The 60,948-nt window shown below is 35.7% G+C and overlaps 5 protein-coding genes, 2 long non-coding RNA genes and 6 other non-coding genes across 18 annotated transcripts; 10 read left to right on the top strand and 3 right to left on the bottom strand.

Annotated features, from left to right (window-relative positions):
• The first annotated feature begins 1,002 nt into the window (after positions 1 to 1,002).
• Positions 1,003 to 2,622, top strand: LOC121745999. Its single transcript, XM_042139940.1, has 5 exons — positions 1,003 to 1,106; positions 1,206 to 1,431; positions 1,550 to 1,925; positions 2,040 to 2,227; positions 2,467 to 2,622. Exons 1-5 carry the CDS (start codon positions 1,003 to 1,005, stop codon positions 2,620 to 2,622), a joined length of 1,050 nt encoding a protein of 349 aa, XP_041995874.1.
• A 6,978-nt stretch (positions 2,623 to 9,600) lies between these two features.
• LOC121744928 (protein LIKE COV 1-like) lies at positions 9,601 to 14,740 on the top strand. Of its 3 annotated transcripts, XM_042138641.1 has the most exons (8): positions 9,622 to 9,755; positions 9,846 to 10,041; positions 10,719 to 10,771; positions 12,090 to 12,199; positions 12,562 to 12,729; positions 12,817 to 12,914; positions 13,913 to 14,039; positions 14,362 to 14,740. In XM_042138641.1, exons 2-8 carry the CDS (start codon positions 9,886 to 9,888, stop codon positions 14,451 to 14,453), a joined length of 804 nt encoding a protein of 267 aa, XP_041994575.1. In that variant the 5' UTR covers positions 9,622 to 9,755; positions 9,846 to 9,885; the 3' UTR covers positions 14,454 to 14,740. The 3 variants fall into 3 exon arrangements, with proteins under 3 accessions (XP_041994576.1, XP_041994574.1, XP_041994575.1); XM_042138642.1 differs by having other exon boundaries at positions 9,601 to 10,041; positions 13,913 to 13,944; XM_042138640.1 differs by having other exon boundaries at positions 9,603 to 10,041.
• Positions 14,741 to 17,569: 2,829 nt separating this feature from the next.
• LOC121746250 lies at positions 17,570 to 17,665 on the top strand. Its single transcript, XR_006038954.1, has one exon. It is a non-coding gene; the product is annotated as a small nucleolar RNA Z43 (small nucleolar RNA).
• Positions 17,666 to 17,741: 76 nt separating this feature from the next.
• Positions 17,742 to 17,819, top strand: LOC121746263. The gene has a single exon (XR_006038966.1). It is a non-coding gene; the product is annotated as a small nucleolar RNA U83 (small nucleolar RNA).
• Positions 17,820 to 17,874: 55 nt separating this feature from the next.
• Positions 17,875 to 17,964, top strand: LOC121746319. The gene has a single exon (XR_006039019.1). It is a non-coding gene; the product is annotated as a small nucleolar RNA snR60/Z15/Z230/Z193/J17 (small nucleolar RNA).
• Positions 17,965 to 18,140: 176 nt separating this feature from the next.
• LOC121746266 lies at positions 18,141 to 18,265 on the top strand. Its single transcript, XR_006038969.1, has one exon. It is a non-coding gene; the product is annotated as a small nucleolar RNA snoR77 (small nucleolar RNA).
• Positions 18,266 to 18,472: 207 nt separating this feature from the next.
• LOC121746298 lies at positions 18,473 to 18,564 on the top strand. The gene has a single exon (XR_006038997.1). It is a non-coding gene; the product is annotated as a small nucleolar RNA SNORD25 (small nucleolar RNA).
• Positions 18,565 to 18,596: 32 nt separating this feature from the next.
• On the top strand, positions 18,597 to 18,730 carry LOC121746272. The gene has a single exon (XR_006038975.1). It is a non-coding gene; the product is annotated as a small nucleolar RNA snoR136 (small nucleolar RNA).
• A 12,466-nt stretch (positions 18,731 to 31,196) lies between these two features.
• LOC121744956 lies at positions 31,197 to 32,954 on the bottom strand. Its single transcript, XR_006038730.1, has 4 exons — positions 32,469 to 32,954; positions 32,275 to 32,345; positions 32,018 to 32,181; positions 31,197 to 31,281 (listed from the first exon to the last, which is right to left on the bottom strand). It is a non-coding gene; the product is annotated as an uncharacterized LOC121744956 (long non-coding RNA).
• A 2,094-nt stretch (positions 32,955 to 35,048) lies between these two features.
• LOC121744894 (RNA-binding NOB1-like protein) lies at positions 35,049 to 38,344 on the top strand. The gene is made up of 5 exons (XM_042138580.1): positions 35,049 to 35,411; positions 35,674 to 36,700; positions 36,935 to 37,103; positions 37,707 to 37,823; positions 37,922 to 38,344. The coding sequence occupies exons 1-5, from the start codon at positions 35,084 to 35,086 to the stop codon at positions 38,066 to 38,068; spliced, it is 1,788 nt and encodes a 595-aa protein (XP_041994514.1). The 5' UTR covers positions 35,049 to 35,083; the 3' UTR covers positions 38,069 to 38,344.
• A 110-nt stretch (positions 38,345 to 38,454) lies between these two features.
• On the bottom strand, positions 38,455 to 42,755 carry LOC121744891 (probable LRR receptor-like serine/threonine-protein kinase At1g63430). Of its 2 annotated transcripts, none has more exons than XM_042138575.1 (13): positions 42,171 to 42,755; positions 41,913 to 42,051; positions 41,730 to 41,801; positions 41,495 to 41,638; positions 41,244 to 41,393; positions 40,772 to 40,888; positions 40,616 to 40,680; positions 40,156 to 40,422; positions 39,872 to 40,077; positions 39,638 to 39,770; positions 39,404 to 39,561; positions 39,098 to 39,313; positions 38,455 to 39,026 (listed from the first exon to the last, which is right to left on the bottom strand). In XM_042138575.1, exons 1-13 carry the CDS (start codon positions 42,268 to 42,270, stop codon positions 38,784 to 38,786), a joined length of 2,010 nt encoding a protein of 669 aa, XP_041994509.1. In that variant the 5' UTR covers positions 42,271 to 42,755; the 3' UTR covers positions 38,455 to 38,783. The 2 variants fall into 2 exon arrangements, with proteins under 2 accessions (XP_041994509.1, XP_041994511.1); XM_042138577.1 differs by having other exon boundaries at positions 38,845 to 39,026; positions 39,098 to 39,275.
• A 995-nt stretch (positions 42,756 to 43,750) lies between these two features.
• LOC121744959 lies at positions 43,751 to 45,217 on the top strand. The gene is made up of 3 exons (XR_006038732.1): positions 43,751 to 43,835; positions 44,146 to 44,201; positions 45,200 to 45,217. It is a non-coding gene; the product is annotated as an uncharacterized LOC121744959 (long non-coding RNA).
• Positions 45,218 to 49,051: 3,834 nt separating this feature from the next.
• Positions 49,052 to 54,547, bottom strand: LOC121744880 (myosin-11-like). 3 transcript variants are annotated; one of them, XM_042138556.1, is made up of 9 exons: positions 54,023 to 54,547; positions 53,378 to 53,578; positions 53,163 to 53,285; positions 52,993 to 53,030; positions 52,809 to 52,911; positions 50,493 to 52,718; positions 50,092 to 50,244; positions 49,754 to 49,842; positions 49,052 to 49,637 (listed from the first exon to the last, which is right to left on the bottom strand). In XM_042138556.1, exons 1-9 carry the CDS (start codon positions 54,098 to 54,100, stop codon positions 49,403 to 49,405), a joined length of 3,246 nt encoding a protein of 1,081 aa, XP_041994490.1. In that variant the 5' UTR covers positions 54,101 to 54,547; the 3' UTR covers positions 49,052 to 49,402. The 3 variants fall into 3 exon arrangements, with proteins under 3 accessions (XP_041994490.1, XP_041994491.1, XP_041994492.1); XM_042138557.1 differs by having other exon boundaries at positions 53,217 to 53,285; XM_042138558.1 differs by lacking the exon at positions 49,052 to 49,637 and having other exon boundaries at positions 49,754 to 49,871.
• Between the last annotated feature and the right edge of the window lie 6,401 nt (positions 54,548 to 60,948).

The raw sequence follows: 60,948 nt of genomic DNA, 5'->3' as shown, positions 1-60,948 counted from the left end.
AGATGGATAATTCCTCATATTCTAAAGAGTGAACTACATCAAAAGTCCATAACTTTACGGTTTGTGACACTGCAGGTCCCCAACAAAAAATAATAGCACCAGAGGACCCTAACGTTAAATATAATCACGAATCATATTTTTTCACAAAACTTATTAGGATATCACATAAGAAGTTGCTAACATAAATGTGATAGAATTTATATGTCAGCGAATTTAGGGATTGCCAAAAATGCCCTTCAAGCCATTTGGGCATTTTCATCCGAAAAGTGGCTAAAAACATGATTCGTGATTATGTTTAACGTTAGGGTCATCTGGTGATATTTTTTTTTGTTAGAGACATGCAGTGTCACAAACCGAAAAGTTAGGGACTTTTGATGTAGTTCACTCTATTCTAAAAATAGTCTCATTTATGGACGACATGATTTTAATGTGAAATTAGTAATATGAGAGAAAAAAAAGAAAGAAAATAGATAAAGAAAATAAAATATGAGAGAGAAATATAAAATATAGATAAAATAAAAGAGAGAAAGATAAAAAATAATAATAATAAATTGAAAGTAATTTTTCATTTTTGGTATTGACTAATTTTGGTGGATGGATTATAAAAAGATGACATTATTTTTTATGCAAAGAGAAATATATGAATTCGAGACAGTTTATTAGAGTAGCTCGTCTTAGCTCAATTCAACACTTGAAGATGAGTCGTTTATACAGCTGTCATTGAGCTGTCAATAGTTAGTTAGATAGAGCTTTTATATTGTATTCTCATTGTACCTACACCACCAACGTCATAGTATATAAGGTGGTGCTCATGTTTGTATTTCTTAATTCAATCAATAAAAGAATATACATTCAAACTCTCCAAAGTCTTTCTCTCTTTCTCACATGCAGCAATGCTGCATTAATAAGGTTGTTATGGTATGAGTGAAAATATCTTCCGCTACATCACTTTGATCTCTATTCTCTTCTCAATCTCTCAATTCAATTGATCAATCGATCAAAATGAATGGTCGCGGCGGACGCGCTCAACCTCCACCAGCTGAGGACACTTCCAGCCCGTATTTTCTTCATCCGAGTGACAATCCTAGTGTTGTTCTCGTTCCGCAGTAGCTCATCGGCTCCAACTACACCACTTGGAGTCGATCATTCACAATTGCTCTTCTTGCTAAGAACAAATTGATTTTTTTCGATGGATCTATTCTCAGGCCTAACCGAGAGGATCTTCTCTATCAACCGTGGGCTCGCTGCAACAGTATGGTCATAGCTTGGCTGCGAAACTCAGTTTCTTCTCAAATTTGCTCAAGTATCATGTACCTCGATGATGCTTATGAGATTTGGTCAGATCTGAAGGAGCGCTTCTCTCTTGGAGACTCAGCTCGATTATATCAATTGAGGCAGCAACTCATGTCTTCCTCACAAGGAAATTCTGGTGTTAGTAGTTATTTCACGAATTTGAGAATCATTTGGGCGCGAGCCCAAAATTTCTCATCCAATTTTGTGGTGCACTTGCGCTAGATGTACTTGTCATAGTGCTGCACGTTGGCATCAGCATCAGGAAAACGACTGCACAATGCAGTTTCTGATCGGTTTGAATCCTTCTTTTTCACAGATTGGATCTCATATTGTATCTATAACTCCTTTGCCTTCACTTTCTAAGGTGTTTGCCTTAGTGATCCAAGAGGAAAGACAGCGTCACATTGAAGGAAATCTATCATCCACAACCTACTCTACACCTCCAATTCCTAGCGAGCAACCGTTTGTAAATACTACTTCAAACTATGGCAGAGGTTTGAATAAGTTCTCTGCACTCACTATGGAAGAACAAATCACAGTGTGGATAAGTGCTTCTACTTACACGGTTTTCCCCCTGGTTTTGGCCGAGGGAAGGGTAAATCATCAGGTGCAGCTGGACCTGGAGGATCTGGGTACAACAAAATTCACATCAACACAGATCAGTGAATTTTGTTGAAGATAGTTCTTCTGCCTCTAAATTGAAAATGTTTCCTCTAACTGCTATGAATCTCCCTAGCATGGATCAGTATCAACAACTTGTATATCTCTTGCAGAGCCAATTGCACACTCAAGCCTGACTCCTACACCTGAGCTTGCAGCACATTCTTCAAATCCTTTTTCTAGTACAATTTCCTTCTCCTCTACTGTTAATTCCATTAAATCATCATGTTCTAGACCATCTACTTGGATTCTAGATACAGGTGCTACTCATCATGTATGCTATGATTAATCACTTTTCACATTTGTATCTCCAATCTCTAATGCCTCTATAACCTACCAAATGGCCAAACAGCCCCTGTCACACATATAGGTACTATCAAACTGACATCTCTCATTACCCTATCATCTGTTCTATATGTTCCTTCGTTCTCTTTCAATTTAATCTCTGTGAGTGCACTCACCAAAAACTCCCCATGCACTGTATCCTTTACTCTCAATCAGTTCTACATTCAGGAAGCTTTACAGGGGACTCTGACTGGGAGGGGTAGCTGTGTTGGGAACCTCTACATTTTTGAGCTTCCAGAATCATCATCAGTTGGTAATCAAAATCTGAAACACACTCCAAGTAATGCCCTTGATAATACTTCTTTTACCATTTGGCTTCTGTAAATGCTTAGTAAGCCATAATGTTTGGCACCGGCGTTTGGGCCATCCATCTTTGAATAAACTCAAATTAATCTCTGATGTTTTGTCTCCATCAAACACACATCTATCTACTTGCCAAATATGTCCTCTAGCCAAACAGAAAAAGCTACCTTTTCTTATCTCCATATATAAATCATCTGCTGTCTTTGATATGATTCACTGTGATGTTTGGAGCCCTTTTTCCACCCCTACACACACTGGACACAAGTACTTTCTCACTATAGTAGATGACTAATCTAGGTTCGTTTGGACCTTCATTCTCACTCAAAAATCAGAAGTTCCATCTGTAATGACTCAGTTTTTCTCTACTGTGCTCACTCAATTCTCCAAGAAAATCAAAATCTGGAGAAGTGATAATGCACCTGAGTTTAACCTCACCACTTTACTCTCCATATATGGAACCATCACCCAACATTCATTTGTAGAAACACCTCAGCAAAATGCGAGGGTTGAGAGGAAACACCAACATCTATTGAATGTTGCAAGAAGTTTGTTGTTTCAATCCCATCTTTGTATGGAGTTTTGGGGTGAGTGCATCCTTACATCTTCTTTTCTGATAAATAGAATACCCTCTTCCGTACTCCCAAACAATACAACACCCTTCCAAATCCTATTCAACAAATCACCAACCTATTCCAATCTAAGGGTGTTCGACTGTCTTTGTTTTGCTTCAACATTAGATAAGAGCAAAAACAAATTTTCTCCAAGGGCGGTAAAGTGCATATTCATTGGATATCCCTTTGGATACAAGGGATATAAAGTCATGGACTTGGAGAATAACCACATCTTCCTTAGCAAAAATGTTGTTTTCCATGAATCTGAGTTTCCTCTGTCACACCAGTCACCATCCTCTTTCCCTGAAAATAATTCTCATGCCTCAGATACTTCCCCTTCTCACACTGACATCTCACTCCCCCTTCTGCCTCAGCATAACTCTGTTGGGGTTTCGAGCCCCTTGCACAGCGGAAGACTTGTACAAAACAAATAAATCAGACGTAGGATCTATTTGATCGATTATGAGATTAATCTATTCACATGTTAACATAGAATTGCATGCTAGAACGCAAATAATTCATGCTCATAGAATGTAAATCCTAAACATGAATACTACGGTTTAGAGTTACCGATTTGATTCTCTAAAGAATCGTCGATTGCTCGGGTCTTCTCCATGATGATCTTCAATACTAGACCATGGATCTTCTGACTGGTGTCCCGAATTATATCTCGATATCAGGGTGGGCTGATCTTATCGAAACACTAGGACTCGAAGAAAGAAGACGTAAATTCTTCACGGAGGAGGAGCTGAAAATTTCGATCTCCTCTACTAATTAGAGAGGGACGAAAATTTCATTATGAAATCAATTAAATTATGTCTCCTTTATTCTCTTATTTATAATAGTTACATATTGGGCCCAGTTAGGGATCTATGGAAGGTTTTGGATATGAGCTCCCCCAATTAGCATTTTACTAATTAAATTGAACCCACAATTTAATACAAGCTTATATTGGATTATTAAGAGCAGCCACTACAGAAGTAATATTAAACTCCCCATCCAAATCCGAAATTACAAGTAATCCGGGTTTCTATTTTGTTTATTATTAATTTCTCGCGCTTAAGATATAAATGTCCATTAATTAATTAAAGTCTGCTATGGACTTAATTAATTAACATCTTATTAATTCCAAGAGTGGACTTAGCAAGAAACACTTATTTATTATTCATGGAATAATTAAATTCCAACTGGTCAGTTTCCGAATAATAAAACCTTGTTCAAGCTCCTCTTGAGGACATTATCAAACGAGACTCACCTCGCGCACGATTCAACATAATAGCAATCCTAGCACCGCTAGATAATGATCACCACTACCCAATATACCTGGATCGTTGGGTGACGAAAAACCCGCACCTTTGGTAAGTCAAAGTAGTAGATACTCAATATCGTATGCTCAATGCTAACGTACATTGATTAAAAATAGATATTTATCAAGACCTAGTCTTTCAGTAGATAGCATAAAGGCACGTCTTGCTGTTAGATCCATTCAATGCTATACCACACCAGCGTCATCTTATTTCTATAAGGCTTAGAAATAATCGGACTAACATTGCAACCTTTCACGATAGGTAGCCAAAGCCTATCTAGGTTGTGAAAATCTTCTTTTCTTTTGCAAAGCATTGCTTAGAACCGACTGTAGTACCTTAAAGTGAGCGCAGCCCACGACCAGTCTACTAAGCAAAAGACTTAGGCTTTGTTTACTTCTTATGCATTTAAATGTTTATAAAACATCTTATAAACGCACAAGCAAAAACAATGTAATGATATATTGATTCTATTCGTGTAAACTACTCGAATGATACTGAATCGGGTCAAAAGTGGATTGTAGAGTTTTTTCATACACAAGCAAGATTCTATTCGTGCTAACTTGCTCGAAACATGCGTTTCAGTATACTAAACCTAACAAACTCTTCCCAGCCCACACATGATAATTCTACATCTCTCCATTCCAATTCTGGAAGAACCATCAAAACACCCTCTCACCTTGCTGACTACATATGCAATTCAGTGGTCTCATCATCAAAATATCTCATCTCTTCCTACTTCTCTTTGGATAAACTCTCTCAGCCTTATCTAAAATTCATCATACTCCTTTCCATTCTCACTGAGCATACTTCCTATAAACAAGCTGCACAACACCCTGAGTGGGTATTGACTATGCAAGAGAAACTACAAGCTCTGGTGAGAACTGATACATGGTTGATCACCACTTTGCCACCAGGCAAGATTCCTATATCTTGCAAATGGATTTATAAGATACAATTCAAGGAACATGCTACAGTGGAAAGATATAAGGCCCGATTGGTTGCCAAAGGGTTCACACAACAGGCAGGGGTGAATTTTCGTGACACTTTTTCTCCTATTGCTAAGCTCACTACAATGAAGATGATCTTAGCTTTAGCTGCTATAAATGGTTGGCATCTTGCTCATTTGGATATCAATAATGCATTTCTGTATGGTGAGCTCGATGAGGAAATATACATGACATTGCCCCCTGGATTAGAGGTCCCACAACCTGCTCTAGAATCTGGAAGACTTGTTTGCCGTTTAAAGAAATCACTCTATGGCTTAAAGCAGACCTCTAGGCAATGGTACTTGAAGTTTTCTCAAGTTCTATCTGGATTTGGTTTGTTACAGTCAGCATCAGATCACTCTTACTTCTTCAAGAGATCTAAGGATGGTGAATTCTTTGGAGTAGTGATCTATGTGGATGACATTCTTGTTGCTAGCAGTGATGCCACACTCATTGCTAATTTTAAGGAGTTTCTTACTGCGTATTTCAAGCTCAAGGATCTGGGCAATCCCAAATATTTGTTGGGGATTGAAATTGCAAGAAATATGAGTGGAATATTCATTTCACAGCACAAGTATGCTCTAGATCTTGTCTCAGATGCTGGTCTACTTGGTTGTAAACCCTCTGCTACACCCATGGATTCAAGCAAACAGCTGCAACAAGAGGAAGGTGAACCCCTTACTGAACCAACTGCCTACAGAAGATTGATAGGTCGACTTGTGTATCTATGTATAACTCGTCCTGCTATCACTTTTGCGGTTAACAAGCTCAGTCAATTTTTATCAAAGCCTCATATAGGACACATGCTTGCTGGTGAAAGAGTCCTACGGTACTTGAAGGGAACTATTGGCCATGGATTATATTATTCGACCAAAGCTGATCTATCTTGAGCATTTTCTCCGATGCAAACTGGGCTGCTTGCCCTGACACTAGGAGAAGCATATCTTATTTTTGCTTATTTTTGGGGACTTCCGTTATATCTTGGCGATCCAAGAAACAACACATGGTGTCCAGATCCTCAGCAGAGGCCGAGTATAGAGCTATGGCTCTTGCTTGTTGTGAGGTGGTATGGATAGTTGCTTTTCTCAAAGACTTTGGCATAAAAGTGAAACAGTCGGTACCCCTTTATTGTGATAATCAGGCTGCTGTCTACATTAGTTTGAATCCAATTTTCCACGAACGCACCAAACATATTGAGATTGACTGCCATACTGTCAGTGAAAAACTTGTTGAAGGGGTGATCAAACCACTACATGTTCGAAATGATATTCAGCTAGCAGACATATTTACAAAGCCCTTGGCGACATGACCCTTTCATAATCTGTTGTTCAAGATGGACTTCAAATCTGTTTACAGTCCATCTTGAGGGGGACTATTAGAGTAGCTCGTCTTAGCTCATTTCAACACTTGAAGATGAGTCGTTTATACAACTGTCATTGAGCTGTCAATAGTTAGTTAGATAGAGCTTTTATATTGTATTCTCGTTGTACCTACACCACCAACGTCATAGTATATAAGGTGGTGCTCATGTTTGTATTTCTTAATTCAATCAATAAGAGCATCCACTACGCGTCCCGCGACGGGCGCGCGTTTCGTTCCGGAGGGACGGAATCGCCGCGGGATGCGTTGCAGCGACGCGTTCCGTCCCTAGCCCGTCTCCATGCCGTCCCGTAGCCAGCGACCATGCGACGCGGGGCGCGATGTCGCGCCACGAGCAGAGGTGACGTGGCGAGCTCCCGATGCATGTGTGACGCCTACTCGCTGGCCCGCGAGTGGGCGTCGTCACGATGACGCAATAATTCAATTTTTTTTAATTCGAATTTTAATAAAATAAAAATATAGTTTTCAAATGGTAATGTTACCGTTTTTTTGCCGTTTTTCAATTTTTAAAATTTTTTTTTATTTCTTTACTCTATAAATACTCCTGTTTCATACTCATTTCACACACAAACACACATCTATTCCTCTTAAGTCCTCTCTATATCCACTCCAATTTCCATCTCAAATCAACTCAAACTAATGAATCCTTTTGAGCAAATGCGTCAAATAATGGAACAATCACTTGAAGAATATCGACGCCGGGAGGCGGAGGAAGCCGCACCGCCCCCACGACGCTCCCGGACGTACATCCACCGTAACCGGGAGGAAGCCGCCGCAAGGTTAGTACGCGACTACTTCTGCGATAACCCGATTTGGGGAGATACCTACTTCAGTCGCCGTTTCCGCATGAGGAAACCGCTATTTCTCCACATCGCGAATACTTTGGCGGCCCGGGAAGAGTTCTTCCGAGAAGGGTTCGACGCGGTCGGCCGTCCCAGCCACACGACGCTGTAGAAATGTACTGCAGCAATCCGTCAGCTTGCGACTGGATAAACGGCCGACATGTTCGACGAATACCTCCACATCGGAGACACCACTGGGCGCACGTGCTTGCTCAAATTCTGCAAAGGCGTCCGGGCAGCCTTCACAGACCAATTTCTCCGGAGGCCAAGCACGACCGATTGTCAGTTCCTCCTCGACCTGCACGAACAAGTGCACGGATTCCCCGGGATGCTTGGCAGTGTCGATTGCATGCACTGGCAATGGAAGAATTGCCCGGTGGCGTGGAGGGGGTCCTACACGAGCGGCCACAAAGGCACCCACCCAACCGTTGTTCTCGAGGCCGTTGCCGACTACCGGCTTCGGATCTGGCACGCGTACTTCGGGGGTCCCTGGCTCGAACAATGACGTAAACGTGCTCCACCAGTCTGACCTCTTTACCGAAGTTTTGGATGATAAAGCGCCGGCCATCAACTTCGTCGCCAACAACCGGCTGTATAAAATGGGGTACTATCTCGCCGACGACATCTACCCGAAGTGGCCGACCTTCGTGAAGACGTGCAACAGGCCTGCGAACCCAAAGCAGGATCCTTTTGCACAGAAGCAGGAGGCTGCTCGCAAGGATGTGGAGAGGGCGTTCGGGGTTCTCCAAGCGCGCTTCAACATCATCAAAGCCCCGGCTCATTCGTGGTTCATGGAGAGCATGGTCGACATCATGTATACGTGCATAATCTTGCACAACATGATTGTCCAAGACGAAGGACCCGAGGCGGGAAATTGGTTCGACCCCGAATCCCCCGGAAGCTCAACCGCAAGTAGTCCGCCGCGAAGTGGAGCGCATCCGTCTATACAAGAACGATTGTCTATTCAGGCAAGGACACGCGACTCTAGCGCCCACACCCAACTCCAAGAGGATCCAATTGAGCACATTTGGGAAAACTTTGGCGGAGAAAATTAAATTATGTCATTTTTATTTTTTTAGTATTTTAATTATGTCGTTTTTCTATTTTTTTGAAGTTTAAGTTGTAATGTTGTTTTAATTTTAATGAAGTGTGTTTTTTAATTGAATTTGTGGGGGAAAAATAAAAAAATAAAATTGAATGAATAGTAATTTAAGGGACGGTTAAGAGACGGTTAAGGGACGGAGTGTTGCAGGTTTCGTTCCTTAGTTAAGGGATGGAGTAAAAAAGTACAGTGGGGCCCTCAAATAGTAGTTTAAGGGATGATATAGAGACAGCGTAGTGGGTGCTCTAAAAGAATATACATTCAAACTCTCCAAAGTCTTTCTCTCTTTCTCACACGCAGCAATGCTGCATTTATAAGTTTGTTACAGTTCGAGACGGTCAAATAGTCGTAGAGACAAAAAAAAAAGGAAAAAATAAATTGATTCAAAAAATTAAAACATTATCGATTTCAGGAAATGTAATTGTTAAATTATCATATTCTCAATGGAATAAGGTCAAAAATACTGCTGCAATGGTCAAAAGGACATGTAATTTGAGTAATGATATTATTAAATTATCATAATTTCAATGGAATTAGGTAAAAAGAATACTGCTTAGTTAATGGACCTACAACGTCCGAGACCTATACAATCAAGCAGAAGAGAAGACCTGAAAAGAAAGTAGGTTCAATAATTAACAAAATATTTATTAAATTTGCAACTTTTGATAGTACTTATCACTTAAAATTGGCAATTATTTTTTGTATTAATAATACGTCATTTATATGTAACAGAATGTGATATTATAAGTGTAGCATTAAAAAGTACTACTGTTATTAGCATTTTCTTGCTGTAGTCCATCCATTGCTTAATCTTAGCGTAAAAGAGCTGTGGACTGTGGTTGGGCCAGAGTTGAATTGTCAACAGTCGTTGAATTCTCCGTCGAGTTCTTGTGATTAACAGCGAACACCCACCGATTACTATAATTGTTTGGCTCTATTATTGGTTTCATCAATTTTATGCCTAATCTACATCCCAATAAACCATAATTCTCATTCAATTCATGCTCAATTTCTAGAGAGAGAAGCACAGCACTGAATCTGTTAAGACTCTGCGTGATGGGAGATGAAAAATCTCTCTGCGACATGGGCGGCGGCAGAGACAGAGATCGCGAGCTTCTAATTCCGGTAGCTGATTCTGTTGACCGCCGCCTCGATGACGACGGCCCCTCCTCCGCCTCCGCTTCCTCCTCCCACCATCATTCTGGCCGTGAGGTACTTTCTGCACTTATATTTTGGTCTTGTCTGTGGATTGTTTCCTTTCTTCTTTTATTCCGTTTTAGGGTTTTAGGACTTGAATTTACCACCTTTTTTTTTCTTTTTCTTTTTTTTTTTACTGGAAGAGTGTATTGTTTATCGTTATTTGTTTCTTTAATTGGATATATGAATTGTGAGTTATGCATAGTTAGCAATAAAGACTGGTTCAGTAATTATTCTAGTAGGGAAACAACTGATGAGGAATTGTGATGTGATGAGCTTTGCACCACAAGGAAAACGCAAATCAAGAATTCGATTATCCTTCTATTCTAGTATTTTCAAACCTTTTACAGAATTATCTGTAAATTGTCATTGTTCCTCTGGATTAGGCCACTCGTGCTGTTTTTAGATGAGAAACAAGGCACACGCATATCAGTTGTGGCCATTCTGTTTCTTTTTGTGTAGTGGAGAGGTGCCACTTTAGTCAGCTTGCAACCCACCCCTCACCCCCATCTCCAAGTCCAAGCTGATAATGATCTGCGCATGTAAAGAAATTTTGCTGAGCTTGATCACCATATAATTTATGCAAACATATTGTGCTGTTCCTTTGTCGATGAAAACCCGATTTTGTGCTCATTTTAGATAACTTGTGTATCAATGATAAAACGTAATTCTTCATCTTTGTAACAATGCAGACATTTTACAAAGTTGTGAGGAGCTGGGCTTCGAAGAAGTTCATGACTGGATGGTGAGCACATATTTATGCTACATGGTCCTTACAATTCTTAGCTTAAGATGTATAATACATGTATGAGCCTTTTGATTTGACTACTGTTATATTTTTTCTCTTTGGCATAATCATTTCAGTGGGTCTGTTAATATGCTTGGTGATCTCTGATCTCTTCAGCTGGTTCTCCATTGCATATATTTGGACACTCAGAAATAATAGTTATTACCTCCGTAAATTATGGAGTACATCTTTTTTTTTTATTAGGAATGTAGCAGCATGAGGGCCAAGTGTGGGTATTAGTGCTATAGTTCTATTTGTATCTTTTGAACCACTCTAGTTGCCAATAAATATTGGGCTGATACCTCACTCAGGGATTTTTGGTATATAACAAATTATTTGCATGCCTTCAGAAAGTTCAATGGTTTTGAGGAAAGGCTTGTACAATCTCTTTCCATGCGTGATCTAGCTAGTTAGTAGCTTTTGGATTTTTGCCTGGTACGTCACAAAATATTTGCAACTTGCATGCTTTATAGAGAGTTTAGTGCTTTTGTGGAAGGGCTTGACTGGCCTCATTCTTAATGTATTAAGTTGTGTTAGAAGAGGCTTTCTTTAAAAATAAACTTATTTATTATATACAGTCCTATAAGAGTCTATTACACATTTTAATGCTTTCGAGCTACGAAATTTAAAAGAACAAGATAGATCAGCGATACTTGGTTGTAGGATTCCCATAAGATTCCAGATATGAAGCCAGATTTTGAACTGTGTTATACTGTTATGACTGTTTTTCAATATTTAATATTCTTTGAGATACACACCACTTCTGCAATGTTACAGAGGAAGCAGGATTGATATATCAGTCCTCAACAAATAAATATGCACGATGTAATAATCTATCCCTAACAGAATACTTTCACCAAGGTTTACTGTTCATTAGACCTGTTCAAAACTTCAAATATGTTGGCAAAGTTATCAACATGCCGGGGTGCTATATATACATAAAGCTGTAGGCATTTCTTGTGGTTTGTTGTTGGTTGGGAGAAACACAACAAATATCTTTTATGCTTAATCTAAGCAAGGTTTCTCTCATGAATCTTTCAAACATCAAGCTTGAATTGATGTTTTTAAGCTATCCTGTCTTTGAATAAAGAATGTGTTATTTTAACTTTTGAAATAATCCACTCCATGAGAAAACTACTGTTTCTTGTTTGTAACTTTTTAAGTTTGTATTGCCTCAGATTTTGAAAAATGTTAGTTTTGTTCTACTTTTGCTCCTGAAACGAATTGTTGCTCATCTGCTCACATGTTGATATGCACCTGCTTTGTCATTTTGCAGTGTTATCCTTCTACCAATAGCTATTACTTTCTATGTAACATGGTGGTTCATACATTTCGTGGATGGATTTTTCTCTCCTATTTATGCTCAACTTGGAATTGATATATTTGGTAAGCATGCTAACTTTCACTTAATGTACTCAAGTAGGTAGTGAGTGAATTATTATATACCTTAAAAAATTGTGCATACTATCCATTAAGAAATAGAATGATATCATAAATCATAATATATTAATATTGTCTTCTGTGGGAAAAAAATGAAAACAAGTATCGAACTAAAAATTCTATAATTCAAAAGAAGTACAAATTAAATCTCTGTTTCATATAATGGATTTTTTTTACATGTGGATATTTTAAGTTCTTGGAAGTATGGTTAATTTCATTGAATTATCTTTGCTAGTTAAATCCTACATTTAAATGTTCCTTTTGGATAATTTTTACGGCAACTAACACTGTATATACTGTTGGTTTAGGTTTGGGATTTGTGACCTCCATTACTTTTATTTTCTTGGTTGGAGTATTTATGTCATCATGGTTGGGGGCTTCTGTTTTGAGCCTTGGGGAGTGGTTTATTAAGCGCATGCCCTTCATTCGTCATATTTACAATGCCTCGAAGCAAATTAGTGCTGCCATATCTCCAGGTGCACTTGTTTTTTCATGTTTTAGGCCCTTGAACAGAGTTTTTGCCAGGTATGGATTCTGAGTTTGTTAGACAATTACTTTTGCAGATCAGAACACACGGGCGTTCAAAGAAGTGGCTATAATAAGGCATCCACGTATTGGTGAATATGCATTTGGGTTCATCACTTCATCTCTCACACTCCAGGTTTGCCAAGTCTGTCATCTCTTAGCTTATTATTTTCTTTTGCACACTGGATCTACCTAGGCTGTGGAACTGGAACTGTAATATTGCATTGCATTATGGTCTCTTTGATAATTAATTGATGAAAAGAGATGTTTTCAAAATCATGGCTAGGTAGTTTTCCACCTGCACATAGTAAGTGCATAACCCAGAGTCTTTATCTTGTCAAACTTTTGATGCATGTTCGTAAAGTTGAGAACCTTCCTAATATATATACCTTTTGCTCCACCTTCCTGATACTCTTGATACTGTTAGAGGGAAATTCGGTGAAGATAAATATTGTTTTGGTTGTGTTACTTGTGTATGAGATGTGTCGATTGCTGCAATTGAAAAGTATTACTACTAAAACTTGAAATGATAAAAACCCTTCTCTAACATCAAAGGATTATTAAGTGCACATCATTACACGCCCAGCACCTTATCTCCTTTGTTGCGGCTGCTCGAACGTCCCACCATTGGTGATTGACAATCATGGCTGCTTCTAACGTCGAAAGCTTTTATCCCATCTTCATCAAGGTCTGCAACACAATCCAATGTCTTCCATTAACAAGCTGATCTAACGTCCAAACCACTCTAGTCAATCACTCTTCGGCTTCCTTGATAGTAAACCTTCCCACCCTTCCAAGGATGAGGTTGGTCGGTATCAGATACACTATAAACCTTGAACAAAAGATGCAGATGACTTGATAAGTCTGTACAATAATCTGCATCTGCAGCTATTTGTTTGATTGTCGTGGTTAACTATTCAAGCTTGGACATCTAGCCTAGTTTGAAAGCAACTATGTATCTCTATTAAAATATTATAACACACAAGCTCAATATAGTGGGATATCGTGATCAATGTTAATAATTAGAGCATGACACTCCGATGTGTTGATGTATTTGCAAATGAAGGCTGATTTTACTTCTATATATATTTTAATTATCTTATTTGACTAGTATAATTTTTCTTCTCATGCCAGAGTTATTCAGGAGATGAAGAGCTCTACTGCGTGTATGTCCCAACGAACCATCTTTACATTGGTGATATATTCCTGGTCAATGCTAAAGATATTATTAGACCGAATTTGTCTGTAAGAGAAGGAATTGGTAAGATATGTTCGCAACTATTTTGGTATCATAACGAGGTAGTTCTGTAGTTGGCAGAAAGATTAAAAAAAGAAAAGATAAAAATCTGAAAGTGTCGGAAAATATTTTGTTAGGAGAAGAAGGTTTAGGGCAGGGTTACATTGTTTTTTTCCAAATCTTTGAATGTTTGATTATGCATGTCTTCTTCCCTTCTCTGAGGTCGTTCCTGACTTGTTATTCTCTTTATCTTTAGCTGTGAAAGCTTTTCTTGGTGTCTCTTTTTCTCTAGTAACTTTTGTATACATAATAAAGATTTGAGGATACGTTCGTTTTCTTTATGCAGAAATCGTGGTATCTGGTGGCATGTCGATGCCCCAAATGATATCTACCTTGGATCAGAGAACTACGCAACTCAATAGAATCAGACCGGTATAGATCACAGAAGCTGGGAGGCTTTCCATTCATCAGTAATATGACTGGTTGCTCATGCCTTCGCCATATCTGATATCCCCAAATTTCACTACTTGTGTGGTAATGATGGCATCTGACTTGGGTTCCAAATTTTCATTTTTCTCTTATAATTGTTAGAATACCAGCATAACTATTGTACTAGTTCACTAGGTAGGAAGTTGGTTTTCTAATTTATGGCGGCTTATGTTTTTCTAACGGTAATTTAATTGAGTTTCCAAGTTAGTGTTTGCCCCTTTACCGGGCTTAATTTAGCTTTTTGTCTTCACTATGGTATTTTGGGTCTTCTACATTTTGGTCTTTGTTTTTCATTTTTTTTGGTTAAAAAAATGTGCATTGTTTAAAAAATCGGACTGAACCGGCCAGTCTGATCAGTTCAGCCATGACCCGGCTTTTTGTCTGGTCCGGTTTGGCATTTAAAACTGTTTATATATTGGATCGTTTTAAATCGGTAAAACCAAATGCAATTTTATCAACTGATAAAGTATTGGTACGTAGATTTTATTTGCAGCAAATCAACGGTGGAGTTTTATTTTATATTTTATATTTCAAAATTTCAAGGACATCTTAGAAATTATATAATTAAATAAATGCTCCTTCCATTCTCTAAATATATGAACTTTAAAATAACATGGATTTTAATGTAAAATTAAGAAAATTTAATGTAAAATTAAGAAAATAAAAGAGAATTGAAAAGAAAGTATGCTAGTGAAAAATGAGTTCGATCTCATTAGAGAGAATAACTTATCTTAAATAAACAATTTCTATTTTTAGGGGATGAACTAAATGAAAGGGTTTTTATTGTTACCACAAATATCTTCAATCAAATAAGTACTCCATATTGATATTTTATCAAGTACTTTCTTTATCCATTAAAAATAGTCTCATGGGTAACATACTTATACATGCGCAATTCGATATTTTATCAAGTACTTTCTTTATCCATTCTCATTAGAGAGAATAACTTATCTTAAATAAACAATTTCTATTTTTAGGGGATGAACTAAATGAAAGGGTTTTTATTGTTACCACAAATATCTTCAATCAAATAAGTACTCCATATTGATATTTTATCAAGTACTTTCTTTATCCATTAAAAATAGTCTCATGGGTAACATACTTATACATGCGCAATTCAACATTTTATCAAGTACTTTCTTTATCCATTAAAAATAGTCTCATGGGTAACATACTTATACATGCGTAATTCGTAGCCATGTGTCATTCTTAATTTCCACCCCATATTTGCACTTGCTAGTACGCATGAACATGACCAAGTCACACTCTAATACGGGTTTTTATACATGCGTAATTCGTAGCCATGTGTCATTCTTAATTTCCACCCCATATTTGCACTTGCTAGTACGCATGAACATGACCAAGTCACACTCTAATATGAGTTTTAATAAAAAATAAATAAAGTAAGAGAGAATAAGACAAAATAGGTAAAGTATGAGAGAGAAAAAATAAAAGATAGGTAAATGGTAGGTATAAGTTGTAAATAAGTTGTCCAGAGCCTTTGTCCTAGCGGCAAGGAACTTAGGCATTATTGCATGAAATACCGAGTTCGAGCCCTCTTGACATCAGTTGTAATTTTCTCTCTTATATAGGAGTTAATTTATATAAAAAAGGTTGTAGAGTTAATTTATATATAAAAAAAGTTGTAAATAAGTTAGGAAAATAATAATGTTAATTTGAGAGGAGGATTATTCCCCGTCCCAGTTAAGATGACTCATTTTTTCGCACGTGTTTTGAAGAAAAGATAATAAATAGTTAAAGTTGAGATAAAATAAACTAAGAGAAAGAATAATATAAAGGAAAGTCTCTTCTACAATATTTTATCTCTTACTTCGTCTGTGTGTCACATTTTGACCGGGTACGAGTTTTAAGAAATGATGAAAAGTGAGTTGAAAAAAGTTAACGGAGAGTGTGTCATACTTTTATTTATTAGTTTTATAATAAAATATGAGTTTGAGTAAGTTAGTGGACTAAGAGTTCCATTACTAAAAATAGTAAAAAATGAAATATAACAAATTTTGTGAGACCGTTAAAAATGGAAAAATGTGATCAAATTTAAGGGAACGAGAGAGTAATAAACTTACAAATAATTTAGTTAATGAGCGATTCATTTTGTTTCGTTTTGTTTGAAGAGTTTATTACAATTATATAATAATAAAAAAAATTAAAGAAATAAAAGCAAAAAAAGGTATACTTTTATAAAGCGATATTGGTCTTTAAAACCATGAACTTTGACTAAAATTTGGTATTTCCCATGAACTTTGAAATTGGTCTATAATATCACAAATTTTGCATTTTATTTGGTATTTTCCAAACTCACTCAAATAAGATATATTCATCAAAATCTTATTTTATGTAAGCAACCATGATACTTTTTATGATATTTTAAATCACTTTTTAAATTCATAACTTTAGGATAAAAAATCACGTTGAAAACCACGTTGATTTAATTGTGTCAAGTATGATAAAAAAAAGTCTTGTAAGTTAGTCAAATATAGTACTCCCTCCGTCCCGGACTACTTGCACTTATTTCCTTTCTGGGCGTCCCAAGTTATTTGCACTCTTTCCATTTTTAGTAAAAATTATCACCTACAACCGCAATTGTTGACTTTGCTATACACTCATTCCTTAATCTCCGTGCCGAAAAGGAAATGTGCGAGTAATCCGGGACGGGGGAGTAATAGACATGCCGTGAAAAATACCAAACAATGTGTAAAGTTTGTGATATTATATACTATCAATTTCAAAGTTTATAGGAAATAATATCAAATTTTAGGCAAAGCATATAATTTTAGGAATCAATTTATCTTTTATAAAAAAGAGAATAAAAATGTTGACCTGTTATAAATTCACTCCACAAAATAAGTGACGCCGCAACCCTATTTCTAACAAAAACCCTAATTCGATCACCTCCCTTCCCTTTAAGTAGCCCACTCTTCTCCCTTCATTTTGCATTGCCGCTGCACAACAACACTTCTGGTTGCCTCTGGTTCTATAGTTTCTGAATATTGGTTTGATCGGCAATTGCTGCCTTTGATTTCATAGTTTTTGAGTATTGATTTGAAGGGCAATGATGAATTGTGATAGGTCTCGTTCGTCGTAATGGCATATTGCTTGCCTTGCCGACCATACTGCTATATCACCACCCATAAACTGAGTCCTTCCATTTCTATTTTCATTTTCGTCCAATTTCTGTTCAGATCTAAGTATTCCGCCTTAATATTTCTGAAATAGTTTTGCCGATGATGATTTTAGTGGAATTTGTTAATGAGTATTCATTGATTACGAACACACTACTGCCTTCCTTCTGAGGCTTTTTTTCTCCCAATTCTATTTTTTTGAATTTAGTTTTCATAAACTGCTCTCTCTTACTGGTCAAGTGATGATTAGATGCATAGTTCAAATGACTAATTCGTGATTAAATACTCTTTTAGTCTTTCGCTCCTATCTGATGACCTTTTACCAATTTCTTAATTCAATTCCGATTGAATCCCTGTGATATTTATTTATTGGCCTGTGATTAAATTCTTATAAAGACAAGCATATGTCCGAATATCTCTGTAGACACTATAATCTTCTCAATGAGGCCACAATTTTACCAATCTTGTTTCTTTTTTCACTTTTGAGTGGAAATTCAGGCAACCTACTTGTGCTTAAAGAAGAATGAGAAGTAAGGTGTTAATCTGCTCATACAATTACCTTTTGCTCTTCAGACTTGCTGATTTATTCTTTGAAGCTGGTCTAGTAAGCTCAAGAACATGTCTTTTTTTTAAATAAACCCCCTTTTCTATGCTGGCTTCGCTATCTGGTTGTTGGATTTGATCTCAGTATCCAATCAACTCGTTCCCTAGAAGCGATATTGGTTGTGTTGCCCTGTTTTTATTACTCTCACCGCTTGTTGGGTTGTGGTTGGAGATCAACGGGACAGCTATATTTCCTATTTTCAATTGAGTTTTGTTAAAATTGTAAATGGCGATGATGAGCACTTGTACATTTACACAGACCTGTAATGATTGCGGATATGATCGCGATTATTGAACATCTAAGGGACTGAGCCATTTTTTTCTGTTCTAAGACTAATTTTTTATATTTGTGCTTTACTTGATTTTGTATATTGTCACACTTGTGTGTGTCATTTTTCATTGTGTGAAGCTACAAAAATAAGTTCTCCTCGCTATCCGGTGATATTCTTTTATGGTTCATTTGGACGTTGGTGAACTACATTACTAAAGTACTCCTCTCTCTGCCCTAGCTTAAGATGAAACATTTCTTGTTTTATAGTCGGAAGTTGATTTATGTATTTATGTGTTTGCATAGAGAAAAGGTAAGTTTAAGTATCAAATATAGAGAAATATTGTTGAATATTTAATTTATAAGAGATAGTCGCTGCTGTATTAATTGACGACAGAGTTTTCAAAATTAGAAATGCCTTTTGGACTATCTAGTCCTATTAGTGATTGGACTAGCTAAAAACACATCTTAACTAGAAAATGCAACCTTTTTATATAAATTAAAATATATATACATAATCAAAATAAAAAAATTTAAAAGTACAATTCAATGAAAACGAAATGTATATATAATTGTTAATACAAGTAGTGTAAATGAAAATGAACTGCAATGAGTAGTATATATAGAGTTTTAAAAGAAAAAAATCCCCTAGTCCGTGCGCTAGTCCATTGGGAGTCCACAAATAACGGACTAGCGCTATATGTGACTTTCAGAGGTTGTTCGTTGTGCTAGTATGTCATTGAAGAAAAACAAGCGCTATATGTGACTTACGAGAGGTTGTTCGTTGTGCTAGAATGTCATTGAAAGAAAAACAAATCCCTAGTCCGTGCGCTAGTACATTGGGAGCCCACAAATAGTGGACTAGTGCTATATCCGACTTATGAGAGGTCATTCGTTGTGCTAGTACGTCAACTACTAGTCGGTCGCAATAGTGTACTAGCGGGTGGACTAGCTGCTAGTTCTTAGTTCACTATTTTGGATCTTCTTATTTTGTGTTTCAAATTGAGATAGATTATATAATATTTATATTATTTTTCCAATTTTTTAAAATGGAAACATGAGTTCTTTAGTGGAAAAGGACAAATACTAGTTTCTTAATTGAATTTAAACTGCGAAGATTATAAAATGACAAATCCATTAAATTAGTGAAGCACAATAACTACCAAATGAATAACATGAGCCAATCATTTGAAAACAAAGAAATATTAAACTAAAGAATTATTTTACGACACCTTAGAATTTTACAAATATATTTAGTTACCTATATCATATCTGTTAACTTAGTACACAAGACTCACCCACTCTTCAGTAACTCACACACACTCGGTATGAACACTCACACACAGAGAATACACATTAATTAAGAAAGAAGAGTTTCTTGGAGAAAGTGAATTCTCTTTTATTGTTTGATTTCTAACTATCATCTATCTAGGATACAAGTAAACCGAGCTATATATAAAGCTCATACACTCAGGTAATTGCTACTAAAGAAAAAGAATCAAGAATCAAGAACTAGAGCTAACAACTGCTCTTTCCTAACAGAATAACTAATTTCCTGACGGCTATTTTTCTGATTCCTTCTTCCTTGAATTCTTTTGGAAACTAGAGCTGAGTGTGGACTCATTTCTTACAATTCTCCATCTGAGTACACACCTCAGATCTTGCAGCAAACATTGATCAATTCTTTGCAGTGATCAAACTTGTCTCTTCTTAGAGACTTTGTAAGCATGTCAGCAGGATTGTGCAAAGTGTCAATCTTGACCACCTTTACCCTTCCCTTCTCAATCTCATCTCTAATAAAATGTAGTCTCACATCTATTTGCTTGCTTCTTTCATGGAAGTACTGATGTCTAGCTAAACACATAGCTGAGTTACTGTCACAATGAACAACCATGGTTTCCTAATCAGAACCAAAATTTGAGATCACACCCTGGATCCAAAAACTTTCTTGCATTGTTGCTGTTAGTGCCATATACTCTGCCTCTGTTGTTAACAAGGCAACAACACTTTGTAAGCCTAACTTCTAGTTAATCACAGTTCCAAACATGTTGAAGAGATAACCAGTTTGGGACTTTCTATTATCCAAGTTAGTAGCATAATCTGCATCGCAGTAGCCCACCACTACTTCCTCACTCACCTTATCACAACCATTGAACATAATTCCCCAGCTACTACTAATGTTCTTCATGTACCTCAAAATCCACTTAAGGGCATTTCAATGCCCTCTCCCAAGATCAGACATGTACCTGCTAGTAACTGAGATAGCATGGGCCAGGTCTAGCCTTGTACAAATCATAGTTTACATAATGCTTCCAACTACACTAGCTTAAGGAATACATTCCATCTCACGTGCTTCTTGCTTAGATTTAGGAGCATGTTCCTTAGAAAGCTTAAAACTCTGTGAGAGAGGAGAGCCTTAGCATTGTCTATATTGAACCTTTTCAGAACCTTCTCAATATAATTAGACTAAAGTAGCCACAACCTCTTACAGCCTCTGTCTCTCTGAATATTAATGCCAAGGATCTTCCTTGCCTCACCCAGATCCTTCATTTCAAAGCTAGACTTCAAATCTGCCTTGACTTTCTGTATCTCAGCCATAGATGGTCCAGCAAGTAGCATATCATCTACATAAATCAACAGATAGGCTACTGGAGTGTTACCTTTCTTCTTTATGTAAATGCAATCATCAAACTTAGATATTGTGAAACCAATCTTAACCATTTGCTCATCAAACTTCTTTTTAGTCCATAAAGGCTCTTTTTCAGTAAGCAAACCTTGCCTTCTTCTCCAATGTTCACATAACCCTCAGGCTGATCCGAAAATAGTTTCCTCAAGATCTCCATTAAGAAAAACAGTCTTGACATCAAACTGCTGCAATTCCCAATCCAAGTGATTCACTACAGCCAGCAAAATTCTAATAGAAGTGTGCTTCACAACAGGAGCAAACACCTCATTGAAGTCCACACCTTCTTGTTGTGTAAAACCTCTAGCCACCAAATGAGCTTTGAACTTAATTCTGTCTTTATCAGTAGTTTCAATCTTCTTCTTAAGCACATATTTACAACTTACTAATATCCTTTCTTTCCCATTAGATTTAAGCTGAGATTCATCCACCAAAATCCAGGTTTTATTCTTGAGTAAAGATTCAATCTCTTCATTCATAGCTTCTATCCACTTTTCTCTGTCTTTACTTCTCGTTGCTTCCTTATAAGTGAGAGGATCAGCAAGCTCTATGTTTTCAGTAGTACATAGATCATAATAGACCATATTAGAGAACTTCTTAGGAGATTTAGCATTTCTCCTTCCTCTATCTCTAGCAATCTGGTACTCTCTGGAATTTCCAGCATCAGTACAGCCTCCATCTTGACTAGAAGCAACACCACTGTCAGATTCAGACTCACTATCTGAATCACTAGCTCCACCTACTTCTTGGCTCATAGTATCCGACTCCACCTTAAAGAAGGTCTCTGTCTGCATCAACAGAAGCTTTATCTTTACTTAAGTAAGGCATGTGAGTCTCTACAAACACCACATCACTACTAATGATCACCTTCTGCTTTCCGGGCTCAATACACCAGAGCCTATACCCCTAACACCTTTCTGATAGCCCAACATGATGCACTTTAGTGCTCTAGCTTACAATGATAAACTCGTCGTGCTAGTACGTTATTCGTCGTGCTAGTACGTCATTCGTCGTGTTAGTACGTCAACTGCTAGTCGGTCGCAATAGTGTACTAGCGGGTGGACTAGCTGCTAGTTCTTAGTTCACTATTTTGGATCTTCTTATTTTGTGTTTCAAATTGAGAGAGATTATATAATATTTATATTATTTTTCCAATTTTTTAAAATGGAAACACAAGTTCTTTAGTAGAAAAGGACAAATACTAGTTTCTTAATTGAATTTAAACTCCGAAGATTATTAAATGACAAATCCATTAAATTAGTGAAGCACAATAACTACCAAATGAATAACATGAGTCAAGATTTGAAAATAAAGAAATATTAAACTAAAGAATTATTTTACGACACCTTAGAATTTTACAAATATATTTAGTTACCTATATCATATCTGTTAACTTAGTACACAAGACTCACCCACTCTTCAGTAACACACACACACTCGGTATGAACACTCACACACAGAGAACACACATTAATTAAGAAAGAAGAGTTTCTTGGAGAAAGTGAATTCTCTTTTTTTTGTTTGATTTCTAACTATCATCTATCTAGGATACAAGTAAACCGAGCTATATATAAAGCTCATACACTCAGGTAACTGCTACTAAAGAAAAAGAATCAAGAATCAAGAACTAGAGCTAATAACTGCTCTTTCCTAACAGAATAACTAACTTCCTAACGGCTAGTTTTCTGATTCCTTCTTCCTTGAATTCTTTTGGAAACTAGAGCTGAGTGTGGACTCATTTCTTACAATTCTCCACCTGAGTACACACCTCAGATCTTGCAGCAAACATTGATCAATTCTTTGCAGTGATCAAACTTGTCTCTTCCTAGAGACTTTGTAAGCATGTCAGCAGGATTGTGCAAAGTGTCAATCTTGACCACCTTTACCCTTCCCTTCTCAATCTCATCTCTAATAAAATGTAGTCTCACATCTATTTGCTTGCTTCTTTCATGGAAGTACTGATGTCTAGCTAAACACATAGCTGAGTTACTGTCACAATGAACAACCATGGTTTCCTAATCAGAACCAAAATTTGAGATCACACCCTGGATCCAAAAACTTTCTTGCATTGTTGCTGTTAGTGCCATATACTCTGCCTCTGTTGTTAACAAGGCAACAACACTTTGTAAGCCTAACTTCCAGTTAATCACAGTTCCAAACATGTTGAAGAGATAACCAGTTTGGGACTTTCTGTTATCCAAGTTAGTAGCATAATCTGCATCGCAGTAGCCCACCACTACTTCCTCACACACCTTATCACAACCATTGAACATAATTCCCCAGCTACTACTAGTGTTCTTCATGTACCTCAAAATCCACTTAAGGGCATTTCAATTCCCTCTCCCAAGATCAGACATGTACCTGCTAGTAACTGAGATACTATGGGCCAGGTCTGGCCTTGTACAGATCATAGTTTACACAATGCTTCCAACTACACTAGCTTAAGGAATAGATTCCATCTCACGTGCTTCTTGCTTAGATTTAGGAGCATGTTCCTTAGAAAGCTTAAAACTCTGTGAGAGAGGAGTTGTAGCAGCCCTAGCATTGTCCATATTGAACCTTTTCAGAACCTTCTCAATATAATCAGACTAAAGTAGCCACAACCTCTTACAGCCTCCGTCTCTCTGAATATTAATGCCAAGGATCTTCCTTGCCTCACCCAGATCCTTCATTTCAAAGCTAGACTTCAAATCTGCCTTGACTTTCTGTATCTCAGCCATAGATGGTCCAGCAAGTAGCATATCATCTACATAAATCAACAGATAGGCTACTGGAGTGTTACCTTTCTTCTTTATGTAAATGCAATCATCAAACTTAGATATTGTGAAACCAATCTTAACCATTTGCTCATCAAACTTCTTTTTAGTCCATAAAGGCTCTTTTTCAGTAAGCAAACCTTGCCTTCTTCTCCAATTTTTACATAACCCTCAGGCTGATCCGAAAATAGTTTCCTCAAGATCTCCATTGAGAAAAACAGTCTTGACATCAAACTGCTGCAATTCCCAATCCAAGTGATTCACTACAGCCAGCAAAATTCTAATAGAAGTGTGCTTCACAACAGGAGCAAACACCTCATTGAAGTCCACACCTTCTTGCTGTGTAAAACCTCTAGCCACCAAACGAGCTTTGAACTTAATTCTGTCTTTATAAGTAGTTTCAATCTTCTTCTTAAGCACACATTTGCTGCTTACTAATATCCTTTATTTCCCATTAGATTTAAGTTGAGATTCATCCACCAAAATCCAGGTTTTATTCTTGAGTAAAGATTCAATCTCTTCATTCATAGCTTCTATCCACTTTTCTCTGTCTTTACTTCTCGTTGCTTCCTTATAAGTGAGAGGATCAGCAAGCTCTATGTTTTCAGCAGTACATAGATCATAATAGACCATATTAGAGAACTTCTTAGGAGATTTAGCATTTCTCCTTCCTCTATCTCTAGCAATCTGGTACTCTCTGGAATTTCCAGCATCAGTACGGCCTCCATCTTGACTAGAAGCAACACCACTTTCAGATTCAAACTCACTATCTGAATCACTAGCTCCACTTACTTCTTGGCTCATAGTATCCGACTCCACCTTAAAGAAGGTATCTGTCTGCATCATCAGAAGCTTTATCTTTACTTAAGTAAGGCATGTGAGTCTCTACAAACACCACATCACTACTAATGACCACCTTCTGCTTTCCGGGCTCAATACACCAGAGCCTATACCCCTAACACCTTTCTGATAGCCCAGCATGATGCACTTTAGTGCTCTAGCTTCCAGCTTACTTTGCCTAGCATGAGCATAGGCTGCACACCCAAACACCTTGTACTTTGAGTAGCCACTTTGAACTCCATACCACATATAATATGGAGTTTCAGATTTTAAGGCTGTAGCAGGGCACTTGTTGATCAGATAGGTAGCTAGCTGTATACACTGCCTCACCCCAGAATTTGCTGCTTAATCCAGAACAAAGAAGTAGGCATCTTACACTCTCAAGTATTGTTCTATTCATCCTCTCTGCAACCTCATTTTGTTGCGGGTTGGAAGGGACTGTCCTATGCCTCTTCATTCCCTTCTCTTTGCAAAACAAATCAAACTCAGTAGAAAGATATTCAAGGCCATTGTCAGTCCTAAGGCATTTCACACTCATTCCTTTCTCTAACTCCACCTCTTTGCACCACATTTTGAACTTTGCAAATGTCTCCGACTTATCTCTCAGAATATAGACCCACAATTTTCTAGTATAGTCATCAATAATAGACAAATAGTATCTTCCTCCACCAACAGAATTAATAGGAGAAGGATCCCATAGATAACTAGATGAATGTATACATGTAGGATATGGAGCTTTCTTTGCCTTTCCAAGAATGCATTGCTCACAAGGATCTAATCTGCTACTGACATCTCCAGTGATCAAACCCCTTTTTACTAGCTCTTTCATGCTGTTTTCAATAGATATGGAATGGCTTTCTCCATCAACAGCTTCAGCAATTAGGTAGTAGAGTATATGATCTCTTTCAGCCATCATCACTACTTGATTCCTTGACTGCACTAGGATCTTTCCCTGACTCATCAAGATATTGAATCCCTTCTGCTCCAGCATCCCCAAAGAAATTAGATTCCTCTTAACTTCAGGAATAAATCTCACTTCTGTCAAAATCTTTATGGAACCATCTTGAAGCCTCAACTTCACCTTCTCAACTCCTCTGATTTTGCAGGTGTGATTTTTGCCTAGGAGGACTGTTCCATCTATCTCCTTGAAATCATGGAACCAGCTCCTATTGGGGCACATGTGAAAACTGCACCATGAGTCCATGATCCATTTCTGACTAACTCCACTTTCTAACACATTCAGAAGCTGGAGGATCAACACCCTCTACACAATCAGAGGTATTCTGCCCTTTGCCCTCAGAGGCTTCCTTCCTCTTCCATGCAAAACAATCTTTCTTTAGATGCCCAGGTTTCTTGCACCAGTGGCATGACCTGGTTTCTTTTAGATTATCAGAGGTGGATCCCTTAGAAATTTCTTCATACTTCTTCTCATCAAACTTGGCTTGAGATTTCTCATCAAGAATTGGAGCTTTCCCTCACTCGGAGGAGCAAGAACTGCGGCCAAGCCTTGCTGGATTAGAACTGCCTTTATCTTCATTTTCCACAAGCCATAATCATTTTTGCTTGTGAATTTCTCTGCATCTAGCCTTGCTGCCATCTTTGAGACTATCTGAACTTCTGCAAATCAGCCTCAAATTCTTACAGACGGCGCCACTTGTTAACTCAGCACACAAGACTCACACACACTTGGTATGAACACTCACACACACAGAGAACACACACTAATTGAGGAAGAAGAGCGAGTTTCTTGGAGAAAGAGAATTCTCTTTTATTGATTGATTTCTAACTATCATCTATCTAGGATACAAGTAAACCGAGCTATATATAAAGCTCATACACTCTGATAATTGCTACTAACAGAAAAAGAATCAAGAAACAAGATTCAAGAACTAGAGCTAATAACTGCTCTTTCCTAACAGAATAACTAACTTCCTAACGGCTAGTTTTCTGATTCCTTCTTCCTTTAATTCTTCTGGAAACTAGAGCTGAGTGTGGACTCATTTCTTATAATATCTAAAGTACAAATACAATGGAAATAAAATATGTAACCAAATAACTAAAATTTTGGATGATGGCAGAAATTATTACCTGGTTTGGCAGAAATCTTGTACTAACTGTTGCATCAAACCCAACTGGCTGGAGTCAAGGGCTTAAACTCGTTCGATCGGGTAGAACTCTTTGGACTTCGATCTTATCCATCCGACCTGGTGGAATTAAAATGCAACTCTATTCGGTTGGGTAGGAGCCCACTTTTAGTACCAAAACATCCTTGCCCATCTTCTTTAATGATAAGAACTTGCCAATATTGTACTCCATCCCATTTTAAGAGTCTCATTTTACTTTAACACTGGTTTTAACAAATATAAAGGAAAGTTGGTGAAAAACGATAGTGGAATATGAGTCCTACTTTTATACTCTCCCAGTCCCCAAAGAGTATGAACTTTGGGTTCGGCACGGGTTTTAATGCATTATTGGTAAAGTAAGAGAGAGAGAGATAAATAAAGTTTTTTAAGTATTGTTAGTGGAGAATATGTCTCACTTTATTAGAGAGAAGAGAGTTTCCAAAAAAGAATATTCATACTCTTTGGGGACAGACGATAAAAGATATATTGCATACTCTTCAGGGACAGAGGGAGTATATTAGTTTTATAATAAAATGTGAGTGTAAAAAGGTTAGTGGAATGTGGGTTTATAACCATTTATGGAATATTTCAACCAGGACTCCTAAAGTGTGACACCCAAATATGTTAAACCAGAACTCCTAAAGTGGGACACCCAAATATGGTAAACGAACTCCTATTCGGTCGGGTAGGAGCCCATTGTGAGGACACCATTTTCAATTCGGTAGGGTAGGAGCCCATTGAGTTGATGCAAGATACTCCATCCGTCCCCCAAATATTGTCACAGTTTGATCATGCACGAGTTTTAAGAAATGTAATAGAAAGTTGGTTGAAAAAGTTGGTAGGATATGAGTCCTATTTTTAAAGTATTAGTTTTATAATAAAATATGAGAGGGAATAAGTTAGTGGAAAGTGGAGTCCACTACCATTTTTGGTATAAAGTGAAATGTGACAAATTTTGTGGGACTGGCGGAAATGGAAAAATGTGACAAAATTTCAGGGACGGAGGGAGTAATAATATTTTACCTAACTGAAAATGGTAGTGTGTTTCGTTTTTGAAGCAATGATGTTTTGAAAGAAGAAAATGATGTTGGATTGAAAATGAAACTAGTTTACATATGTTTTTATTGCTATCATTTTATATGAAAAATTAGTATTTGTAAATCGTGTAGGTTGAGTCATCATTGGGGATTTGGGTCACCACATAATCAACCCAACAAGGTCTAACACAAATCCAACAATAAGTCGACCCAATATGAACCAAAACCTATTTACTTTGTGTGTGTTCATGTTATAAAAATTTTTAGTCATACTGTTAACGATACGATACAGTTTAAGTTGAAACCACACGATAATTACCTGAATCTAATACTATACGTAATGCGAATCTTAAAATTAGCGCAAGACCTGTTCTTGTAAAAACACAAAACAATTATAATAACTAAAGTTACATAAAACAACATACGCTAAAAAAGATAGGGGTCACATCCCACAAAAAGATAGAACAAAATATAGAATTAATGGGAGATATAGAAATGGAAGAAATAATGTGTGAATAAATGGCCTCTTGAAGACCAAGGACCTCCACCAATACGATGATGGCAACCCTTAGCTACTTTCATCCAAGCAACCATTTTAACTAAGTGATTAACTCCGGGCTAACCACAAAACAACCATAGCCCAACTATGAAATTTCCAAACATTCATATTACCCAACATGGAGAGGGACTCTTTGGAGAAACTCTTTGAACTCAACTCTAACCTCTCTAATACAAAAGAGAGTAAAAGACCCTATATTGATGGGAGACGAAATGTGAAGAGTCTAAAAAACTATTCAAAATCCTATCTATTGAATCTGACGACTCTTCTCATTCTAGCAGGTCGTTGGGGTCGCAAGGTTGCAAACTCGGCGATTGGCTGACTCTGTTCGGGAGTCTGAGCTAACCCAGCGGGTCGCTAGCTTGACATTATACCGTTCTTCATTAAACGACCATGACTCCATCACCCGAGCTTCGATTTGGTCGTGCTAGGTACTCATGTGAAGCACTTTCGACGTAAAGACGTAAAAAACATTTGAACATCATCTTGACTATAAAAGACTGTTTAAATCAGCCCTCAGTTTCGATTTTGGTACTAGTTGCTCCTTCGCGTTCTTTCTCCTCCGGAGACGGTTTTAGTGCTACCCGAATTCACTCCCCTTTCTTTAGGAAGAATCCTTGGCAAAATTATGAAAATTTATCTAAATGTAACATCTAGAGCTATACTAACTAAAACAATTAAGTGTTATTAGAACTTTCTATATCCGCTTCATCCTTCGGAATCCTATCACACCTCTGATCTAGTGAAATATGATGAATTGAGCAAGAGACACCGCCTAATAATGTAATATCAAATAATTCAAACTTTTAATTTAAAAAAATAATAAAACTTAGAAATTTGTAACTACAATAAGTAAATCACTATCCTATACATGCATTAACATGTCCAATTGAAGTTCGCATCTAGTTCAGTTATTTTTTAAATAGTCTGAGCGAAAACAAGAAAATTTGTCTAATAAAAAGCCTATTTAGTATTAGGCATTAGAGTGAAAAGTTGACCCATATCACACAACAGTTGAACCATATTATAATTAAATACGACCCAATTATCTTAATATACTCATAGGGTTTATCGTTCACTTTCGTCTTTCAACGCTCATTCTCTTTCCCTCTCTTCAGATTAACATAATAATTAAACTATATTATCACCCTTAATTGGATGAAGAGACCGAGCCTCTCATTTAATTAGTAGTGGGGGCAAAAACCTGTCTTAATTATCATATTAAATTTCTATAACCTAATTACTATTAATGGATTGTATTAAATGTCGAACTAATTTTAAAGACCGAACTAGGGACCCAATATCAGCCATCCGATTTTATAATCTTGTGTATATAATAAATCAACCAAATCTTATTATTTTAATTCTAAAAATCAGATGAAGGGTTGAATTGGAATACAAATACTGCATCAGTTAGTTTATTTCCTTTAATCATCGACACAAATTTGAAATTTATCTCCAGAATTAATCATCGTCAACAATTGCTTCACACCATCGCTGACACCTTCAATTTACATCTCCATCGCCAATTCACGCTAGCAGTTAAATCTCCATCACCAATTCACGCATGCAAGTAGATGAACACGTTTCCATCTGCGGCTGCAATTCACGCACACCACGTCTTTAATTAAGTGCATGCAATTACATCTCCATTGACTGCAATTCAATATATGCAATTCTGAACCTGCAATTACATTCACCGTCCGCTATTTAATCTCCATTGATTTCACGCCTGCAATTACATCTTCATCGTCAATTCATGTTCATGCTCAACACGCGATGTAATAGTTGTGAACGTGATTTGAAATTCATTAAATTGTATATGGAATTTATTGAAGTATTTGTTTTGTAATGCGAGTAACAGTGGATATTTGTAGTACGTCGCTTAAAAAATGAACCGAGTCAGATATTATTATGAACTGTTAGCAATGGATATTGTGGATTGATTTGTGTTTGTTATGAATTTCAACCATGAACAATAACTATTTTTGTTCCTACGATTTTTATTTGTAATGAAATGTTTTCTGGAATAAGATGAACTGTTTTCTGCAATTAGGTGAACTGTTTTTTATATAAGATGAACTTTATATAGTTGCGAGTTCTAATATTACTTCTTGTTCACACCAAATTATTTTCTAATTTTTGCTAAAATATCCATAATATGATTATGGAAAATCGGATATTCCAAATCATGAATCAAATTTGAAAAGATTAATTAATTCCTAATTTCATGCTAAAATATCTATATTATAATTATGGAAAATTAAATCCTCAAATTGTGTCTCATTGTACAAATTTTACCTCGATTGTCCAAAATCCATCAAAGCTAAATTAATCATCCATAAATCGATGACCACCAATGAAAATTTTTGTTTATTCTTGAATAATAACACATTTTTTCAAATGAGTAGTATATAAACTAAATAATGAGCTCAATAAACATTATAAATAAACTGAATGAATGTTAGTAATGAACCAATTATAACCTTTTAAAGTATACAATAATAGCAACAAGGTTAACTATCATTGTACTTATCATGAACTAAATAAATGATGTGAACAACAGTAATATATATTGAAATACAATAGTAACAATATTTTCTAATATAATATAATAATGAACAACGTATATCATTATAATGAATCAAATACTCATTTTTCTATGAATCGTTTTAAAAAGTGCCCAAGTGGTTCGTTCAGTTTGAATGTTGAAAGCGTCGTAGGTAGTTGATTCAATGCAGGTATCTCCTTAGTGGGAGCTGATTTGTCTACATAAAGAACAATTACGGTGTTAGTGCCGAACCAAATACAATAAATATTACGCAATGAAAGAAAGCAATGCATATTATAAAGTATTAACTTCATCGTATAATGTTATAACTTCATCATAAAAAGGTGTAACTTCATCCAAATAAATGAGCCAAATTTGAAATGAAACAAATCACTTAATCTAATATATTGTAACCACTTTAGCTTATATTGTAATAACTTATCTTGTAGTGTGTCACTTCATCTTACACTGTAATCACTCATCTCTTGAATAGCTTTCATGAAATCCAAAAATCAGAACCATAGCAGTAAAATAGTGTAAACAACAATAGAATCATCTTATACTGTAATCCAAAATAGTAAATTAAATCAAACATTCTGGACCAGAAATACCACCACCAATTTGAATGAAAAAATTTACTTTATTTCATAAGTTCCAATTACACATACACATAAATAAATCTAATTACATACATCAACACACATGAATCAGAAAAAAAAACTTCATTTGATGTTGAAAAGACTTCATCGTATAATTAAATAACTACATCATTCCCAACTTCATCCACTATATACCACCACTAATTTGAATGAAAAAACTTTCTTCATTTTCCAGAGTTCCTAAGTGAACGAATGAAAAATAAAACTTTAATAATATATTCCAAAACTTTAATTAACATATGATCAAAAAAAAGTTATCAAAAAAATATATTTCCAAAATTAGGGATAGCTCACCCGAAATGCCTGGTTCGATCAACTTTGGGGTGGACCTCGTTCTGGTTTTAAGCAGGCGTCCCAGCTTAGTTTTCCCAATTGTAGAACGGGAAGTTAATTTTAAGAAAACGTTAACTAGATTACTGAACTACTTCAGCTAATGTTGAAAATACTTCATCTCATACCTAAGATTGAATGAAAAAACAAAAACTTTAATAAACTAAATCATACCAAAAATTGTGAACAGACTTAAAATTCCAGAATTGGGGATAGCTCACCTGAACGGTTTGGTTCCATCAGGTTTGGGGTGGGCGTCCTCGCTTACTTTTTCCAATTGAAGGCAGTGGTACTAGGTTAAATTAAAACAAGAATAAAAAACCATAAAAGATGACCTAAATTTCCGTATGCACTGAACTTATTTGAAGCAAAATTAACAAAATCTAAACAAAATTAACAAAGGCATTGAACTCACCCACACCGGATGAAGTTCTGGAATGCAATATCCTCTCATCTACAACCAAAATGTTAGAGGTTAGTTTGTAGAGTTTTCGTAGACTGTAAAAATTGGTGAATACAACAATTGCCGTTCAATTTTCCACGTCTTGTTTGCACCACGTTAAAATTCGACAAAGCGCTGGGTTGAGAATGACAACGAGAATCAAGATGACGACGGGAAGAAGGAATCCATTAATCAAGACTATCGTACTACCGGGCCGCGTTGGGAAGAAAAGAGTTGGGTAAGTTGACACGTTGAGCGATGAATAGGAATATGTGAGTTTTTGTTTTACCCTAATTCATAGTCTCTTGATTTATGCCAAAAACAATTTTACCCTATTTGACTTATATACAAAATGACAAAGACACCTTTTGGTTGAACTAATTAATTCACATAATGAAGTATGGAATTAGGATATAGTAAATTCATTGGTCAATATTTAATATCTAGTTCTACACTAAAAAGGATTGTGCATGTAAGGGATCCTACTATTAATTATTTATCTATAAGGGGTCCTAATATTAATTATTTATCTATAGAACAAATAACTAACTTAAGGTTCTATTTATACCAAGTCACCTCATGGTCTAGAATTTTTATTAGAATTGTTTTAATTTAGTTCTAGAGTATTCTAGAAATAAATGGAAAAGAAGAATTGTATCACATGTTCTTAATAATTTCGTACCATTGCCATACTCCTTCCAGAAGGAAATATTTTTACTTTATTTGTAAGTTTTGGCCCTCTACTTATTAATATTTAAATAATAACTATTATTTTAATAGCTTTTTTTTATTATTTTATTTTTGTATGACTGTATCCTTCAATCCCATTTGTAGTATTAGAGGTGCCCAAGGTTTATGATCTTGCGGTTATCCGTGAAACTGTAACTGACGGTTACGGTTCCAAACCGTAATCGTGAGAATTTATCTGAATCGAAACTGTCGATTTTAGAATCGTGATTCAGTTCAGTTTCAAATTTTCTGAATTGAAACCATGCTAGAACCGCTAGTTTCAGACGGTTCCAAACCGGAACTGTGAAAAACCGCCGAAAAACCGAATCGAAACAGTAAAAAACCGCCAAAAAACATGAAAAATCGTAAAAATCACTGGAAAACCGTCGGTTCGGAACCGAAACCGGTGATTTTGAAATCGGAACCGTTACCGCGAAACACACTCGCGGTTCGGTTCTGGTTCAGCAAATTCCAAAACTGGAACAGTGGGCACCTCTATGTGGCATTTATTTATACCAACATGTATTTAATTTCTAGTTTAATTACGTAACAAATTGCTTTTGAAACCGTATGATCATTTATTCAAAATGTTCTATTTAGTTACTAAAAATTCTTTTCATTATTCTTATTCACTAAAGCTCTAATTGTATACTTTTAACTCCTAAATTTTATACATAGTTTTATTGAATCATATCAATTATTCCATGCAATATTTTTAATAATTTCTCCTGGCGATTTCATGTCGGAAAATGACTTTCTACTAGACCCTATTTTGGGATGTTAGATGTATCAGAGAATATTGCTTTTATAAGGTTCTCACAAGCGTAGTGTACTCCCTCTATCCATGAAAAATAGGACACATTGTGAATAACGCGAGTTTTAATGTGAAAATGATAAAGTAAGAGAGAAGGAAAAAAAGTAAGAGACAAGTAGTATTACTGGAATGTGAGGTCCATATTATTAGTAAGAGAGAAGCAAAAAAAAGCAAGAGAGAAGTATTGTTAGTGGAATGTGGGGTCCATATTATTAATACTTCATCCATCCCACCACAAGTGATCAACTTTCCATTTTGGGTGGGTTGTCCCACTACAAATGATTGATTTTCTCTTTTAGCAAAAAATAAAATATTTTCTCCCTCTTACTTTATTCTATCTCTTTTACTTTTTTCTATCTTTCTTATTTTATTCTATCTTTATCTCTCCTACTTTTTCCTCTCTCATACTTAATTCACTCCACTTTAACTCAACAAATACCATTTCCTTAAATCTCGTGCCCAAAAGAAACTCATCACTTGTAGTGGGATGGAGGGAGTAAGAGAGAAGGGAAAAAAGTAAGAGTGAAGTTGTTGAAAACTTTCAATTTTTAAATGTGCTCTATTTTATATGGACAACCAAAAATGACAAATGTGCTCTATTTTTCATGGACGGAGGAAGTATTATTTTCTTATGTTCATATGTGCAAATCAAAATTTAATATTAAAAATATAAAGCAAAATTAAATTTTAGAAAGAATTTTTTCTGGTCACGTACTTATTGTAGATGTCATATCCAATCCCTAAACTAAGAAATCCTAATCGAAAAAGTTAAAAATAGATTGATTTAAATTTTCTTTTTAAATTACAAAATCAAATCATTATAATTTTAATAGATAGAAACATATTCAATTTTTAATTAATGAAGAAGTCCCTTTATTATTCGGCCAATTAGAATATAAGCCTAAGTTTCCTAATATATTATAGGACTAGTATTCGGCCCAGTTAGAATATAGGCCCAATTTTCATAATATATTATAAAACTAAAATATCATAGGGTTTATCGTTTTCCCATTCTTCTTCTTCTTCTTCTGTATCCCTCTCTACCATGGAAGTACAAGCTCCGCCGCCGACGTGCTGGAGCAATATCCTCAAGCAGCAACCCCCGCAGAAACCACAGAAAAAGCAACAACCAAATGAATTTATCGCCCAAAAATTGGTGGGGAGCTGCTCATCAACAAAAGGAATCGCGGTGGCAGTTGTTGACGCCAACGCCATAATCCAGGGAGGAGAGAAGCTCCTCCACTCCGCCGACCGCTTCGTCTCCGTCGCCGAGGTCATCACCGAAATTCGCGATCCCGCCTCTCGCCACGCCCTCCACTTTCTGCCCTTCACTGTTGATACTCTCGAGCCTTCACCTGATGCTCTTAAGAAAGGTGATTTTTTCTTCATTTATTACATAAAATAGAAATCTGCTTCAGTTTTGTGCTATTTTTATGAGGTTCGGTTTTAAATCATAGTTTTTGGATGTTCGATTATAAATCATAGTTTCAATTTAAAAAGGGATCTTTACATTACTAAAAAGTGCATAACTAGGAGAATGGAATATTGTTGCTGCTACTGCTAGTGGATTTGGTAATATTAAGCTCAAAGCTTTTAATGTAAAGTAGTTTTCTTACTCAATTTGTTATTTTACAGTGGCCAGCTTTGCTAGGGCTACGGGTGATTTGCAAACACTTTCGGATGTGGACTTGAAGCTCATTGCCTTGACCTACACACTCGAGGCCCAAATCCATGGGACTCAGCATCTCAGAGACAACCCGCCCGCCATTCATGCAGTTAACGTTAAAAGGCTTCCAGAAAAGGACTTGCCGGGATGGGGTTCTAATGTCCCTAATCTCGAGGAATGGGAAGCGCTAGACCATGCTGAAGACAATGGATCACATGCCGATTCTAGAATTTTGCCCCTCAAAGATTTGAGCCTCGGTGCTATTCCAGAGGGTCAAGTTAGTATGGAGGATGCTTCCAGTCACGATGGTAGGTCGTGTGCGGGAAACCAGGAGGACGGTGATGGTTTTGAAAAACCCAAGAGATACTATCCGAAGAAGAAGAGCGAGGTTAAAATTGATGGGAAAAAGATGGTGGCTGGTGGTATTGATGCATCGCTAGGTCAATCTGATGAAAACTCTGATGATTGGCGACCTGCAGTTAGTCGAAGTACTCATAGAAGATTTCTCAGGAGAAAAGCTAGACGTGACATGAGCGATGCTTTGTCTGTACAACAAGACACACTGGGTAATCCAGATGCTGAAAACATCGATGATGACACATGTCCAGAGCTTGTTGTGGATGAAAATTATGAGCAAACGGTTAATGGTTTCTGTAAGGATGGTAACGGAAATGCAGATGTCTCTGAAGGTATAAATAAGATGAAATTGGATGAAGAATGCTTGATGTCTTCTCAAAATGGTGAGAGGGATAATCTTCCTTCTCAAAGAGATGAATTCGGTGGGGTAGAGGCAATAGATTCTTCCAGTCAGACAAATGAAGATGCTGATACATGGCATACAGATGATATAAGTAGCGAACAGAGCTGGACTCTTAGATCCTTATCCGAGTCTAGTGTCGCTTGCATAACTGCTGATTATGCAATGCAAAATGTGCTTCTTCAGATGGGTTTAAGACTTCTGGCCCCTGGAGGAATGCAGATTCGCGAGCTTCACAGGTATGAGTATGGATAGCTCTAGATTCTGTTCTCTAAGTGTTACTCTCAGTAGTCTGAATAGATGGAGAAAATAAGTATTCGTGTAAATATATGGTATCAATTCTGAAGCTGGAGAAAACAAGAATGGATGGGATCAGTAAATATATTATTCGAAAGAGCACATTTTGGAATCGATTTATAATTTACTATATTTATGATATGGATGTCAACCTGATATTCTTTCTCTTTCTCTAGGTGGGTGCTCAAATGCCATGCTTGTTCTAAGGTGACTACAGAAATCGGTAAGATTTTCTGTCCCACATGTGGGAATGGCGGCACATTACGAAAGGTTGCTGTTACGGTTAGTGACAATGGTATTATATTGGCCACACGTCGACCACGCGTATCCTTACGTGGAACAAAGGTAGCAGTAACTTCTTTATACAACCATCTTGTCTGCACTTTGTTCTTTAAACATCAAAGCCTTTGCAGGTTGCTGTTTCTGAATAAATATTTTTGTCTTGACAAAATAACAAGTAATGAATTTCTCCATTTCTTTTCCTTTGTTAAATGGGTTTAAGAACTCCACTTTTGATAAAAGCAAATTACTATTTCAAATTGTGTCCTTTCTTGCTTTTGGAGCAATAGTACCTAACTTAACATGGATGAGTAAACAAAGATTCAGTTTTTAATAACAAATTAAAGTAGTGTGACCCAATTTAGAAAACTTAAAAGTACTACAAAATATGGAATTTTTCCTTTAGGTAATCTTATTCTCATTCTCATTCTTTGAATAGTCTCTTCTGTTGATGCATTAATATGATACTTTGAAGGCTGCTTGTATTTGTTATTTAGAACGCTGAGTGTGTTTGGTTTCTTAAGATGTGCTATGTAATTTCTTGTTTGTTGTCTCTGCGCTTTGTTTATCAGCATCTTCTGTAAGATTCCGAATTGATTCTGTTTACAGTTATGATCCAAACTTTTGCAGAAATCTGACCAAACTTTGTTGTGTGATATCCCTTTTCAGTATTCACTGCCTCTACCTCAAGGTGGTAGAGATGCAATTACAAAGAACCCTATATTACGTGAGGATCAGCTTCCGCAGAAGTTTCTGTATCCAAAGACAAAGAAGAAGAATAAGCAGGTTTGTTGTTTAATCTATTTCATCAATTACATTATATTTCTTGTTTTTTGAGTGTAAGATGTTGGCTCAATCCATTACTTGAACTTGATGTTCTGCAGGACGACGATTTCTTTATACCAGATGACATTTTCCTCCACCACAATGATAAGAAAGCTCCACTCCAGCCTCCGGTTAGGAAAGCACTTGCTGTCTTCAGCGGGAAGAGGAACCCCAACGACATCCGTTATGCCCCTCGAAAATGCTAAGCACCATACTTCTATATCTACTTTTGCTTAAATGCATCGATTTTGTTGTGGTTAATGTTCGAGACGAGATGAGTCAGTGATTTTTTTTTCCTTTTCCTTTTCCTTCTCTGTTGTGATGTAATCAAGTTTTGCTCTGATAGGTTTTTGGATACTTCAAATGAGTCATGGTTCATTGTGTTAGCAAAACTCTATCTACTTAGTTTAGTTTTGTGAAGTTTCACAAAACCACACTAAACATGATCATTTATTCAAAGTTTAAAGTATAGTATTTATCAATTATCTCATCAAATAAGGTAACGAAAGATGTTTAGTTTATTCATTTAAAGTATAAAGTATACTTATAGATTATCTCTTCAAGTAAGGTAACGGACAATCTTAAAGAAGAATTACAAATTGACAAGATCGGATGAAATTGAAAAACAGACAATCATTGTCATAACATGTTAGACTCTAACCAAAGTATCAAACCTAAATCTCCCGTCTTAAAATGGCCTCAAATATACAAACAATGAGAGCTTCTAAGCCACCTATGATGTCGCGGTAACCTACGGTTACACCACCCATGCGTGATCATGCGACGAGTGGGACCTACTACTGCACATTACACACAGGACACCGACTAGTGTCACGTAATGGTATCAATCAGCAAAGGTTAAAAAATCGAGTATCAGGGTACTATATCTTGACATGTACAGCATTGGGTCGGAGGAGCCTATCATGAGGCAAGCGTGAGCTCGGCCCAAGCCACCGACGACTTCATCTCCCCTGATATGGATGTGTCGATCCCGTTCTCCAGCATCAAGCACAACTCGCTCACAGTCTTCCTCCGGTTAAATTTAGGATGAATGCACAGGCTCACCACCTCGTATATCACTTTGAGGTCCTCATATTGGAAATGCTTCAGCTCTCGATCAACTGCGTATGCCATCATATCCGGGAATTCCAAAAACTCTATTGCCTGCAGTTTAAAGTGATAGACCCCGTGTTCATGATGGTTACCAAGTAGAAAAGTTGGACATGATCACTCACCCAATCGAATAAGCAGCCTTTCTCGTTGCAATATGGTGGCCGTCCACTCACGATTTCGAGTAAAAGAATCCCAAACGCGTAGATGTTGCCCTGTACGTCTACATGACGACCCTCTAAAGAGCTCGGGTGGATGCAAACCGCGCCTTCGTTGCTTATCGTGGCTGAGCTCTTCTCCGACCTGGAGATAATTGTTTTCCAGCATTCAAAATCAACGAGCTGCACACGTTGAGAGAAATGCAATCACCACAACTTAAAGATTTATACAGTCAATGCGGTTAGGTAAGTAGGCGGGCTTCGTAGCCTCACCTTAGGGGTGAAGTCATCAGTCAGATAGACAGAACTGGAATTCAACTCCAAGATAGTAAATGGAGGATCAAGCTGCGTGTGGAGATATTTCAGCCCCCGAGCAATGCCAATGATAATTTTCATTCGCCGTGTCCAAGAAAACTGGCTTCCTTCTCCATCTGCAGAAAATTTATGAAGTAGGTTCATTTAAGTTATTCTATTGCAGGACATTGTTTACCAAAGGAAGGAACTTACAGTGAAGGTGTTCGTGAAGTGTCCCGTTAGAGGCATACTCGAATACCAGCATCCTCGTAAATGGGCGGCTTACTCTGCAATAGCCAAGCAGTTTTCCAGTGTTTTCATGATTTAATCTAGATAAATCAGCCACCTGATCCACAAACACAGTTTGTAGTCGATCAATTTCAAGATTATCGGATATGCTCGTTGAAGCGCCATGTAATTGTTTTATTTTGTCAAGAAAGACGATACCTCATTTTGAAAATAAAGCTCCAGATAGCCTGTCCATTGATCTTCTTTTATACAAAAAGATATCACTGCAATCTCAAGGCCACCTTTCATAGTGCCTTTGTATACCACACTATCTTGAGATGAACCGATGATGTTGCTGAAATCCTCACAGGCTAACTCAAGTTCTTCTCGGCTATAACTCACAACCTCCCTCGTAGCTTCAGAGTCTACACGACCAATTGACTTAATCTACAATGTTTTCATAATCATAGATTGAGGCAGAAACTCTCCACACTGAGACAAACCTGTATACATGGTCATGCAATCTTTTGTACTTGAAGACTTCTTCCACGGAATGATTATTGAAAGTCTTCTTCTCTTCCACATGTGCACAACAGTAAAAACAGCAAAAACGAAGAGCAAACCAATCACGAGCCCTGTCACGGTTTCAAGAACCAAGATCCACACTGGTTTTGAGTTTTTCGATTGATGTCTCGACGACCTAACTTCAGTAGCATTGTGCGTCATGTTCATTCCTGCGTGTGTTTTATTCGGTGAAGCAGCATGTGCACCTGTAATGGAAGTTTAAAGTTCAACCGTTACTTAAATTCAAAGGCTTTCACATGATTGTAACAAGTCTCGATCCACCAAAAAGGCAAAAACTCCCATTACATACTCACATTCCAAAAGTCATTGTACATATATATCATCACAACTTTAATGAACTGAAGAGGATAGTTTTAATCATGAAGCGGCGACATTTACCGCATTGTGTAGCAGGGCGCTGCTTAGCATCTTTATCTTGAAGGCAATTTCCCTGAAAACTTGATCTATTATAAAATAAACCAAGAACGTTAACAATGAAAATAATGGCAAAGGAATACATACAATGAACAATATATGGTAATATACATCAAGTACCTAGGCAGATAGTCCAAGCAATGGGGTATGTTTCCAACCAAAAAGTTGTGTGCTAAGTCAATCACTTTCAATTGGGAGGCTCCGCAGAATCCCAGTTGGCTGGCATTCGAAGCATACCTAAAAGAAGCCAGTGAGAAACGACGTTATGATATCATTCTTGGAACAAAACATGCACTCGTAGACTAGTAAATGCAATGCAGGCGCTAAGAAATTTGCCAACGAACATGTTACTTGATTTCCAATGCAAACATCTACAGAATTTTGGTATTGATAGCTGAACAAAAAAATATACCATCTATAGCAAACGTATTGCTTGCTCTCGGTTCAACAAAAACCACTAATCAAATTATATAGATGAGTCGTGTTAGTTGTTACTGAGCAAGATAATCATATGAAAAACTAGACCAGTGACTGATTGGGATGAAGCACAAGATAGCACTATATTTGAGTATAGATAAAGCTCCCTACTTACATTCCATGCTTGATGGCCGAAAACTGAGAGCTATTTGCAGCAGGGATAGTTCCTATTAACTTGTTTCTATCCAGCCGAAGTTCCTCAAGATACCTCAGCATACCAAGTTCATACGGCAATTTTCCAGTCAGCACATTGGACTGAAGGTTTCTGCAACACAGAGAAGGGAAAGACAGGAAAACGTATAAACCAACAAAGATCATACAAAATCAGTAATGCAACTTCATATCCAACTCAAGTTTCCCACAGACATTTTCTGGATACTGGTTAAGTTTCCAATCTCGTGCGGAATTGAACCTGTCAGCTGGTTCGACCCCAAATCCAATACCTTGAGGTTCGTCAACAGGCCAATCTCCTTGGGTATTATACCAATCAACGAATTCCCATGCAAAATTCTGTTCAAACCAGGAGGGAGACTTAATCAACATATTGCCATGCCACAGTGATAAACTTACAGGAAAACTAGTAACGGGATGGAAAACTCACAACTCTTGCAGGGCAGAGAGCTTGTAAAACTCTGGTGCAAAAAACCCTTTCACAGATGCCTCAGATATATTACTGCAAAAATTCAATCATAAACCAATACTATTGAATTTCCATTTTATAAGCAATGTAGCATATCCAAGCATCATAGCTTTAAACATATGCATATTGAAGTTGAAACCTTACATCTTTACAACATGGTCTCCTGCAATCGAGCAATGTACGCCGTCCCAATTACAAGGGTCTAAAACCACAGGGTTCCAATTTAACAACACCAGCAAAGGGTCCTCAAAAATAGCTCTCTTGAAAGCAGTTAGAGCTTCAACTATAGCAAAATCCAGAAATTTTGTCAGAGAAATCATGCATGTAAAGATTACACTTCTTGAAGAGTAATATTAAATCACAAATCAAGATCTGTGAAGTCTTGGAAGCTAGAAAGTTTACCTTCATTTATGGGAACTGCGAAGCAATCTGCGAATAAGAGTCCTACACCAAACAAAAGAGCTTGAATTGAAGGTAAAGATATCATCTTTCTACCAAGCATTGCACACCAAACTCATGAACTTGACGAACCCATCTGTAAAAAATTTCAAGAAACCCAAAAAGAAATCAAGAAATAAGGGTCAGGAGAAGAAGAAACAGATTGGGTTTATGGAAGAAGAGAAAGAGGAATATGAAGAATGAGAAACAAACGCGGAACAAGAAAGACAAGATTCTATGGATTTTTAAAGAAAGTAAGCTTGATAGCAAATCTTGAATCAAAATCAGTAACTATCAATGAAAGCAAAGGCTACTGGAAAATGAGAACGGAGTTCGACAAGTGAGGAAGACTTGGATTCAAAGAGAGATGTTTGGTGAGTGAGAGAGAGAGAAAATGGATGATTGAACACAAAATCAAAATCGAGTCCAATCACAGCAAGGAAAACGGAAGAATGTTTCAAGTGATTTCGGGGAGTAAAATAAAATGGCAGTACTCCAGTAGTCCAGTTGTGTGTGGGGATCAAGAATGGGATCAAGAACACCATTTGCTTTCACTCTCGTACCTCTTTTCTCTTATCATCCATGCAACTTTTTTTCAAGTAGTGATCCGTTAACTGAATTTGTCTCATATGAAATTAACTACGATGGATGATTTTGTAATTTCATATCGTGGGATGAATTAAGAAGATAATTTAATTAGCAAAGTAGTTAGTGACAGTGATTTTTTTCTAAACAAAGTTTGCAGTGGTGGGTGAAAAGATTTTTTTCAAACCGCAACATAATTAGTTGGTAATTAGGTGCAGAAAAACTTAGGAGCCCCTTTAATACTTCCATTTTTATTCCATACCAAAAAGTAATACTCCCTCCGTGCCGGCTAAGATGACACGTTTGATAATCGTCACGAGATTTTAGGAGTTGTTGGTTAATGTCTTTAATTGGAGAGAGAAAAAGTGGGTGTAAGTATTAAATGAAGAGAGAAAGAGAGTTGAATATTTAATTGAGGAAATGACTGAGTGTATTAATTGGAGAGAGAAAGTTATCAAAAATAGAAATGTGTCATTTTATTTGGGACAGACTAAAAAAAGTGTGTCATCTTAGGGGAGACGGGTGGAGTAGTATAGCATTTTCGATTCATTCAAATTTGTCTAGGGTTTATTATGTGTACAACGATCTAAGGTAAAGTTCATATATATATATATATATATATAGGGGAGCATTATTCTCCTTTTCATACCTAAGCTCCTTTTCTCTTCTTAATATTAACCATTAAATCCTATGAATCAATGGACCACATTGATGCTGAAATTCTCAGTCCGCGTTGCATTATAGAACCTAACCTTATGCATTATGGGGGCAATATAGTAAATGGGAGAAATTCGAAGTGGCATATTTTTGACAATTGCGAATTTTCAGGGATTTGAACGTATCCATCTCTTCAACCTCTCTCATTCATTACTCTCTCAACCTATTCCACTCTCCCCACTCCCTCCACTCTCTAAAACCCTAGCCATTCATCGAGGGTGAAGAATTGACAGCAGCGATCCAAGATTCCGGCGATTAAAGTCCACCGGTGGTAAAATATTACCCAAATCTACACTCCTTGACTCGTTTTGGGGCATTTAATTTAGGGTACTGTCCATTATTTAATATATTGGGTCAATTTTTTTCCGCAAAAAATGAAATTGTAAACTTTTGATCTAGGGTTCTGTCCATTATTTAATTTTTTTAGTTTATTGTTGAGTTGTATTTGGTATATGTTCTATATTTCCAATTGAAACCATACGGATTTTGTAGATGTTTCTGGAAATTATCGATTTTGTGTTCAGTGTGATGTCGATTCTGTCCAGTAATGACGATTTGGTTGATTATTGAGTTATATCTATGTTTTTTGTCGATTTGGATGAAGGAATTTAACAAATTTCGTTGGTGTGTATTACAGAGCATCAATGACGAAGAGAGACAGACCCTTCAAGAGTCAACGAACACATACTGAAGGTTACATAATTGTTTCCCTAGTTCTGATGCATTATTCGTTGGTTGTACTATATTATTGGTCAGTATTCTTGCATTATTTTGTATATGTAATGCATTATATAGAAATTTATTGACATAACCTGCAGTATATGATGCAATTTATGGGTATTGCGTGTACTGTTTACGTAAATCATTGAAGCTTACTTTTATATATTATATGGTTTGATTAGTGCATTATGTCTATACAGACACCGTCATTATGTGCAGAAAAGTATGCAATATGTATGGTGTTGTGTGTTTTAGTGACTACAATAAGTAAATAGTACATATGTGCTTTTTTTTAGTTTGTACTGTGCATTATTGAACATGATTTATGCATTATGTTTACTAAATTATGCATTAATAAGCGCATTGGGTGTGTACTAATATTTACTCAGTCAGGATGAAATATGTTTATTAATTTGTGTGGGTACTGCATTGAGAATCTGTAGTAGTACATTTGTTGGAGTATATTGTGCATTTTATGAGTGGTATTCATTATGTGCAGTAAATTATGCAATATGTAGGGTGTTGTGTGTTTTAGTGACTAAACTCAGGAATGAGTACATATGTGCATTTTTTAGTATAGACTGTGCATTATGGAACATAATTTATGCATTATGTTTACTAAATTATGCATTAGTAAGGGTATTGGGTATGTTGTAATAGCTGCCCAGTTAGTATGAATTTTTTATTATATTGTGCGGGTACTGCATTGTGAATCAGTAATAGTGCATTTTTTTTAGTATTGTGTGCATTATATGAGTGGTATTATTTATATTGTTTAATACATTTTTTATGTAACACATGTGCATTTTTGTGTTTAGACAATGCATTATGAGTAATTTTTAATGCATTATGAGGTTGTGTTATGCATTATTTCATATGATATATGCATTAATCTGTAAAAAGCTAGCACCATTATGTATTCTGATTTATTGATATTGTTTTGATGTATTACTTTGTTTGTTCCATATCAGAGAAGCGGCTAAGATCAGACATTGACGATGCAGTTGACGATGCTATTCCAGTTGACGAGAATTATGGTTTGGAGTGAGTCTTGGTTCGGCTATAATGAGATCTTGGTTAATGGGTAAACTGATATGCGGATAGATGTTTCAATTTAAAACTGTACTTTTTCGCAACATAATAAGTGCGTTTGGATATTAGCTAATGCTTTTGAGACTGCGTAAATTGTCTGTATTCAGCATTAAAGATTGTGCATTGTGTTTTACAATCTTTGCATTACTCCTTTATCGACTGTCATTATTTGCAATATAGTGTTTGTTACGATAATAATTGTGTATATGCAAAGTCTGAGCTTTATGTGTAATTATATCATCATTATTTACAGTTAATTATGCATTATAAGAAGTATGCATGGTAAATTTAAAGTGGATATAAACGTTGCAACAGAATTCAGGGGTGCATGGTTTATTTCAACTGGATATAAATTCAACATTAGATAAATTAGTGCATTATTTGATTAAAACGTTGCATTATTTACCAAGAAATTATCATTAATTAAAATTTTGTATTGAATAAGACATATCAACGGGCTGCATTATTTATTCCAATAAGTGAATTTTTTAATTTAACCGTTTCGCCAGAATTCAGGGGTCCATGGAATATTAAAATCGGATATCAATTCTGCAATAGACATTTTTGTGCATTATTTTACTAAAACGTTGCATTATGACCTAGAAAAAAAAATTGGAACAAACAAAATAATTCATCAGAACACACCTGAAACAAAGTTGACTTCTTTAAATAAAAACCAAACATTGCATTATGATAGATATAAAGTTCCAATAACAAAAACAAAAACATGACCTAGTGCAACACACAAGAAGTTGCTATATGTACGTACTATACCCTATCCCCTAGTCTTATTAAACCCTGGGGGGAAACAAGAACCGTGTGTCAAATATCGTATTACGGTACATTTTATTCGTATGCATTGCAGTTCACATAATTTGCATTATAAAGTCAATAATATGCATTACTCGCTTCAATTTGGTGCATTATTCGAATTGTTTTACAATTTGTAATTAATGTGTACGTCCTATAACCTAGCCCCTAATCTTATTAAACCCTTGGGGGAAACAAAAATCGTGTGCCAAACAACGAAATACGGTAAATCTTATTTGTATGCATTGCAGTTCAGATTTTGATCATTATATAGTCAAATATATCCATTATATAGTCAAATATATCCATTAGTCAAATCTTATTCATACTTTTTCGCAACTTAATAAACAAAGGAAGAGCTGTGTCATACATAAACAAAGGAAGGGCCGTGTCATACATAGGCAATTGCTGACTCCAGATCCCCACGATTTTTGTAGATAACACCCATGGTGCAATATGCTTCAGCATACATAGGTCGCTCTATTGCAGCTTTCTCGTAGCAATCAAGGGTTGTGTCATATTGCATCATTTCGGAATAGACGACACCGAGGTTATAATAAGCAGGCTGCAGGCAATGAACTGATACATCAAAATTTAAATACCAGAACAAAAAATCAATTAGCGAAAACTAATCATGTTCTGACACTTAATGCACCTAACAACAACTTTTATAATATGTACATTACGTAATACGTTAATTATGTATAACTCAAACACGTGCTATTTTTAAACGTTGTTTTTATTGTGTACGTACTATACCCTAGCCCCTAGGCTTATTAAACCCTTAGGGGAGATAAGAATGTGTGCCAAACATCGAAACAAGGCACATCTTATTCGTATACATTGCAGTTCACTTATTGTGCATTATATAGTCAATAATATGCATTAATAGTTTCCATTCGGTGCATTATACGTACCGAACTATACGTTGTTATTAATGTGTAAGTACTATAACCTAGCTTCTACACTTATTAAACCCTTGGGGGAAACAAAAAACGTGTGCCAAACATCGAAACACGACACATCTTAATGTGTACGTACTATACCCTAGCCCCTAGACTTATTAAACCCTTAGGGGAAACAACAAACGTGTGCCAATGTCATCGAACCACGGCACATCTTATTCGTATACATCGCAGTTCACATATTGTTCATTATATAGTCAATAATATGCATTAGTCGTTCACATTCGGTGCATTATTCGTATCGGTTTATACGTTGTTATTAATGTGTACGTACTATACTATACCCTAGCTCCTACACTTATTAAACCTTTAGGGGAAACAAGAAACGTGTGCCAAATATCGAAACACGACACATCTTAATGTGTACGTACTATACCCTAGCACCTACACTTATTAAACCCTTAGGAGAAACAAGAAACGTGGGCCAAACATCGAAACACGACACATCTTATTCGTATACATTGTAGTTCACATATTGAGCATTATATAGTCAACAACATGCATTAGTCGTTAAAATTTGGTGCATTATTTGTATTGGTTTTAACACGACAACACAATAAATGAATTACTTGCTTTACGAAACACGTCACATCTTATTCGTATACATCGCAGTTCACATGTTGTTCATTATACACTAAATAATATGCATTAGTCGTTAACATTAGGTGCATTATTCATATCGATTTTATACGTTGTTATTAACGTGTACGTACTATACTATACCATAGCCCCTACACTTATTAAACCCTTAGGGGAAACAAGAAACGTGTGCCAAACATCGAAACACGGCGCATCTTAATGTGTACGTACTATACCCTAGCCCCTACATTTATTAAACCCTTAGGGGAAATAAGAAACGTGTGCCAATATCATCGAAACACGGCACATCTTATTCGTATACATTGCATTTCACATATTGTGCATTATATAGTCAATAACATGCATTAGTCATTTCCATTTGGTGCATTATTCGTATTGGTTTTAACACGACAACACAATACACGAATTACTTGCTTTACAACGAGCGAATACTCGGACTGATGTGAATTGGTATTAACACAACCAACTGATACATAAACAAAGGAAGACAACACTGAATTACCTTATTCCATTATTGAGAGAACAACGATCGCTACAACGCCGAAAACACAAGATTGTAATACTGAGGAGGCGTCAACGGAGAACGCCGGCAACATGTGACTGAGCGACGAAGGAAAAATTGCAGACAGGGAGTAGGGAGAGAATCACGTCTAGGGTTAAACCTGGATGTAGATGAACGTCACGGCGGCGACGAGGAAGATGTACTAGTAGTCGCAAGAGCACCTCATCATCCTTGATTAATTGAATCCTCTCTCTCTTTGTTGGTTGTCGGAGCGTGTGGAGCGTAGGGAGAGGAAGAACGTGAATTCAATTGCAGAGAGGGAGTAGAGAGAGAATCACGTCTGGAGCGTGAGAACAGAAGCAATAACCGTGAAGATCTTCAACGGAGTAAATTTAGGGAGTTGCCATAACCAACGATTGTATTCATTACCAAATTTGCCCTTTTTGGTTTTTAATATAATTAAATTTAATGATTAAAACCACTAATTTAGGCCATAGGATGTAGGAAATCAACGGCTGAGATCAAGAAGGAAAAAGGAGAAAATATGCAAAAAAGAAATGAATACATCCCTATATATATATATATGAATATAAATCACAACTTGATACACTAATGAAATGAATACGCAATCGTATTATTATTGAAATGAAAGCCGACTAGAAAATGACAATTAATTTGAATTGGTTTTAGTCCACATAATTCATGGCTCTTGATTGGAAATTGCAATTTGTCAATGAGTTTTTCATTCAAGATCTTTCATTATAGACGCCTTGTAATTTCTTAACCGGTTTTCTTTCTGAGAGAAGTTTGGATGTTGCTTAAATAACCCCATCAATGTAAGAACAATTTATATGATGTAATTGAATATGTATGATATTCATAAATAATTACTTCTGGTCTCTACCTATATGATGATCACAAAGCAAAGTATGTTACAAAACCAGCAAAAAGTGAGCCAGAAAAAGATAGAAAAAAAAAGAATCAGCTACTGAGGCAGACTCCTGTATGGAGCGATGACACCCTTGAGGATTTTGTATTACATTCAATAAAATGAAGAAACTACCTTATATATAGATATAGATACTATGAGGAAAATAATATAACAATTTACAAAGAATTATTCTTTAAAATACTCTGCAAAAACTGTCAATATGAAGCCGCTCAAGTGCCACAGTTAACATACCTACATACTGTGCCAAACAAGTTTAGGCAGCGCTGTGGTGATTTTTCTTGTTCTTGAGATTGCGTACTTTCATTACGAGTTGTTGTCGTTCGCCTTCAACTTCTGCAAACTTGAGGCTTGTTTCTGAATACCTCTCCTGCATCTCCTTCAGTTCTTCCTCCATCAACTTGTTTCTCTCTTTCAATAGTTCCACCTCAATTGTTAATTCATTACGATGCCTTGAACATTCTTGTGCATCTTGTGGATTGTCGTTGTGGCTGCAAATGTCGAAGCATTTGGTTTAGAATGCAATCAATTTTATCATAACCATTTGCATTCGCAAGCAGAGTAGTACTATATCATTAATATGATATGCATTGGTACTGCTACATACCCATTGAGATTGGTTGAATCTTCATCACTCTTTGTTGCTTCTTCAATTGATCTGACATTTGGATCCTGTTCATCTGAAATAGTAGCTATCTGCAACTCAGGAGGATATGTTTAGACCCCTGTGAAATAAATAATTGTAGGACATACAATGCAAATTGCACAAAATTTTTATCATGATGAAGTAGAGAGTTCAGAATATTTTATCAGTAAAATAATCTTTTTTCATGGTTACGGGCCCTCTATTTAATTTCAGAATTGCTATACTATAAGAAGTTATGGATCTCTAACGTTTGCTGTAAGCCTAATCTGATTAAAGCAAACACAGCAAAATTTACAAACCTTTTCAAGTCCATTCTCATATTGAATGGTGGTTTGGTTGAGCACTTCCATTCTTCGTTCTAACTCTTCGATTTTGTGATGAAGATCCTTTTCCTTCTCAAGAAATGAATTATTTGATATTTCCAGAGTACTTTCCTTTAACTTGATCTGACCCTGAGATCATGAATTTGGAATCAAAATCTGACACATGATAACAACACAGAAAGGTATGCCCATTATAACTGAACTACGACTACTCTTATCAAAGAAAATTAAGTAAAAGAGCTGATGCTCCAAAGACCATTAACCTGCAACATTAGCATCACAAAAACTTAAGAAGCACCATTTGTTTTACTCTAAGTGGTTGAGGATGTGTTACACTACAACAAAAATATAACATGCGATACTCGATAAGGATTTACCTCAAGTAACTTAATTCTCTCTTTAAGATCTGCAACTTCTATGGAGCCACAAATAACAGGCTTCAAAGTTTCTGAAGTTGCTTTGGCTACATCCTGCATCATCTTCTCCATGCTTCTGAGGGCATCTTCATTCTTCTTCAAGTCATCTTTTAACTGAGAAACTTTTTTCCTCAACTCCACATTTTCCAATTCATACTGTGATAGAGAATGCTTTACTCCGTCGTATTGTGAGTGAAGGGACTCTAGCTCTGACTGCAAAGTCCCAACAATCAATTCTTTTTCTTCCAGAAGACATCTCATTTTATTCAGTTCCTTCTGCGACTCCTCAGCTTCATTTTTCAATGAGGCAATCCTGTTTTCTAGAACAATTCTTTCTTCATTCCTTTGCAACACAAGCAAGTCCCTTTCCTTGATGGAGTTCCTAATTTGTTCCAACTCATGCAAGAGTAACTCTTTACACCCTAAGTCCTCCGAAAATAATTTATTCACACTCCCGCATGAGCTGATCTCCTCCTTGAGCTTTAAAACTTCATCTGAAAGGAACCTCAGGGATTCTTCAGTCTGCTTTTTCTGATATTCAAGCTGCGATGTTTTATCATCTATTTCTGAGTGCATCTTTTCTATTTGATTAGCCATGGATTTAACTTGACTGGCAAGCTGACACAAACTATCCTCATAACTACTCTTGACTGATTGATGTTCTTCAAAAGTTTTCTTGATGGCTTCTTCTAAATGAAATTTCTCTAGACGAAGCTCATTTCCTTCGGCTAGAGCTTTGGCAGCCAGTTTCTCATTGGATACAAACGTAGTCGCCATCTGCACCGAAAGCCTTCTAAATTCCTCCTGAATCCTTTTTGCTGTGCTAGCATTTTGCGATCGTGTCTTTCTCAATATATTTTCAGCTCTTATAGCTCTTTGCTCCTGCTCCACTTTTGAGCTCATAAGAGCTTCCAGATCAGCTTCAAATCCATTTAATTGATTTTCAAGGTCTTCTTCCAAGCTCTTGACATGAGTTTCTAGTTCACTAATTTTGACAAATGCATCTGCCGATTCTTTTGACTGCCTTCTGAGTTCATTCTCTAGGTTTTCTATCTGACTTTCGAGTTCATTAGTAGTAGCATAAGAGGATGAACATTCATACTGCATTTTCAGTTGCTCTTGAAGCTCGCTCTGCTCTAGCTTATATGACATTTCATGATTTTCTTGCTTCATGATTTCATAATCAAGTGCAAGCTGCTCCATTTGCATCTCTAGCTCGTCTTTATCTCGCTTGTAGATTTCTATTTCACTACGCATGTCCATGATTTGTTGTTCTAGAACATATGCTTGCTTGGTGTCATCATGCTCCTTCACGAGCTCCTCGAGAGCTTTCTGCTCTTCATCATCATTGTCATTGTGTAATCGATGCTTTTGGCATGCTCTGTAAGACTTTTCTTCCACTTCTTTAGTCGATGATCCACTCGAGAGGTTCAATACATCTCCGTCTTTCTGCTCCAACATCTCCTCAAGGTCCTTCACTGCAAGCAATAGTTCAGAGTTTGATTCCTGCGTCTTTTGAAGTTGAACTTTGAGGTTGGCATTCAGTTCTTTAGCATGTTTCAGCTCTTGCCTCAGTTCTTCAACGATTGCATAAGACTCCCCTCCCCCATCTAGCGAATTTGTTCTACTTCTTTCTCCGTCTATTCGTATCCTTGAAGCTTTGAGCATATCACTCTCTCCCTTCAGAGCATCTCTTTCCTCTTTCAAGCAAGCAAGCTCTCTAAAAAGATCTTGCCCCCTTTTGCTCTCCTTCACAATCTGCTTACGAAGAGTCTGAAGTTCTAACTCAGAGATCTCTGCTTGTCTGGATAAAGCAGCATTTTCAGATTTGAGCTTCTCAATCACAATACCCGAGGATTCGTCCGAATTCTGCCTTAGCAAGGTGTCTCTAGGGGTTCCAGATGAGTCGTCTGTACTAACTTCAAGAGCAGAATTGCCTGACCAATCCGATTGTGACCTTTGACGCTCTTCATGCACTGAAGGTTGTGTATCGGAGTTCGGCCTCAAAGATGGTAGAACTGAAGCAGGCTCTTGATGGGCACTGCCATTCTTGATCTGAGGTTGCCACGGTATCTCAACTCCAGAACTGCCATCAGAGCTTGAAATCGTGAGATCAGATCCACTAGATGTTCGACGGTTGCCATTGAATTTAACAATGTGGGTAACAGTCTTATTCAATGGCAGATCCTGCTCAGAGGAAAGGAAACAATTGGAATTTAATTTTATCAAGTAAGGTAGATCAGGAAAACAAGATGGTAATAGAAGATGAGAATTTACATCAGAACTGCTCTTTATGGTTCCATCTTCGTCGCCATTGTTCAACTGCGACTTCAGGCTGTTTTCTTTATATAGTTTTACACTCTCAGTTTCTTCGATCTCTCTGCGAGACCAATAAACACTCTCAACTCAGTCGAGCTAAGTAACAATATAAAGAAAACATAATTACAGTAATCAACAGCACCTCTCATCAATAGACTCTTGGATCCTCTGAATTGATAACTGAAACAAATAAGGAAACATCAATCCAAGCCAAGAAACAAATGCTGATCCAGTCAAATGCAGCAAAAAAAAGTTGAACATTTATAGAAAATTTACAAGTAGATATCATGGATTCAAATACGGGCGAATTACATTCAATACAGCTTCAGTTTTTGAGTTCTTGAGGGGAAGAGCAACCAGGGAAACCTTATTTAACTCCACATAATTTGAGAAATCAATTGAGGCTTCTCCAAGAACTCCACCTTTAGACGATCCCTATTGTACCATATTAGGAATAATGTTAGCTTTGAATCATCGCTTGGCAGCAAAGCAAAGCATAAATAAATAAAATGTGTAACATTCCATACCGTCCCTACAACAAAGTAGTATATCCTCTCATGAATCTTCCCTGTTTTTGGCTCTCGACTGAACTTCACAGTCTCATACACTGGATTCTCCCAGAAACAACTCTCATCCCGAATTAATACCTTGTCTGACTTAACTGTAGGCTTTCCAATATCCGCAGGAACAACAGATACCATCAGTGCATCCCCTCCAATTTGTGACACCTAACATTTCAAAAGATTGATCATCACAAGTTCAATCACATTTCACGGCCTCAATTTTGCAAGTCTCCAGCCCAAGATTCTAAATGGAATGATGGAAAAAACCAACAGTCCAAATGTAGACTGCTCTTCCTTGTCAAAACCTTCACTATTTGGACATTAACTTTACAGAACAAATATATTCTTACACAGGTATTAGTCCAAAACCATTGCAAAATTCACAGAAAATTCAAATACTACTAAACAACACCTTAAACATTTTCTCTATCAATTCACAACACCTCACGCCACATTACCACCATTCCAAAACAAAAACTCAACCGCAGCAAGAAAAGATCCAATCTGATTTGCTTAATTCTCAATCTTCAATTATATTTCCACATCCACTCAAAAAGCGCACACACTAATAGTACAAATAAACACACACAAAATGTGAGTGAAATTTACCTTAGCTGCATGAAACTGCAACTTAAACACTACTTTGACCTTGTTCTTGTCGCTCCTCCACCGCGCCGATTTGAACATTTTGCCCTATATTACCCTCAACCTAGCATTACACTCTGATCTCACTCTTAAGTTGCCCGCCGGAGCTCTGCCAGAAACTCACCGGAGCTCCGGCGACCGCCGTTGGATAAACACCATCCAGTCTAAACAGCATCAATGCAATCCAAATTGCAATTCGAATTCGGAGCTAAGAAATGACAACAGAAAAAACGAAAGGCGGTTGAGTCACAGAGCAAAATTCAAGTGCGCAAGGATGGAATTGACTCTTGCGGATCAATGCTGAATCAAGCTCACTGAAATCCTCACTCGAATCAAACTAAAAAAGCAGCTACCGAAACGAGAGAAAACAGCGAAGCGCAGATCTAAAGGCTGATTCTCTCACTTTGCTATTTTCGCTGTCTGGGCCGCGTAGGTCCGGTTTTCTCTCTCTTCTGTATCTATCTCTTAACGTTACATTATTTCCTGTGTAAAGTGAGACTGAGACACTGAGGAGTAGCGTTATTATTATGAAAAAAATTATTTACTGTATTTATTAACTAGGAGTAATATAAATAGTGGCGAATTACATTTGATTTTTATAAAAAAGTGTGCAAAATAAGAATAAATTATAAAGAAATATGCAGACGGTTTATTTTATGGGAAATCTCAAAATAGTAAAAGGCACACCATTTTTTGTGACCGATAGAGCGCATTATTTTAGAAACAAAAATTTCTATTTTTCTATATTCCGAATATTTAATTTTACTAGGAAGCTTCTGTTGTTGATTTGATTGAGATGCCTTGATCAGATATTAGGTGAAAACTAGATTTTAATATTTCTGGATTCGGCTATGTGAAGTGAGGTGACGGAAATGCCCTTTTGAAAGTGAGTATCCACTATAAGGCGGATACGCTCAATAGCCCCGCCCCAATTTTTGTCCATAGCCCCAATTTTGTTATCCACAGCCCCAAAATTCTATTTCCGCCACTATAGTGGACACCTCCAATAGCCCCCAAATTAAAAATACAAAATCCTAATTCTCCCTAGCCGCGGTCTCGCCCCCGAACGCGGCTATCCCGAGTCCGCCACCCCCAAATGTTGTCCGCCCACCTTCCCCACTATAGCCACCCGCCCACCGCCCCCAGACGCGGCTATAACCGCATCCTACCCATAGTGGACACTCTTAAGGCTTTGATGGAAAATCTTTTGATGCTATAATATTTGATTGACAAGCTATTGATAGCTCAAAGTAATCAACGCCTATTATTTTTCCTTGGTAACTATTTTGATCGAGAATATTGAAATAATATGAAAAACGTACTAGTACCTCAATTGATACGTCTTAGATCAAGCGTTTCAATTTCATAATGATCCTTGCCTATATATTCAACTAATTGTAACAAACACATTTATATTATGTATCTTTATTAAACAAAAGATTAAGATTGAACCATCATATTAAATTCATTATCATAATAATATTGAAGTTAGAGGATGACATATAGGATCGACCTGGTTAAAACATTAATTTTGCTTTAGAAATAGTACTAGATGAGTAGAACACGAAATCATTTTTTGGAAAAATATTGGTGTTGGATTCCGCAAATGCTGACTCAGTAATTGGGATTAGTGGTGGGACAAATTGCTAAAATGCACAAAGGTCAACTTAAAGATATCATTATAACTTTTAAAAAGTAGATCGGTTTTAATATCTGTCGTACTAATAAATTCAATTACAAATAGAATTCTAGGTTATCATTGATAATGGAGATTAATAATTCATCAAGATACTGAGCAGTTATTATGTCACGCAATAACTTCTACAATAAATGTAGTAGTAAAACCGACCATCCATTTACGGAATAACCAAACTGCTATGTCTTATTCTGTGAATAAACGTATCAATTATGGTACTCATTTATGTGAAAAAAAAATCATGCATTCCATAATAGTGGAAGCATTTCTTTTTAATATGCGATTTAAGAAAATGAGTAAGTGTTAAGTAAGTTAAGTAAAAAAAGAATAAAGTAGGAAATAAAAAATGTAGAGAAATGAAAAGAGAATAAAGTAAATGAGAATAATTGTGTTGACTTTTATTAAAAAGGGAAATGACTCTACTATTATGGAAGGTACTAAAGTGGCTAAATGCTCCATTGCTATAAAATAGGAGTGCTTTAATTTTATATTCAATTTTAATTTTCCCATATGTAGCTTAGAATATTTATTCCCAATCTATTTATTTTCACTTTCTCAAATTCATATAAAGTGTATGGGGCAACAGAACTAAAGTTTAGGCACAAGAAATAATAAACTCCCAAGAGTAAATAAAAAAAGGGTGATGATTTAGAGACATAATGTCTCCAAGACATAATACCCCTATGTCAATTTGACATAAACCAAATTATTGTATAGACTAACATACCCTTATTTTGAATTAAATAATAATTGAATAAATAAATATATATCAATTAATCATAAAAGGAAAGGCAATTCATATCAAATTACTATCTTTTATCTAAATATACATCAATCAAATTATTATCAAAAGTCAACTCATATTATAAATTGACTTTCTACAAATTTGCATTATATAAAAACATTTGACATCTAATAGTCATATAGGAGTACTTAATTTCTTAATACTATCATCCAACGAAATAAAAATATTCATTCGCATTCAATTATTTTATTATTAAATAATCATTAAGGTTCTAGATTGTAAAAAATATACATATAAGTATATATATTTAATTTTTAATTGTTATCATCCAACGAAATAGTAATAGTTAGCATCAAATTATTTATTAGTATTAAAAAATTATTTAAATTATAAGTCATACAAACGGCTACATGTATATATATACTTAATTTCTAAGTGTTATCGTCCAACGAAATAGTAAACGTATTCACATCAAATTATGTTATTAGTAGTATTAAATAATTATTAAAATTCAAAGTCATAAAAATGACTACATGCATATAGATACTCAATTTCTTAGTATTATCGTCCAACTAAATAGTAAGTCATTTGCATCAAATTATTTTATTAGTATTAAATAATTATTAAAATTCTATGTCATAAAAATGACTACATGCATATACATACTTAATTTCTTAGTGTTATCGTCCAACGAAATAGTAATAGTCATTCTCATAAAATTATTTTATTAGTAGTATTAAATAATTGTTAAAATTCCAAGTCATTAAAATGACTGCATGCATATACATACTTAATTTCTTAGTGTTATCGTCCAACGAAATAGTAATCGTCATTCTCATCAAATTATTTTATTAGTAATATTAAATAATTGTTAAAATTCTAAGTCATTAAAATGACTACATGCATATACATATTTAATTTCTTAGTGTTATCGTCCAACGAAATAGTAATCGTCATTCGCATCAAATTATTTATTAGTATTAAATGATTATTAAAATTCTAAGTCATAAAAATAATTACATGTATATATGCACTTAATTTCTAATTGTTATTATCCAACAAAATAGTAATAGTCATTCTCATCAAATTATTTTATTAGTATTAAATAATTATTAAAATTCTGAATCGTAAAAATGATTACATGCATATACATACTTAATTTGTTAGTGTTGTCGTCCAACAAAATAATAATAGTCATTCACATACAATAATTTTTTTTCTATAAATAATGTGTAAAATTCTAAATTGTAAAATAGTAGTAGTATAAATATGTTATAGACTTAATTTTTACTTGTTATCATCTAGTGAAATGATAATAGTCATTTGCATCAAATTGTTTTATTAATAATTATTAAAATTTGAAGTCATAAAATGACTACATGTATATATACTTAAATTCTTAGTGTTATTACCCAGCGAAATAGGAATATTCATTCGCATCCAAGTATTTTGTTATTAAATAATCGTTAAAGTTCTAAATTGTAAAAGACTAGTATAACGAAATAGTATTAGTCATTCTCATCAAATTATTTTATTAGTATTAAATAATTATTTAAATTCTGAATCATAAAAATGAATACATGCATATATATACTTAGTTTTTTAGTGTTATCATCCAACGAAATAGTAATAGTTATTCACGTCCAATTTTTTTTGTTATTAATAATGTTTAAAATTCTAAATTTAAAATACTTTTAGTAAATAGATGTATGTATATATACTTAATTTTTTACTTGTTATAATCTCATGAAAGAAAGTGTTGTGTATAAAAAATGAAAAAAATTAATTGTGAAATATGACTATTAAATTTATATAGCTAAATTATTTTAGCTTTAGAAATTATTACTTAATTAAATTATTTTGACACCATCTGACAATTTAATTCTAGTATACATATTTAAATTGTTGTTCCCTAACATTTTGTCCATTAATAAATTAAAACATGTATAAATTTCAAATCTTAATTTTGATGCTCTAAGAACTCAAGCAATTAAATTGATTTATTAATTTTATACATATAAATTCTAGATTCAATAATGTTTTGTAATAATAAAATTAAGATTGAGTATTAAATCTATTAAGTACATATAAGTTTAGAATTTAAAAAATATAATTGTATAATGTACTATTTAAATAAAGTTTAAATTTATTATTTAAAATTATATTTTAAAATAAAATTCGTGACTTAGCATCATAGGAGTATTTAATACACTTCATACAATTTGAGTATAATTTGCTTAAATCAAGCCATCCATATAAATACACACAACTTTCCTAATTAAGTAATTGTTATATATAAATAAATGTTTTTATATGCATAAGGGTAGTATGGTATATATACAAAACATTTATTTAAATAAAAATATAAAACAAGCTAAAATGACTACTTTAACCTCATTATGTCTTAGACATTATGTCTCCAAAACATTTTCCATAAAAAAAATACTCCAAAGAGTAACTACACACAAGTTTTAAAAAATGTAATGGAAAGTGAGTTGAAAAAGTTAGTGAATAGTGGGTCCTACTTTTATATAGTACTCCCCATGTCCCACCTCAAGTGATCAACTTTCCATTTTGGGTTGTCCCATCTCAAGTGATTGATTTCTTTAGCTAAAAACAAAACTTCAATCATCTCTTACTTTATTCCCTCTCTTTTACTTTATTCTCTCTTTATCTCTCTTACTTTTTCCCCTCTCGTACTTTATTCTCTCCACTTTAACTCAATACATATAATTTTCTTAATTCCCGTGCCGAAAAGAAATCCATCACATGAGATGGGACGGAGGGAGTATTAGTTTTATAATAAAATATGAGTTGGAATTAGTAAGTGGATTATGTGGTCCACTATCAAAAATGATAAAAGTGAAATGTGACAAATTTTGTGGGACGAACAGAAATGGAAAAATGTGACAAAATTTAAGGGACGGAGGGAGTACGGTTTAAAAAGATACTTCATTCGTCCCAAAATAGTTGAGGTGTGTCTCTTGGATACATAATTTTAAAAAATTGATGTTCAAAGGTTAAAGTGAGGAAGGAATAGTATGAGAGAGAAAAAGTAAAATAGAAGTAACTAACTTGGGACAACTAAAAATGGAATATGATTTAACTACCTTGGGACGAATGAAGTACAATTTTTCTTATATAGTACTACCTCTGTCCATGAAAATTAGCCTTATTTTTCCATTTTGATTTATCCACCAAAATTAGGTTATCTATTTCTAATAAGTTATGTCTCTATAACCTTGTCTCTATTGAGATTAGACTCATTTTACATTTTAAGCACCCCAATTAGTTTTTTTCTTCTATCTCACTCACATTTTACCAATTTGACATACACCATTTTGCTCGCAAGTTTATGAGCGTAAAAACATTGAGTGGTGCTCGTCTGCTCGTCCCCACCCCCTGAATTGCAAGTAATTTTAACAAGTTTTGTGAGCATCATTATGCTTGCCAATTTCTAAGAATTTACTAGCACCGTGGTTTCTAGCAAGTACGGTCATGCTCGCAAATTTTCTAGCATCAACTGTCCAGGGTCGTGGTGCTAGAAAGTTTAGCGAGCATCAGATATGCTCACAAATCTTTGGCATCATCATGACTTAGGCACAATATAATAGCGACTAGCTCGCTATTTTCACATTGAATACTTGCTAATTTATGTGCTCGCATTATTATGCTCCATAAATATTTTTTAGTATTGATTAAGAAGATAAAATAAATTACAAATTACTGATTGGATTGTTTTAGAAAGAAAAAAGTATATATTAGGTCTTCTCATCAGAATTTATTATATTCCTTTACTCGAGTTAATAAAAATAAATCTGGTGTGTTTAACTGATGATAAGTTAGCTCACGTTTAGTTAGCGTTAGTCATATAGATGACGTTTAATCAATTAATTAGTTGACTAAAATATGCGATCCGAGCAATTTTCAAACTAATGGCTCAAATCATTTGCGTGACCAATCGTGTATACTTACCATAATTCCAATTACATATATTCTATCAAATAAAAATATATATTAGTACTATATTACGAAATTGAACCTCCGCATAATCTTTTTTATATTATAAAAGAAAAAAACTCTTTAAATTAAATTTACCGATTATGGTATAAACACTTTTAAAACTAGCCAATTGGTCAACTTAGTTACTATGATTTAGTGAATTAGCCAAGTCTTAGGATTACACTGTACATTGTGTATAATTTCAAAGGATTTAGTAATTTGCTAGCAAATACTTTTCACGCAAATACAAGTGTATAACTTAAATTGAAATTATAAATACAACTCACGCACTAATACAAGGTGGCTTGAACCACTGATTTTAATTATTGGAAGATAATCATTTTATCAAACTATGATATTCTTTTATAGGACTACTAAATACTATTCCCTTCCACCACAAGCAAGACCTTCTTTTAAGTACTCATTTTGAAAAAAAAAAACTTAATG

This window comes from Salvia splendens, chromosome 8 (genome assembly GCF_004379255.2).
Source record: "Salvia splendens isolate huo1 chromosome 8, SspV2, whole genome shotgun sequence".
In the NCBI taxonomy this organism is placed as follows: domain Eukaryota; kingdom Viridiplantae; phylum Streptophyta; class Magnoliopsida; order Lamiales; family Lamiaceae; genus Salvia; species Salvia splendens.
This window is presented reverse-complemented; position numbering and strand designations above follow the sequence as displayed.

What these genes read in the sequence shown, in the direction of transcription:
- LOC121744880 (XM_042138556.1), bottom strand. Translation starts at nt 54,100, where the DNA reads ATGTTCAAATCGGCGCGGTGGAGGAGCGACAAGAACAAGGTCAAAGTA. An exon ending in ATGAGAATGGACTTGAAAAG is followed by an intron (nt 49,843 to 50,091) that starts GTTTGTAAATTT and finishes CCTGAGTTGCAG; the next exon opens with ATAGCTACTATTTCAGATGA. An exon ending in GATTCAACCAATCTCAATGG is followed by an intron (nt 49,638 to 49,753) that starts GTATGTAGCAGT and finishes CGACATTTGCAG; the next exon opens with CCACAACGACAATCCACAAG.
- LOC121744928 (XM_042138640.1), top strand. Translation starts at nt 9,886, where the DNA reads ATGGGAGATGAAAAATCTCTCTGCGACATGGGCGGCGGCAGAGACAGA. An exon ending in TAGTGCTGCCATATCTCCAG is followed by an intron (nt 12,730 to 12,816) that starts GTGCACTTGTTT and finishes TTACTTTTGCAG; the next exon opens with ATCAGAACACACGGGCGTTC. An exon ending in CTTCATCTCTCACACTCCAG is followed by an intron (nt 12,915 to 13,912) that starts GTTTGCCAAGTC and finishes TTCTCATGCCAG; the next exon opens with AGTTATTCAGGAGATGAAGA.
- LOC121744894 (XM_042138580.1), top strand. Translation starts at nt 35,084, where the DNA reads ATGGAAGTACAAGCTCCGCCGCCGACGTGCTGGAGCAATATCCTCAAG. An exon ending in ACCTGATGCTCTTAAGAAAG is followed by an intron (nt 35,412 to 35,673) that starts GTGATTTTTTCT and finishes GTTATTTTACAG; the next exon opens with TGGCCAGCTTTGCTAGGGCT. An exon ending in CAGATTCGCGAGCTTCACAG is followed by an intron (nt 36,701 to 36,934) that starts GTATGAGTATGG and finishes CTCTTTCTCTAG; the next exon opens with GTGGGTGCTCAAATGCCATG.
- LOC121745999 (XM_042139940.1), top strand. Translation starts at nt 1,003, where the DNA reads ATGAATGGTCGCGGCGGACGCGCTCAACCTCCACCAGCTGAGGACACT. An exon ending in AGTGTTGTTCTCGTTCCGCA is followed by an intron (nt 1,107 to 1,205) that starts GTAGCTCATCGG and finishes ATCTATTCTCAG; the next exon opens with GCCTAACCGAGAGGATCTTC. An exon ending in GCTGGACCTGGAGGATCTGG is followed by an intron (nt 1,926 to 2,039) that starts GTACAACAAAAT and finishes AGCATGGATCAG; the next exon opens with TATCAACAACTTGTATATCT.
- LOC121744891 (XM_042138575.1), bottom strand. Translation starts at nt 42,270, where the DNA reads ATGCTTGGTAGAAAGATGATATCTTTACCTTCAATTCAAGCTCTTTTG. An exon ending in TTAACCAGTATCCAGAAAAT is followed by an intron (nt 41,394 to 41,494) that starts GTCTGTGGGAAA and finishes TCTGTGTTGCAG; the next exon opens with AAACCTTCAGTCCAATGTGC. An exon ending in TTGCATGACCATGTATACAG is followed by an intron (nt 40,078 to 40,155) that starts GTTTGTCTCAGT and finishes TTGGTCGTGTAG; the next exon opens with ACTCTGAAGCTACGAGGGAG.